Source organism: Genypterus blacodes, unplaced genomic scaffold, assembly GCF_046128005.1.
Source record: "Genypterus blacodes isolate CSIRO-AG114 ecotype Tasmania unplaced genomic scaffold, CSIRO-AGI_Gbla_v1 ptg000073l_1, whole genome shotgun sequence".
Taxonomy (NCBI): Eukaryota; Metazoa; Chordata; class Actinopteri; order Ophidiiformes; family Ophidiidae; genus Genypterus; species Genypterus blacodes.
Window position 1 is genome coordinate 2,336,822 of NW_027466883.1, and position 72,089 is coordinate 2,408,910.

General features: G+C 40.9%; 3 protein-coding genes and 1 pseudogene across 21 annotated transcripts in view; 1 reads left to right on the forward strand and 3 right to left on the reverse strand.

Annotated features, from left to right (window-relative positions):
• Positions 1 to 617: 617 nt before the first annotated feature.
• On the reverse strand, positions 618 to 60,084 carry LOC143006248 (uncharacterized). 19 transcript variants are annotated; one of them, XR_012964236.1, is made up of 22 exons: positions 59,388 to 60,084; positions 58,918 to 59,036; positions 56,903 to 57,099; positions 54,577 to 56,797; positions 54,205 to 54,378; positions 52,105 to 52,278; positions 40,405 to 40,578; positions 38,351 to 38,524; positions 36,464 to 36,637; positions 34,946 to 35,119; positions 33,185 to 33,358; positions 17,113 to 17,286; positions 14,628 to 14,801; positions 12,902 to 13,075; positions 11,018 to 11,191; positions 8,974 to 9,147; positions 6,915 to 7,088; positions 5,120 to 5,293; positions 4,289 to 4,462; positions 2,117 to 2,271; positions 1,798 to 1,835; positions 618 to 1,590 (listed from the first exon to the last, which is right to left on the reverse strand). XR_012964236.1 is itself a non-coding variant. In XM_076157619.1 (22 exons), the coding sequence occupies exons 1-21, from the start codon at positions 59,628 to 59,630 to the stop codon at positions 1,817 to 1,819; spliced, it is 5,532 nt and encodes a 1,843-aa protein (XP_076013734.1). In that variant the 5' UTR covers positions 59,631 to 60,084; the 3' UTR covers positions 618 to 1,590; positions 1,798 to 1,816. The 19 variants fall into 19 exon arrangements, 15 of the variants coding, with proteins under 15 accessions (XP_076013734.1, XP_076013733.1, XP_076013731.1 ...); XR_012964234.1 differs by having other exon boundaries at positions 618 to 1,593; XR_012964235.1 differs by having other exon boundaries at positions 1,786 to 1,835.
• Positions 17,205 to 27,218, reverse strand: LOC143006252 (NLR family CARD domain-containing protein 3-like). Its single transcript, XM_076157633.1, has 11 exons — positions 27,113 to 27,218; positions 26,298 to 26,431; positions 24,915 to 24,960; positions 24,096 to 24,229; positions 22,914 to 22,971; positions 22,072 to 22,205; positions 20,923 to 21,026; positions 19,030 to 20,812; positions 18,654 to 18,827; positions 18,205 to 18,222; positions 17,205 to 17,286 (listed from the first exon to the last, which is right to left on the reverse strand). Exons 1-10 carry the CDS (start codon positions 27,158 to 27,160, stop codon positions 18,210 to 18,212), a joined length of 2,628 nt encoding a protein of 875 aa, XP_076013748.1. The 5' UTR covers positions 27,161 to 27,218; the 3' UTR covers positions 17,205 to 17,286; positions 18,205 to 18,209.
• LOC143006253 (NLR family CARD domain-containing protein 3-like) lies at positions 41,923 to 47,451 on the reverse strand (annotated as a pseudogene).
• A 7,396-nt stretch (positions 60,085 to 67,480) lies between the features above and the next one.
• Positions 67,481 to 72,089, forward strand: part of LOC143006173 (otoferlin-like) — a 12,965-nt gene continuing 8,356 nt past the window's right edge. Inside the window, exons 1-18 of the mRNA XM_076157511.1 lie at positions 67,481 to 67,526; positions 67,860 to 67,986; positions 68,125 to 68,179; positions 68,303 to 68,434; positions 68,528 to 68,590; positions 68,712 to 68,796; positions 68,907 to 69,066; positions 69,169 to 69,355; positions 69,555 to 69,741; positions 69,876 to 70,099; positions 70,503 to 70,611; positions 70,777 to 70,954; positions 71,068 to 71,188; positions 71,264 to 71,364; positions 71,439 to 71,529; positions 71,621 to 71,737; positions 71,825 to 71,977; positions 72,072 to 72,089. The exon at positions 72,072 to 72,089 is cut by the window's right edge and continues 172 nt beyond it. Of these exons, the coding sequence (XP_076013626.1) occupies positions 67,481 to 67,526; positions 67,860 to 67,986; positions 68,125 to 68,179; positions 68,303 to 68,434; positions 68,528 to 68,590; positions 68,712 to 68,796; positions 68,907 to 69,066; positions 69,169 to 69,355; positions 69,555 to 69,741; positions 69,876 to 70,099; positions 70,503 to 70,611; positions 70,777 to 70,954; positions 71,068 to 71,188; positions 71,264 to 71,364; positions 71,439 to 71,529; positions 71,621 to 71,737; positions 71,825 to 71,977; positions 72,072 to 72,089 (2,154 nt within the window). The remainder of the gene's footprint in view (positions 67,527 to 67,859; positions 67,987 to 68,124; positions 68,180 to 68,302; positions 68,435 to 68,527; positions 68,591 to 68,711; positions 68,797 to 68,906; positions 69,067 to 69,168; positions 69,356 to 69,554; positions 69,742 to 69,875; positions 70,100 to 70,502; positions 70,612 to 70,776; positions 70,955 to 71,067; positions 71,189 to 71,263; positions 71,365 to 71,438; positions 71,530 to 71,620; positions 71,738 to 71,824; positions 71,978 to 72,071) is intronic.

The window sequence follows — 72,089 nt, forward strand, 5'->3', positions numbered from 1 at the left end:
CCCTGTAACCTCACTGTTCCACTTGTGTCCCTCTCATTCACACACACGTACTCTTACTGCAGCTTACCTTCATCCCTCTTCCTTCCAGTGCATACCTCCACCTCTCCAGACTTCCCTCCACCTGCTCCCTGCTCTCACTACAGATCACAATGTCATCTGCAAACATCATGGTCCATGGAGATTCCTGTCTGACTTCATCTGTCAATCTGTCCATCACCATACAACAAACAAGAAGGGGCTCATGGCTGATCCTCGATGCAGTCCCACCTCCATGTTGAACTCCTCTGTCACACCTACGGCACACCTCACCACCGTCTCGCAGCTCTCATACATGTCCTGCACCACTCTAACATACTTCTCTACCACTCCAGACTTCCTCATACAGTACCACAGTTCCTCTCTCAGTACTGCTGTTCACTACAAACTGAATTTAGATATTTTGTGTCCCATAAAATAATTACACCTTTGTTTTGTCAACAAGTCTGTCCTGTGCAGAACTGGGCTGTAAAAATGAGAAATAAAGACATAAAGGAATCACATTGTACGAGAAAGTGTGAATCTTAGGTTAACATTAGTAGATTCACGATTATACATAACACAGAAACGTGACACTTGACTTTGATTTCAAACAACAAATATCACTGTTGCTTTTTATATTTATCAGAAAAAGTCATTTTAGTTGAAGCTGCCAATATGATGTTCAACAAATTGTGTGTGTGTGTGTGTGTGTGTGTGTGTCTCATACATGTAGGACTTTGCATTGTTTTCTGCACTCAGTTGGAAACAATCTGTGGATGTGGAGCCTGAGACTGATTACGATTGTGGGGATTAAGAAGCAGACGTTGATGCCTCAGTAACTGAGTTATGATTATGAGCATAAGCGTGTACATAGATTATATGTAGATTTATACATATGCTGAAAAAAGAATTTGGTTGTCAGCAGCTCTTATTTTTCTACGATGCAGTGTGAATAATCATACACAGGAAGGAAGAGAAAGCAATATTCATAAAAGTTCAGTAACAATATTTCCTCTCAGCGTTCTGGGCTGACTTTATCACTCATTCAAAGGAACGTGCTGCTATCTAGTGGTTCAAATCTTCCACTGCGTACAGAAGCTGATGTGTACTTCACTGTTTGGACGGAATGTTTGTCAAACGTTTTGTTGCACTGAGCTCTTTCTGATTCCGCAGTGATTCAATATGATAACTGGAGCCCAAACCTGGATCCCTGCATGAAATTGCAAGATCATTTTGATTCCTATTCTGTTCTTTGTGCATACCAATTATATATTTTCTGTTTCTGTTTGAGCTTCACTGCTCCCAATTGGTCTTTGCACGACCGTGTGGCACGACAGCAGTGAGGGGAAATGCTGGTGTTACAGCAGCATAAAGGGGAAACCTGCACTATTCCTGTTGGGGCAGTTTACTCTCTTAACCTCTGACATAAAGTATTTTTCTATTATGACAACCATCCAAGCAAATGTTCTCAAAATCTGAAATGTCCAGAGTCAGGATTCATGTGTTCCTCTGTTGTCTTCTGTCTACTGATCCATGTTTCTCTACTGTCCCACACGTACAGTTGAGCGCCATCTGCTGGAAAAAGAAGACACAGCAAACATGATTCTAGGATTTTACCCATTTTATCGCCTAATGACATTTATACAAATCAAAACTTTATTTTGTGGATTTGTTGTGAACTGTTTGTTCTTTAATGACAGAAAATGTACAGATATATAAGTTTGAAAAAAAATGTTTGTATGAGTATTGAAAAATGATGATCACCACCTGAATCCTCACTTTCTGTCAGGTTGTCAGCTTAAGTCCGCGTATATGTTCTGTAGAGACAAACAACAACAAATACAGTCGTCTTCATTCATTCGTCAGCTCACACACATGCTCACAACAAGCTAGTGGCTGATCTGATTGGCTGACTGTTGTCTGTCTCTCTGTCTTTGTGTCCAATCCTGTCAGCATTCTGCTCTCACAGCTTCACAGTGGAAAGCTGCAGCTGCAAATGACTGAGCTTTACCAGGAAACACTGGACCTTTGCTCTGATACTAACTGTGTTTAACACTAAACTGCTGAAACACAATCAGCTGACTGAAACTCTACTGACCTCAGAGTCTCCAGTCTATATTTTGGACTCACTTCACTCTTGAATACTGCAGGTTGTTCCCAAACAGCTGCAGCTCTCTCAGATGGGAGGGGTTGGACTTCAGAGCTGAGGCCAGAGCAGCACAGCCTTCATCTGAGATCTGACAGCTATGCAGCCTGCAGAGAGAGGAGGATTTCAACAAAACACTGATGAGCAGTTTTGCCAACTTATGTTCTAGGGAAGTTGCTACAGGCAGGTCTATTTGTTGCTAAATGATGTTGTGATGTCCATGCCTGATGACGTCATTATGTAATGACGTAGAACTGTGTCAGTACATAGATTACACAATATACACATACAAATATTATTAAGACACATCTTTTATGATCTCATTGCCATAGTAGCTTCTGTGCTTTTGCAGTTATCCACTTTCTTAACCAACTGGTGATGTAGACTGTGTTTGTACGGTTTTGATTTATTGATATGTAGCACAATGTTTTTGTTATATATTTTTGCAAGCATATCTGATTTGCAGTACGCACAGTATGCCCGACAATCATCCCCAATTCCTGGCTTCAGCCACCCTTTAACTTCAGGTACAGACTGTCACTCCTTTCTGTACTTCTGGCTGAGACATGTTGGTTGATGTAAGCTCTGTTCAACATTCGTGATCAACTATATTCATTGGGTTTTAACTGTGGTTGTTGAACTATTTCAACATATCAAGTAAGTTTAGCAAACAAGCCACCAGAGAAATACATTTATGTCTTTAAATCAAGTGTTGAAAACCTTTTTCAGGGCTAGCTTGATTTCCATCTGCAGTGAGTGAGTGCACTAGCATGTAGTAACGTTACTGAAGGCTTAGCCCTTTACAGATTGTTAATGCTACTGTGCAGAGGCAATTCTAAATTCTATTTATTTTTTTTAATCGTGACTTCCTACAGAAACAATGATCGCTGCTCCTGCCTGTGACTGTCTGCCTCTCTATTGAGCTGAGCCCTCACTTCTGCTGACCCAACTCACAACGCACTTTTGCAGCCGGGCAGACAGACTGTGTGTTGTTGTGACTGGGTGTGTGACGGAGGAAATCGTTTTTGTCATTTAGAGGGAAACTGCGTGCACTTTAACGTTTGAATCACTTTTCAAAAGTTGCTAAAAGTTTCCAAATAAATTTGAAAAGTAGCTAAATTTGTTGCTAGGTGCTTTTTGAAAAAAGTTGCTAGAATAATCTTTTGTTGCAAAATCAAGCAACAAGTTTCAAATTTCAAGTTTATTTGTCATGTGCACAGTAAAATAAAGGTCATACTGAGCATTGAAATTCTTTATGACGCGACAACAGCAGCATATTGAAATTGAATGTGCAATAAAAACATTGGGCAAAGTACTAAGTATAAGAGCAAATGGAACAAAGTGCAGACCAGTCTATACACATCAGAATAAGAATATATATAAAAAAACAGAATATTACTTATAAATAAATCTATAAATAAATCTAAAGTGGCATGAGTGCCGATGGAACAGAGTGCAACTGCTTAGTTGGCATCAGTGCTGCTGAGGGTCATGTATACATTTTATACATTGACATCAACATACTTATATATTATACTAGATGGTCACTTTGATCATCTTTGAAGGAAAACATTTTAATTACACATTTTCACCTCTAAAGCAAAATATGAAATTTGAGATTCTCTTTAGCTGGAATCACATACAGCTCATTACAATCACATATTTGATATTAGTTAACTTTTGATTCTGATCCAGGGCAGCTCTCACACACACACACACACACACACACACACACACACACACACACACACACACACAATGTGTTGTTTTTATATTCATAAAACTACTCAAAGACTGCTGGGGGACTTCCCAGGTTGCTGTGGAAACCTGTTATGTAGAGATAAAGACTGTCCTGCTATTAGTATTAATATCATTAGCCATATTTACACTTGTACTATCATTAAGTGGCTTAAGATTATGTTTGTTGTGATTTGGCGCAATATAAATAAAGTTGAATTGAACAACTTTGTAAATAAAAGAGGTCATGAGTAGCTTGTGGCCACTTTGAGTTTGTAAAGAGGCTCCTGGTGTGAAAAAGGTTGGAGAGCCCTGAAAAAGACTCTTCATCTGAGGGACATAAAGACCACAGACAACATTTGAGGATTCATGGTGAGTTGAACTGACCTCAGAATCTCCAGTTTATAGTCTAGACTCTCCACAAACTCAGACAGCAGCTTCCCTCCTGAATCCTGCAGGTTGTTCGTACTCAGCTCCAGCTCTCTCAGATGGGAGGGGTTGGACTTCAGAGCTGAGGCCAGAGCAGCACAGCCTTCAACTGCGATCTGACAGCCAATCAGCCTGCAGAGAGAGGAGGATTTTAACAAAACACTGCCCAGGGTCAAGTATACATTTTATACATTGACATCAAAATACTGATATATTATACCAGCTTTAGATTTGACTGATGGTCACTTTTATCATCTTTTAAGGCAGGGCTGGAGAATTGTCTTCATATCGCAGGCCATTTTGATTTTGACATCATCCCATAGGGGCCATACTAAATTATTGAGGACAAAACTTCAACAAAATGAAGAGTTATCTCTGGCAGCAGGAAACAAGGGGGTTTGGTGCCTGGTGACATCAAATCTGTGTGGAAATCACTTTGAGCGAAATGGATCCTTTGATAAAGTTTGTGTATTTTTCAGTGGAAATCAATGAACCTGAACTGTTTGTTGAGAGCAGCTTCAGTCAGCTGTGACTGAAGCTGACATATTTGATAACTGGTGATTCTGATCCAGGGAAGAACACACAAACACACACACACACACACACACACACACACACACACACACACACACACACACACACAAACACACAAACACATGTGCGCGCCACTTTGAGTTTTGTAAAGAAGCTCCTGGTGTGAAAAAGGTTGGAGAGCCCCGAAAAAGACTTCATCTGAGGGACATAAAGACCACAGACAACATTTGAGGAGTCATGGTGAGTTGAACAGACCTCAGAATCTCCAGTTTACAGTTTGGACTCTCCAAAAACTCAGACAGCAGCTTCACTCCCGAATCCTGCAGCTTGTTACAACTCAACTCCAGCTCTCTCAGATGGGAGGGGTTGGACTTCAGAGCTGAGGCCAGAGCAGCACAGCCTTCATCTGAGAAATGACAGCCATACAGCCTGCAGAGAGAGGAGGATTTCAACAAAACACTGCCGAGGCTCAAGTAAGCATTTTATATATTAACCTCATCATTCTAATATATTATACCAGCTTTAGCTTTGACTGATGGGTCATTTTAATCACCTTTTAAGATATACGTTTTAATTACACATTATCACCTGTAAATCAAAATATCGATTAAAATGATTTTCCCCTGGTATCACATTTAGTAAACACAGTGTTCTTTATTCCAGGTTTCTGTAGATCTTCATGTCAGGCTGGATTTTTCAGTGGAAATCAATGAACCTTAAGTGTTTGTTGAGCAGCTTCAGTCAGTTGTGATGAAAGCTGATCACTGTGTTGTTTACTGATGAATCCATGTTGTGGAAATGGACATTATGATACATTTACCATCACACACATTACAGCACAGAGCAGAAACACATGTTGAGTTTCATTAACAGCAAATAAATCAGAAAACAAGGAAGCTTCTTCCTAAAATATCTCCTAGCAGCTTGCAGCTTGTTTTTAAAGGAGCTCACCAAGGCATCACATCATCAATACAGGTGAAACACTACACCTCCACCAAGGCAGATAAGAACCCCAACTGTGACTCAGTCTGTCAGTGATGAAGGTTCTTGGCTTGAGCTCACTGATGGAGGAGGAGCAGCTGATCACATCTCAAACATACAATGTTTAAATACATGTTACTACACCTGCAGTCAAATCCCCTCTTCCCTCTGACTGGGGCACGTACGCCCCCTATTGGCCGTCTGCTACACACCATAGAAAGATACAAACACTAGACCCCTCACATACAGCTCATTTAAACCCCATATTTGATAACACACACACACACACACACCAGATTAGCAGCAGTTTGCATAGTTCTAAAATTCTAAGAGTTGATTTTTTTGGGAGGTTATTTGAGGCGTCTCTCCTGATCAATGAGCTCATCTGTCTTCCTCTTTAGCTTCAACAGTGTTTTTGTGTTTTGGAGTCATTATTTCACAAGAACACTTCAGGTAAAGACTCAAAGCTTCCTCTCACAAAAAAGTCTTCAATCCGCTGGCACACACCAGGCCACACACACACCATCGTCCACACACACTCCAGCACAGCAGGCAGAAATGGCACACAGAGCATCCTACACTGCCTACAGTGAGGAAGTGATTCAGTGGCAGCACATAAACAACACAACTTACATGTAAATAAGCTGAAGAGGCAGAAACAATATGAGAGCTATAGTGGCGTCCAAAACACACGTTTGAGCAGAAGAGAGAGAGACTGAAGTTCAGAGAGAAGCAGACGCTTCCCAGCGTGAGCAAACAGAGTTTACATATCAGGGGTCGTGGCAAACACTGACATATATTCCACTGTTGGTGACAAATCATTCATCTATTTCTTTTTAATGAGCAGTTACATGAAAACACATCAGACCTGTTTATATGTTTCTGCTCTTAAATATTCACAAAACAGTTTATAAATTCAGGAAAAAGCACCTGGAGCTTGTGACCACTCTGAGTTTTGAAAAGAAGCTCCTGGTGTGAAAAAGGTTGGAGAGCCCTGAAAAAGACTCTTCATCTGAGGGACATAAAGACCACAGACAACATTTGAGGATTCATGGTGAGTTGAACTGACCTCAGAATCTCCAGTTTACAGTTTGGACTCTCCACAAACTCAGACAGCAGCTTCACTCCTGAATCCAGCAGATCATTATAACTCAGCTGCAGCTGTCTCAGATGGGAGGGGTTGGACTTCAGAGCTGAGGCCAGAGCAGCACAGCCTTCAACTGAGATCTGACAGCTATGCAGCCTGCAGAGAGAGGAGGATTTCAATAAAACACTGATGAGCAGTTTTGCCAACTAATATTCATGGGAAGTTGCTACAGGCAGTCTATTCGTTGCTAAATGATGTTGTGATGTCATTGCCTGATGACGTCATTATGTAATGACGTAGAACTGTGTCAGTTTATAGATTACACATACAAATATTATTAAGACACATTTTTATTTGTAAAGTAATACAAACACAACACATCTTTTATGATCTCATTGCCATAGTAGCTTCTGTGCTTTTGCAGTTATCCACTTTCTTAACCGACTGTGGTGATGTAGACTGTGTTTGTACGGTTTTGATTTATCGATATGCTTTGCTGTAGCACAATGTTTTTGTTATATATTTTTGCAAGCATATCTGATTTGCAGTACGCACAGTATGCCCGACAATCATCCCCAATTCCTGGCTTCAGGTACAGACTGTGACTCCTTTCTGTACTTCTGGCTGAGACATGTTGGTTGATGTAAGCTCTGTTCAAGCTCAAACATTCGTGATCAACTATATTCATTGGGTTTTAATTATTTCAACATATCAAGTAAGTTTAGCAAACAAGCCACCAGAGAAATACATTTATGTCTTTAAATCAAATGTTGAAAACCTTTTTCAGGACTAGCTTGATTTCCATCTGCAGTGAGTGAGTGCACTAGCATGTAGTAACGTTACTGAAGGCTTAGCCCTTTACAGATTGTTAATGCTACTGTGCAGAGGCAATTCTAAATTCTAAAGAAAAAAATGTAATTGTGACTTCCTTCCCAAACAATTGTACTCTGAACTCAATGTGTTTCAATGATTTGAGCAAATAAACCAACGTCCATCGTTTGTCTCATCAAAGGCATGCTACTGCTGCTGCAGTCAGCCAACAATGATCGCTGCTCCTGCCTGTGACTGTCTGCCTCTCTATTAAGCTGAGCCCTCACTACTGCTGACCCAACTCACAACACACTTTTGCAGCTGGGCAGACAGATTGTGTGTTGTTGTGACAGAGAAAATAGTTTTGTGTCATTTGGAGGGAAAATGCGTGCACTTTTACGTTTGAGTCACTTTTCAAAAGCTTAAGCTGAAAGTTTCCAAATAAATTTGAAAAGTGGCTAAATTTGTTGCTAGGTGCTTTTTCAAAAAACATTTTTCAATCAATGCTGCTGAGGGTCATGTATACATTTTATATTTTGACATCAACATACTGTATATACATATCATACCAGATGGTCACTTTGATCATCTTTGAAGAGACACATTTAATCACACATTTTCACCTCTAAAGCAAAATATGAAATATGAGATTCTCTTTAGCTGGAAACACATACAATTCATTAGAATCACATATTTGATATTAGTCAACTTTTGATTCTGATCCATGGCAGCGCTCTCTCTCTCTCTCTCTCTCTCTCACACACACACACACACACACACACACACACACACACACACACACACACACACACACACACACACACACACACACACACCAGATTAGCAGCAGTTTGCATCATTCTAAAATTTGTTTTCATATTTATAAAACTACTTAAAGACTGCTGGGGGACTTCCCAGGTTGCTGTGGAAACCTGTTCTGTAGAGATGAAGACTCTGTCCTGCTATTAGTATTAATATCATTAGCCATATTTACACTTGTACTTTCATTAAGTGGCTTAAGATTATGTTTGTTGTGATTTGGCGCAATATAAATGAAGTTGGATCGAAAAACTTTGTAAATAAAAGAGGTCATGAGTAGCTTGTGGCCACTTTGAGTTTGTAAAGACGCTCCTGGTGTGAAAAAGGTTGGAGAGCCCTGAAAAAGACTCTTCATCTGAGGGACATAAAGACCACAGACAACATTTGAGGATTCATGGTGAGTTGAACTGACCTCAGAATCTCCAGTTTACAGTTTGGACTCTCCACAAACTCAGACAGCAGCTTCACTCCTGAATCCTGCAGGTTGTTCTCACTCAGCTTCAGCTCTCTTAGATGGGAGGGGTTGGACTTCAGAGCTGAGGCCAGAGCAGCACAGCCTTCAACTGAGATCTGACAGTGTCTCAACCTGCAGAGAGAGGAGGATTTGAACAAAACACTGATGAGGGTAAAGTATACATTTTATACATTGAAATCAACACACTCATATATTATACCAGCTTTAGCTTTGACTGATGGTCACTTTATCATCTTTTATGGAAAACATTTTAATAACACAATGTCATCTGTAAAGCAAAATATAAGTTTAATTATTTTTTTATTATTAGGTTTCTGTAGATCTTCATGTCAGGCTGTATAAGAGCCTCCAACAAACTTCTCCCCTCAGATGTTCAGCAGGTTGTATGTAGGCCTCATTATTTACAGGTTTAGGTGTTTAACAAACTGAGGCAAAATCAAAAAAAATAAATAAAGACAAACTCCTGCTGTAAATGTGATAATACATATTTGATGAGCTGCACAAACACTCAGTAGTTTAACAGTTTATTGTGTTTCTACAGTGATGGCGTCTGAAACATAACCAGCATTTTCTCTCCACTTCTCTCTTCACTCTTCTTGTAGTCAGTGGGCTGCTCTCACTGTGAGATGACCTCTTTTACTCTACAACACAATGAAGAGTTATCTCTGGCAGCAGGAAACAAAAAGGTTTGGTGCCTGGTGACATCAAATCTGTGTGGAAATCACTTTGAGCCAAATGGATCCTTTGACAAAGTTTGTGTAATTTTCAGTGGAAATCAATGAACCTTATGTGTTTGTTGAGCAGCTTCTGTCAGTTGTGATGAAGCTTGTTTTTAAGGAGCGCACCAAGGCATCACATCATCAATACAGGTGAAACACTACACCTCCACCAAGGCAGATAAGAACTCCAACTGTGACTCAGTCTGTCAGTGATGAAGGTTCTTGGCTTGAGCTCACTGATGGAGGAGGAGCAGCTGATCTCATCTCAAACATACAATGTTTAGAACACATTGAATTACACCTGCAGTCAAATCCCCTCTTCCCTCTGACTGGGGCACGTACGCCCCCTATTGGCCGTCTGCCACAGGCCATAGAAAGATACAAACACTAGACCCCTCACATACAGCTCATTTAAACCCCATATTTGATAACTGGTGATTCTGATCCATCCGGGGGAGAGCGCGCACACACACACCCACCAACCCACCCACACACACACACACACAGATTTTGTTTTAGGTGTTATTTGAGGCATCTCTCCTCATACTTTCACTACTTACTGCTGATCAATGAGTTCATCTGTCTTCCTCTTTAGCTTCAACAGTGTTTTTGTGTTTTGGAGTCATTATTTCACAAGAACACTTCAGGTAGAGTCTCAAAGCCTGGTCTCACAAAAAGTCTTCAATCCGCTGGCACACACCAGGCCACACACACACCATCGTCCACACACACTCCAGCACAGCAGGCAGAAATGGCACACAGAGCATCCTACACTGCCTACAGTGAGGAAGTGATTCAATGGCAGCACATAAACATCACAACTTACATGTAAATAAGCTGAAGTGGATGAAACAATATGAGAGCTATAGTGGCGTCCAAAACACACGTTTGAGCAGAAGAGAGAGAGACTGAAGTTCAGAGAGAAGCAGACGCTTCCCAGTGTGAGCAAACAGAGTTTACATATCAGGGGTCGTGGCAAACACTGACATATATTCCACTGTTGGTGACAAATCATTCATCTATTTTTTTTAATGAGCAGTTACATGAAAACACATCAGAGCACTTTATATGTTTCTGCTCTTAAATATTCACAAAACAGTTTATGAATTCACGAAAAGTGCACTAGGTGCTAGTGACCACTTTGAGTTTAGTAAAGAAGCTCCTGGTGTGTAAAAGGTTGGAGAGCCCTGAAAAAGACTCTTCATCTGAGGGACATAAAGACCACAGACAACATTTGAGGATTCATGGTGAGTTGAACTGACCTCAGAATCTCCAGTTTACAGTCTGGACTCTCCACAAACTCAGACAGCAGCTTCACTCTTGAATCCTGCAGGTTGTTACAACTCAGCTCCAGCTCTCTCAGATGGGAGGGGTTGGACTTCAGAGCTGAGGCCAGAGCAGCACAGCCTTCATCTGAGAACTGACAGCTATGCAGCCTGCAGAGAGAGGAGGATGACGTCATTATGTAATGACGTAGAACTGTGTCAGTTCATAGATTACACAATATACACATACAAATATTATTAAAACACATTTTTATTTGTAAAGTAATACAAACACAACACATCTTTTATGATCTCATTGCAATGTGCTTTTGCAGTTATCCACTTTCTTAACCGACTGTGGTGATGTAGACTGTGTTTGTACGGTTTTGATTTATTGATATGTAGCACAATGTTTTTGTTATATATTTTTGCAAGCACATCTGATTTGCAGTACGCACAGTATGCCCGACAATCATCCCCAATTCCTGGCTTCAGCCACCCTTTAACTTCAGGTACAGACTGTCACTCCTTTCTGTACTTCTGGCTGAGACATGTTGGTTGATGTAAGCTCTGTTCAAGATCAAACATTCGTGATCAACTATATTCATTGGGTTTTCATTATTTCAACATATCAAGTAAGTTTAGCAAACAAGCCACCAGAGAAATACATTTATGTCTTTAAATCAAATGTTGAAAACCTTTTTCAGGACTAGCTTGATTTCCATCTGCAGTGAGTGAGTGCACTAGCATGTAGTAACGTTACTGAAGGCTTAGCCCTTTACAGATTGTTAATGCTACTGTGCAGAGGCAATTCTTAATTCTTAAGAAAAAAATGTAATTGTGACTTCCTACCCAAACAATTGTACTCTGAACTCAATGTGTTTCAATGATTTGAGCAAATAAACCAACGTCCATCGTTTGTCTCATCAAAGGCATGCTACTGCTGCTGCAGTCAGCCAACAATGATCGCTGCTCCTGCCTGTGACTGTCTGCCTCTCTATTGAGCTGAGCCCTCACTACTGCTGACCCAACTCACAACACACTTTTGCAGCCGGGCAGAAAGACTGTGTGTTGTTGTGACTGAGTGTGTGACAGAGAAGTCATTTGGAGGGAAAATGTGTGCACTTTAATGTTTCAGTCACTTTTCAAAAGCTGCTAAAAGTTTCCAAATAAATTTTAAAAGTGGCTTAATTTGTTGCTAGGTGCTTTTTCAAAAAAACATTTTTAGGATAATCTGAAAAGTTGCAAAATCTAGCAACAAAAGTGCTTAGTTGGCATCAATGCTGCTGAGGGTCATGTATACATTTTATACATTGACATCAACATACTTATATATTATACTAGATGGCCACTTTGATCATCTTTGAAGAGAAACATTTTAATCACACATTTTCACCTCTAAATCAAATATGAGATTCTCTTTAGCTGGAATCACATACAGCTCATTAGAATCACATATTTGATATTAGTAAACTTTTGATTCTGATCCATGGCAGCTCTCTCACACACACACACACGCATGCACGCACGCACCAGATTGGCAGCAGTTTGCATAGTTCTAAAATTTGTTTTCATATTTATAAAACTACTTAAAGACTGCTGGGGGACTTCCCAGGTTGCTGTGGAAACCTGTTCTGTAGAGATGAAGACTCTGTCCTGCTATTAGTATTAATATCATTCGCCATATTTACACTTGTACTATCATTAAGTGGCTTAAGATTATGTTTGTTGTGATTTGGCGCAATATGAATAAAGTGGAATTGAATAACTTTGTAAATAAAAGAGGTCATGAGTAGCTTGTGGCCACTTTGAGTTTGTAAAGAGGCTCCTGGTGTGAAAAAGGTTGGAGAGCCCTGAAAAAGACTCGAGAGTCGAACTGACCTCAGAATCTCCAGTTTACAGTCTGGGCTCTCTACAAACTCAGACAGCAGCTTCACTCCTGAGTCCTGCAGGTCGTTATCATTCAGCTCCAGCTGTCTCAGATGGGAGGGGTTGGACTTCAGAGCTGAGGCCAGAGCAGCACAGCCTTCATCTGAGATCTGACAGTGTCTCAGCCTGCAGAGAGAGGAGGATTTCAACAAAACACTGCTGAGGCTCAAGTATTCATTTTATACATTGACATCAAAATACTAATATATTACACCAGCTTTAGCTTTGACTGATGGTCACTTTATCATCATTTAAGGAATATGTTTTAACTACACATTATCACCTGTAAATCAAAATATAGATTAAAATGATTTTCCCCTGGTATCACATTTAGTAAACACATTGTGTTATTTTTTCCAGGTTTCTGTGGATCTTCATGTCAGGGAATAAGAGCCTCCAACAAACGTGTCCCCTCAGATGTTCAACAGGTTGTATGTAGGCCTCAATATTTACAGGTTTAGGTGTTTATTCACTTTTTGTTCCAGTTTCTTAAAGACAACCTCCAGGTGTAAATGTGATAATACATATTTGATGAGCTGCACAAACACTAGTTTAACAGTTTATTGTGTTTCTACAGTGATGGCGTCTGAAACATGACCAGCATTTTTCTCCACTTCTCCCTTCACTTTTCTTGTAGTCAGAAGAGCTGCTCTCACTGTGAGATGACCTCTTTGACTCTACAACACAATGAAGAGTTATCTCTGGCAGCAGGAAACAAAAAGGTTTGGTGCCTGGTGACATCAAATCTGTGTGGAAATCACTTTGAGCCAAATGGATCCTTTATCAAAGTTTGTGTATTTTTCAGTGGAAATCAATGAACCTGAACTGTTTGTTGAGCAGCTTCAGTCAGTTGTGATGAAAGCTGATCACTGTGTTGTGTACTGATGAATCCATGTTGTGGAAAAAGACATTATGATACATTTACCATCACACACATTACAGCACAGAGCAGAAACACATGTTGAGTTTCATTAACAGCAAATCAGAAAACAAGGAAGGTATTTCCTAAAATATCTCCTAGCAGCTTGCAGCTTGTTTTTTAAGGAGCTCACTTTAGCTTCAACAGTGTTTTTGTGTTTTGGAGTCATTATTTCACAAGAACACTTCAGGCAGAGACTCAAAGCCTGGTCTCACAAAAAAGTCTTCAATTCGCTGGCACACACCAGGCCACACACACACCATCGTCCACACACACTCCAGCACAGCAGGCAGAAATGGCACACAGAGTATCCTACACTGCCTACAGTGAGGAAGTGATTCAATGGCAGCACATAAACAACACAACTTACATGTAAATAAGCTGAAGTGGATGAAACAATATGAGAGCTATAGTGGCGTCCAAAACACAGGTTGAGCAGAAGAGAGAGAGACTGAAGTTCAGAGACAAGAAGACTCTTCCCAGCGTGAGCAAACAGAGTTTACATATCAGGGGTCGTGGCAAACACTGACATATATTCCACTGTTGGTGACAAATCATTCATCTATTCTTTTAATGAGCAGTTACATGAAAACACATCAGAGCACTTTATATGTTTCTGCTCTTAAATATTCACAAAACAATTTATAAATTCAAGAAAAGTGGTGTGAAAAAGGTTGGAGAGCCCTGAAAAAGACTCTTCATCTGAGGGACATAAAGACCACAGACAACATTTGAGGATTCATGGTGAGTTGAACTGACCTCAGAATCTCCAGTTTACAGTCTGGACTCTCCACAAACTCAGACAGCAGCTTCACTCCTGCATCCTGCAGCTCATTGTCACTCAGCTGCAGCTCTCTCAGATGGGAGGGGTTGGACTTCAGAGCTGAGGCCAGAGCAGGACAGCCTTCAACTGAGATCTGACAGCTATGCAGCCTGCAGAGAGAGGAGGATTTCAACAAAACACTGCTGAAGGTCAAGTGGAAGGAAGAAGTTGTGTGTGTGTGGGGGGGGGGGGGGGGGGGGGGGGGGCAAATTCATAAAAAATGTTAACCTGCTTCATCTTAAAATGATGGTCCATTTTATGTTTTCCGAAATATATTTTAAATGAATTTATTTATTTAAATCACAGTCATATTCAACATTAATCAGGTGTAAATTGATTTTCAATATTTGCTGCACAAACTCAGCAGTTGAATAGTTTGTTGTGTTTTTACTGTGATAAAGTCTGAAACACAATCAGCAACTGGAAATTACAATGTTGTCTGTGTGTTTACAAGGATGTCTGCCAAACGAGGTGATAAACATTAGAATCACACCAAATACCACAGTGTGATTGTGTTTTGTGTTGTTATGAACACAGAGTGATGAATAAACACAGCAACACATATTCATGTTTCACCCAAACTGGGAAGAGAAGAGAATGACACGTTCAGTGTCTGCTGGTGGTGTCACTGATATATTTGGACATTTAGAAAACATTGCACATTTAGAAACCCAGCAACAGAAGACAAACACTGTGACGCACCGCTTCACCTTTGTGCTTCAGCGCTGACGTGAGGTGACAGAAAGCACACAGGTGATGGAGAACAGAGAGGGAACAGGGATTTGTTATTGATCGTCAGCCCCTTAACGTGTCTACATCCAGTGGAGGACGGTAAATGGTTTCCTGCCTGACATCCATACAGTTGATCCTGTGTGATCACATCTTGCATGCAATCATCTGTATGGATGTCATCAGGCACATTTGAAGCAGACAAACAGTGAGCGTAACTAGAAATGACTCAAGTTCTGAGTCTGAATCCCAGAAAGTTGCACAAGCTCCTGTTATAGGGGGAACAATGCTTTGTTTGCATAACTCACCTCAATTAAGTATGAAGTCTAAATACATAAGAGCACAAATTTAGTATGAAATCCCACTTACGCCCGTGTATCTCCACTCTGAGATTAGCTACTAAGAGATTAGCTACCAAATCTGGAAGCACAAACAATCTATTCCAGCTCCTCAAACAGCATCTCTGCATGAAACTGAATGGAACATCATCAATTAATATGAAGATATATATCAAATATCGCCTCAGGGTTAAAAAAATATCTTTATAAACTTTGTGGCTAAAGCTCGAGCAATAAGACAAAAAATCGTCTAAAATGAAGATAATAAAAAAAATATGAGTGTAATAACTTTGTTCCGTGTTAGTGACAATTGTTGTTTCCCCAGTGCTCCAGCTGCACTGTACAGTATTACACACACTGAATCAATAAAATTAGTCAATGATATCACCATGACGACATTTCTGTCTAATATGTGTCTGACCACAGAATCTCCAGTTTACAGTTTGGACTCTCCAGTCCAGCAGACAGCAGCTTCACTCCTGAATCCTGCAGCTTGTTCTCACTCAGCTTCAGCTCTCTCAGATGGGAGGGGTCGGAAATCAACCCCTCCCATCTGAATATGCATATTTGATTTTAGTTTACTTTTGCTTCTGATCCAGGGAAGCAAACACACACACACACACACACACACACACACACACACAGATTTTTTAGGGCGTTATTTCAGGCATCTCTCCTCATTCTTTCACTACTTACTGCTGATCAATGAGTTCATCTGTCTTCCTCTTTAGCTTCAACAGTGTTTTTGTGTTTTGGAGTCATTATTTCACAAGAACACTTCAGGTAGAGACTCTAAGCCTGGTCTCACAAAAAAGTCTTCAATCCGCTGGCACACACCAGGCCACACACACACCATCGTCCACACACACTCCAGCACAGCAGGCAGAAATGGCACACAGAGTATCCTACACTGCCTACAGTGAGGAAGTGATTCAATGGCAGCACATAAACAACACAACTTACATGTAAATAAGCTGAAGTGGATGAAACAATATGAGAGCTATAGTGGCGTCCAAAACACACGTTTGAGCAGAAGAGAGAGAGACTGAAGTTCAGAGAGAAGAAGACTCTTCCCAGCGTGAGCAAACAGAGTTTACATATCAGGGGTCGTGGCAAACACTGACATATATTCCACTGTTGGTGACAAATCATTCATCTATTCTTTTTAATGAGTAGTTACATGAAAACACATCAGAGCACTTTATATGTTTCTGCTCTTAAATATTCACAAAACAATTTATAAATTCAAGAAAAGTGGTGTGAAAAAGGTTGGAGAGCCCTGAAAGAGACTCTTCATCTGAGGGACATAAAGACCACAGACAACATTTGAGGATTCATGGTGAGTTGAACTGACCTCAGAATCTCCAGTTTACAGTTTGGACTCTCCACAAACTCAGACAGCAGCTTCACTCCTGCATCCTGCAGCTCGTTATCACTCAGCTGCAGCTCTCTCAGATGGGAGGGGTTGGACTTCAGAGCTGAGGCCAGAGCAGGACAGCCTTCAACTGAGATCTGACAGCTATGCAGCCTGCAGAGAGAGGAGGATTTCAACAAAACACTGCTGAAGGTCAAGTGGAAGGAAGAAGTTGTGTGTGTGTGTGGGGGGGGGGGGGGGCAAATTCATAAAAAATGTTAACCTGCTTCATCTTAAAATGATGGTCCATTTTATGTTTTCCGAAATATATTTTAAATGAATTTATTTATTTAAATCACAGTCATATTCAACATTAATCAGGTGTAAATTGATTTTCAATATTTGCTGCACAAACTCAGTAGTTGAACAGTTTGTTGTGTTTTTACTGTGATAAAGTCTGAAACACAATCAGCAACTGGAAATTACAATGCTGTCTGTGTGTTTACAAGGACGTCTGCCAAACGAGGTGATAAACATTAGAATCACACCAAATACCACAGTGTGATTGTGTTTTGTGTTATTATGAACACAGAGTGATGAATAAACACAGCAACACATATTCATGTTTCACCCAAACTGGGAAGAGAAGAGAATGACACGTTCAGTGTCTGCTGGTGGTGTCACTGATATATTTGGACATTTAGAAAACATTGCACATTTAGAAACCCAGCAACAGAAGACAAACACTGTGACGCACCGCTTCACCTTTGTGCTTCAGCGCTGACGTGAGGTGACAGAAAGCACACAGGTGATGGAGAACAGAGAGGGAACAGGGATTTGTTATTGATCGTCAGCCCCTTAACGTGTCTACATCCAGTGGAGGACGGTAAATGGTTTCCTGCCTGACATCCATACAGTTGATCCTGTGTGATCACATCTTGCATGCAATCATCTGTATGGATGTCATCGGGCACATTTGAAGCAGACAAACAGTGAGCGTAACTAGAAATGACTCAAGTTCTGAGTCTGAATCCCAGAAAGTTGCACAAGCTCCTGTTATAGGGGGAAAAATGCTTTGTTTGCATAACTCACCTCAATTAAGTATGAAGTCTAAATACATAAGAGCACAAATTTAGTATGAAATCCCACTTACACCCGTGTATCTCCACTCTGAGATTAGCTACTAAGAGGTTAGCTACCAAATCTGGAAGCACAAACAATCTATTCCAGCTCCTCAAACAGCATCTCTGCATGAAACTGAATGGAACATCATCAATTAATATGAAGATATATATCAAATATCGCCTCAGGGTTAAAAAAATATCTTTATAAACTTTGTGGCTAAAGCTCGAGCAATAAGACAAAACATCGTCTAAAATGAAGATTACAAAAAATATGAGTGTAATAACTTTGTTCCATGTTAGTGACAATTGTTGTTTCCCCAGTGCTCAAGCTGCACTGTAAAGTATCACACACACTGAATCAATAAAATTAGTCAATGACATCACCATGATGACATTTCTGTCTAAAATGTGTCCAACCTCAGAATCTCCAGTTTACAGTTTGGACTCTCCAGGCCAGCAGACAGCAGCTTCCCTCCTGAGTCCTGCAGCTTGTTCTCACTCAGCTCCAGCTCTCTCAGATGGGAGGGGTTGGACTTCAGAGCTGAGGCCACAACATCACAGTGGGTCACTGAGAGTCCACAGCTATCAAACCTGTTATTATAGATTTAACATGAAATCCATTAGTAAAGACAAGCACTAAGTTACTTCATTTCACTCAGAGTTAAGATGTGAATAATCTGAGTAATGATGATGGACACTGAGCAAACACCTTCACTTCCAACTGAGGTGTACTCTTTAAATGATGGGACAGGATTACCTGTTAGTTGATATTATTATTAACATCTGGACTAACCGAGCCTTTCTGCAGTTCCTCACAGCTGGGATCAGTCTCAGTCGTCCTGCCATTGATGTATTGTACTTTCCCACATTCAGCTCGTCCAGAACCTCCTCAGACATCTGCAGCATGTAGGCCAGGGCTGAGCAGTGGATCTCTGAGAGTTCCTTCTCTGATCTCTTCTCTGACTTCAGAAACTCTTGGATCTCTTCATGTACAGAGTGGTCCTTCATCTCCATCAAACAGTGGAAGATGTTGATGCTTCTGTCAGGAGACATATCATCAGCCCTCATGTCTTTCAGGGTTGTGATAGCTCTCTGGATGTCCTCTGGTTTGCTTTTTGTTTGACCCAGCAGACCTCCTAAGAGACTCTGGTTGGACTCCAGTGAGAGACCATGAAGGAAGCGAACAAACAAGTCCAGGTGCCCATTTTTACTCTGCATGGCTTTGTTCATGGCTCTGCTCAGAAAGACATTGAGTTTGTAAGGGTCAGCAAACATGAAATGCTTCAGTACCTCAGTGTTCCTGGTTGTGTAACAGTGGTACACGTAGACTGCAGCCAGAAACTCCTGAATGCTCAGATGAACAAAGCAGTAGACTCTTTTCTGGAAGATCACACACTCCACCTGCAAGATCTCTGTACAAACTCCAGAGAACACTGATGCCTCTGACACATCAAGTCCACACTGCTCCAGGTGTTCTTGGTAGAAAATGATGTTTCCTGTCTCTAGATGTTCAAACGCCAGCCTCCCCAGCTTCAGTAGAAGCTCCCTGTCCGTCTTAGACAGCTCCTGTAGAGTGCGCTCATGGCCCTCATGATACTTGTGCTTTTTGTTCTGAGTCTGGACCATCAGGAAACGTGAGTACATGTCGGTCAGGGTCTTGGGCAGCTCTCCTCTCTGCTCTGTAGTCAGCATGTGCTCCAGAACTGTGGCAGTGATCCAGCAGAAGACTGGGACTTGACACATGATGTGGAGGCTCCTGGATGCTTTGATGTGTGAGATGATTCTGATGGACAGATCTTCATCACTGAACCTCTTCCTTAAGTACTCGTCCTTCTGGGCATCAGTGAAGCCTCGTACTTCAGTTAGCCTGTCAACACATGTAGGAGGGATCTGATTGGCTGCTGCAGGTCTGGAAGTTATCCAGAGGAGAGCTGAGGGCAGCAGATTCCCCTTTATGAGGTTTGTTACCAGCTCGCTGACTGATGCCTTCTTTGTGACATCACACAGAACCTCATTGCTTCGGAAATCCAGAGACAGTCTGCATTCGTCCAGACCATCAAAGATGAACAAAACTTTACAGACAGCCAGCTTCTCCTCTGTGAGCGTCTGTAATGTTGGATGAAAAACACGGAGCAGCATGAGAAGACTGTACTGCTCATCTCGGATCAGGTTCAGCTCCCTGAACGTCAGCAGAATCAGCAGACTGACATCTTGGTTTTCCAAACCCTGAGCCCAGTCCAGAGAGAACTTCTGCACTGAGACAGTTTTTCCAACACCAGCGACACCGTTTGTCAGGACGACTCTGATGTGTTTCTGTTGATCAGCTAAGGCTTTAAAGATGTCCTGGCATTTTATTGTAGTGTCATGGAGGGTGGTCTTCTTGGCTGCTGTGTCCAGCTGAACCACCTCATGTTGGGTATTGTCCCCTTCACTCTGTCCCTCTGTGATGTAGAGCTCAGTGTAGATCCTGTTGAGGGGGGTTCCACTTCCTGCTCCAGCACTTCCTTCAGTCACATGTTCACATCTCCTCCTCAGACTGAGCTTATGTTTGTCTAAAAGTTCATGCAGAGCGCCACCTAGTGGAAGAGAAACAACAACAACAAAACAAAACAAAATATGAGTGTAGAAAAATGAGAATAGCTGCTGATAGAAATGTTGACACCATCAGACAGATCAACAGTCTTACTGTGCACTGATCCAGACTGACTGGGTGTCTTCAGTCCAGGTTTGGGACATGAGGAGTCTCCAGATGAAGCAGACTGGTCCCAGGATGAGCCCCTCTCACTCTTTCTGTGAAGATAAAGGCAAGTCATATAACTGATTAAAACCATTGTGAATTTAAACTAAAATCTTGTGTTCAGATGGTCAGGTGGCCTCAAACTCTGAAGACACATTGTTTGGGGCAGAAGACAAACATTGATATGTTCAAAGTTTGACTGGACATGTTCCTCTCTGCCTTCTGTCGTCCTAAATCCTAAAAGCCAAATTGTGTGTGTGTGAGTCTTTCAAATCTGTTGATGGTTTGCTGATTGATGATAGCTGATGGCCCAGCAGATGCTTTTTCTGTTCTTTATTTACATTGTGGTGTAATGAATTGATATTGTGCAGCCTTTACTGTATATAAGCATCCAACATGAAACATTTACAACATGCAGATAATCAGTTCATTAGTTACATTAAAATTAGACACATGTGCACACTTCAATGGAAACAACACCAACAGATTACAATTACCATGTAGAGTTAAAGGCGCATCTGTCCTTCGCCAAATAATATTTTTCATTTATTTTGTCCCTATTCTGTTTGCTGATGATACAAAACTCAATGGGACTAATTAGGTTTGTTAATACAGAGTTGTCTTTATATAAGTTGTCTATCTATCTATCCTTAAATAAATGACTGTAACATTGTCTGGGATGCTTCTTACTCATCTGACCTCAATCCATTATTTCAAATGCAAAAGAGGTTTTTAAGAACGATTCCCAGCTCCATCAGAAAACAACCATCTGCTGCTCTATTTACTAAACACAAAGTATTGCTTATTATCAAAGTCAATATATTCTATGGAATAAGTGAGTATGAACTAATTGATTTTCATTGTTTGATGTGATACTGTGCCATGGTAGACTCTGTTGTTTGTTTTTTTCTTCCTCTTAAATTCTATTTATGACTTTTTCTATGTTTATATATCTTTATCACTTGACTATTGTGTGAACAACAATTAGAAAAAATATTTCTCATGTTTTCATTTGGACACAGACAGAACAGGTTTTGAAAGCAACCAAAGAATTCCAAATGCAGGAAAATTCCTGTAGCAGATAAACAGAGCTCTTACTTTGTGTCTGAGGGTCCAGGTCCATCACTGAATACTGGAGGCTGTCCCATGGACCAGTCACTCTTCATAGACACACAGACTGATGCAGCAGATTCGGTTCCATCCTCCTCTTCATCCATGCAAACACTCATCTTCTTGATATAAGTCAAACAGGAAAAACATTTCAGCTCTTACTTTGCGTCTGAGGGTCCACACACAGACATCATTAGCTTAACAGGACTGCTCCCCTAACTACCTGCATGAACTACTGCCCCAGGAGAGAGAGAGAGCCTCAATGATAAGTCTCTCTCTCTCTTTCTCTCTCTCTCTCTCTCTCTCTCTCTCTCGCTCTCTTTCTTTACTTTACAAATTAAGTTCACTTGACTTGACCAAGCACACACACACACAAACACAAACACACACACCAAAGCACAACACAGTTCAAAGTGACATTAATCTTCATCTCCTTCCATTCTTTCAGTCAAACTTTCACTTTCACCTTCATTGTTTTTGAATCAGCTTCTGTGGTAAGAGGAACACACAGCTTTCAGTGGTCATTCACACATTATACAGAGGGGGCAGGAGTGTTCATGATTAGCTAATAAGTATTGATTACCTGCTGGTTGATTATTGTACTGTAGCTGTGTTAGTCTGCCTCTGCAGCTTGTCTCTGTCTGCAGCTCTCACACTTTTTATAACTACGTCACATTACTCAAGAGGAAATGATCCATAACAGCAACAACACAAATGGATATAACAGCAGTAAATCAATCAATATCCACTCTTTCTGTACCAATCTGCCATTTTACCTCTATCCCATCACAGACTGATTGCATAAATAAGTATGTTGCAGTATCACTCACCCTGCTGTCACTCACCAACTTCTTTTCCTCCCTCTGATCGTCCACCTTGTAAAGGAGCCTAAAATAAAATGGCTGAATGTTATCTGCTAGTGCAAAACAGAAACCCTGTTAAGAGCTCCTCCCACTTTTAGAGAGAGAGAGAGAGAGAGAGAGAGAGAGAGAGAGAGAGAGAGAGAGAGAGAGCGCAAGGCGTGAGTACGTTTTGTGTAGGATGGTTTGATTACACTGATTCGTACTTTGAGCAGATTGCTCTAGTAGATTGCATGGATGTGTCGTTTCCTCCAACACTGAGCAGGATTAGACACAATAATTACAAACAGAAGTTCAGGCTCTGTAGGTTTGATGCTGGGAACGTTTAATCTTACAGGCTGTGATGTAGTTCATAGTGGGGGATTATAAATGTACACAGGTTTGTACTGCGAGGTTTATGACTCCATAATGTCCCGACAAAATGAAGCAAGATAACTGGAACCAAATGTTAAGCTAGATAAAAAATGAAAGCAAAAAAAAAAAAAGCCTTTGTTGATGTTCTTCCATGTTGGTTTAGGAGAGTTTCCAAACCACAAACATCAACTGAAGTGAACTGACGTGGACCCACAGTGCACCTGCCACCTGATCAATGAAAGCAGCCAGTTCCTGATACTCCCAAATTCATGGATGATGAGTGATCTGCACCCGGCCCAGGATCATGTTACACAAGCTGGCAATGAGTGCGGGCGGAACTCTTCCTCCTGAGCATGCTCTTTGAGCCGTCAGCCACCTCCTCTATTTCCATTTGTTTTGGATGCACAGGTCACTAAGGTATGTATTATGAAAAATTTGGTGTGTTGATACAGAGTTGTCTTAATATAAGTAGATCTATCTATCTATCTATCTATCTATCTATCTATCTATCTTTCTATCTATCTATCTATCTATCTATCTATCTATCTATCTATCTATCTATCTGTCTGTCTGTCTGTCTGTCTGTCTGTCTGTCTATCTATCTATCTATCTATCTATCTATCTATCTATCCTTACATAAAATACTGTAATACTGTCTAGGCTGCTTCTTACTCATCTAACTTCAATCCATTTTATGTACGTTTGTCTTAAGTTTCTGTTTTTCTTAGAAGGTTTTGAAAGCCACCAAAGAATTCCCAATGCAGGAAAATTCCTGTAACAGATAAACAGAGCTCTTACTTTGTGTCTGAGAGTCCACGTCTATCACTGAATACTGGAGGCTGTCCCATGGACCAGTCACTCTTCATGGACACACAGACTGATGCAGCAGATCCTGTTCTATCCTTCTCTTCATCCATGCAAACACTCATCTTCTTGATATAAGTCAAACAGGAAAAACATTTCAGCTCTTACTTTGTGTCTGAGGGCCCACACACAGAATATCATCAGCTTAACAGGACTGCTCCCCTAACTACCTGCATGAACTACTGCCCCAGGAGAGAGAGAGAGCCTCAATGATAAGTCTCTCTCTCTCTCTCTCTCTCTCTCTCTTTACTTTACAAATTAAGTTCACTTGACTTGACCAAGCACACACACACACACACACACAAACACACACACCAAAGCACAACACAGTTCAAAGTGACATTAATCTTTATCTCCTTCCATTCTTTCAGTCAAACTTTCACTTTCAATTTCATTATTTTTAAATCGGCTGCTGTGGTAAGAGGAACACACAGCTTTCAGTGGTCATTCACACATTATACATAGGGGGCAGGAGTGTTCATGATTAGCTAATAGGTATTGATCACCTGCTGGTTGATCATTGTACTGTAGCTGTGTTAGTCTGCCTCTGCAGCTTGTCTCTGTCTGCAGCTCTCACACTTTTTATAACTACGTCACATTACTCAAGAGGAAATGATCCATAACAGCAACAATATAAATGCATATAACAGCGGTAAATCAATCAATACCCACTCTTTCTGTACCAATCTGCCATTTTACCTCTATCTCATCACAGACTGATTGTATAAATAAGCATGTTGTAATATCACTCACCAACTTCTTCTTTTCCGCCTTCTGGTCGTCCACCTTGTGAAGGCCACTGAAATAAAAAGGCTAGTGTTATCTGTTACTGCAAAACAGAAACCCTGTTAGAAAGAGATTAAGGCGTGAGTAAGGTTTGTGTAGGATAGTTTGATTACACTTTGATTACTTTGAGCTGATTGCTCTGGTAGATTGCATGGATGTGTCGTTTCCTCCAACACTGAGCAGGATTAGACACAATAATTACAAACAGAAGTTCAGGCTCTGTAGGTTTGATGCTGGGATCGTTTAATCTTACAAGCTTTGATGTAGTTCATAGTAGGGAATTATAAATGTACACAGGTTTGTACTGCAAGGTTTATGACTCCATAATGTCCAAACAAAATGAAGCAAGAGAACTGGAACCAAATGTTAAGCTAGATAAAAAATGAAAGCAAAAAAAAAAAAAAGCTTTTGTTGATGTTCTTCCATGTTGGTTTAGGAGAGTTTCCAAACCACAAACATCAACTGAAGTGAACTGACGTGGACCCACAGTGCACCTGCCACCTGCTCAATGAAAGCAGCCAGTTCCTGATACTCCCAAATCAATGGATGATGAGTGATCTGCACCCGGCCCAGGATCATGTTACACAAGCTGGCCATGAGTGCGGGCGGAACTCTTCCTCCTGAACATGCTCTTTGAGCCGTCAGCCACCTCCTCTATTTCCATTTGTTTTGGATGCACAGGTCACTAAGGTATGTATTATAAAAAATTTGGTGCGTTGATACAGAGTTGTCTTTATATAAGTAGATCTATCTATCTATCTATCTATCTATCTATCTATCTATCTATCTATCTTTTTATCTATCTATCTATCTATCTATCTATCTATCTATCTATCTATCTATCTATCTATCTGTCTGTCTGTCTGTCTGTCTGTCTGTCTGTCTGTCTGTCTATCTATCTATCTATCTATCTATCTATCCTTACATAAAATACTGTAATACTGTCTAGGCTGTTTCTTACTCATCTAACTTCAATCCATTATTTCAAATGCATTGCAAATGATTTCCAGCTCCAGCAGAAAACAACCATCTGCTGCTCTATTTACTAAACACAAAGTATTGCTTGAATATGTATGTAATAAACAAATACTCATAGATGCATTCCATAATAATATTCATCATCATCATCATCATCATCTACTATCAGCTTGTGTGGAATGTGTATGAGGATGAACCTATTGACTTATCATTATTACTTGTGATTTTCATTGTTTTATGTGATACTGTCCCATGTTAGTCTGTATTTATGTACGTTTGTCTTAAGTTTCTGTTTTTCGTAGAAGGTTTTGAAAGCCACCAAAGAATTCCCAATGCAGAAAAATTCCTGTAGCAGATAAACAGAGCTCTTACTTTGTGTCTGAGGGTCCACGTCCATCACTGAATACTGGAGGCTGTCCCATGGACCAGTCACTCTTCATGGACACACAGACTGATGCAGCAGATCCTGTTCCATCCTCCTCTTCATCCATGCAAACACTCATCTTCTTGATATAAGTCAAACAGGAAAAACATTTCAGCTCTTACTTTGTGTCTGAGGGCCCACACACAGAATATCATCAGCTTAACAGGACTGCTCCCCTAACTACCTGCATGAACTACTGCCCCAGGAGAGAGAGAGAGCCTCAATGATAAGTCTCTCTCTCTCTCTCGCTCTCTCTCTCTTTACTTTACAAATTAAGTTCACTTGACTTGACCAAGCACACACACAAACACACACACACACACACACAAACACACACACCAAAGCACAACACAGTTCAAAGTGACATTAATCTTTATCTCCTTCCATTCTTTCAGTCAGACTTTCACTTTCAACTTCATTATTTTTAAATCGGCTTCTGTGGTACGAGACAGCACACACACAGCTTTCAGTGGTTATTCACACATTATACATAGGGGGCATGAGTGTTCATGATTAGCTAATAAGTATTGATTACCTGCTGGTTGATCATTGTACTGTAGCTGTGTTAGTCTGCCTCTGCAGCTTGTCTCTGTCTGCAGCTCTCACACTTTTTATAACTACGTCACACCATAACAGCAACAACACAAATGGATATAACAGCAGGAAATCGATCAATATCCACTCTTTATGTACCAATCTGCCATTTTACCTCTATCTCATCACAGACTGTCAGTATAAATAAGCATTTTGCAGTATCACTCACCCTGCTGACACTCACAAACTTCTTCTTTTCCGCCTTCTGTACGTCCATTTTAAAAGGAGCCTGAAAAAAAATGGGTATCTGTTACACTGCAAAACAGAAACCATGTAAAGAGCTCCTCCCACTTTTACATTTACTGGAAATCACGTGCTCTTCATGAGCCTGTGAATGTGTGTGACTGAGAGAGAGAGAGAGAGAGAGAGAGAGAGAGAGAGAGAGAGAGAGAGAGAGAGAGCAAGCAAGGCGTGACTAAAGTTTGTGAAGGATAGTTTGTTTACACAGCAGCGTAGGCCTAACCTATTCAGCTGCTATGCAAAATTAGATTAGATTCGTTTTTTTAACTTTATTGTCATTGAGCAAAGTACAGGAACAAGCCAATGAAATGCAGTAAGCATCCAACCAGAAGTGCAAAAATGTACTATAATATATACAAAATAAACTATAATGCAAGCAGGAAGCAAATTTATTCTTCATAAGAAAATTATTTATTCTGACCTTTGTCAGTCACAGCCACATTGTACAAATTGGTACTAGAACTCTCTCATATGAACAACTCTCCTATATGGGGCAGTCCCTCTTACACCCACAGCATGTTCAAACACACACGCACGCACGCACACACAGACACACAGACAGACACACACACACAAAGTTCCAAATTAAAGCAATTGTTGATGTTCTTCCATGTTGGATCAGGAGAGTTTCCTTATGTTGGAGTCTGACCTCTGTGTTTGTGGAGCAGCACATTTTACAGAGAACAGAATCCACATCCAGCTCTCATCTGTGGGAAGCGTAGCAGATTTCTCATATAAATATACAGTATATAGAAATCCCACTAGAAAGTCAGTTTATTATTATCATTAGTTCTATGTGGTCAAAGTGTCAACATAACACAGAAAGAAGAAAAAGATGTGCAACAGTAAAGTCATTGTGTGCCTTGACCTCCTCATGTAAGACCCCCTGCTGGTGAGTCAGTACCATCTCAGCCCTCTACACATGCCAGACCATGCCAGGTTTTATTAAACAACTCAAATCATGTAAACATCACGACACATTTCTTATATGCATTTCAATCATTTCAGTTTCCTTCAATTCTTCAATTAAGTCACTTAATCATCACTTAACCCAGTATTTCCACTATCTCAATAAAACACAATTTCACTCTTGTAGGATATTAGTATGATGAACACATTTCAACTGACCTATTATCTTTAGTATAGTGAGTAAGTACAAAACAACAAATGTGACTCCTGACACTTACTTTAAACCAAAAGGTTCCATTCAAAAGGATTTCAAAAACCTCTTATGAAGCCCAGACATATATACATGTTACAATATGTACAAACTCTAAACTTTTATCTAATGTATGGTTCTGGAGACTAACTATGTGTGGCTGCAGTGCTTCTGGAGGAAGTTGAGCATGGCGTTGACCATCAAATGCGTTACTTCTCAAATTTTTTTAGAAAGCATCAGCTCCACTACAGCACTATTGAAAAAGAGGCCTTAGCAACAGTTTGAAGTTTATCTTGGATCCAGTCCTGTGCAACTGTTGTTATCTCTGATCACCACACCATGTTGGGTTTGGCAAACTCCTAGAACAGGCCCCAACAAGCAGTGGCGCCTGCAGAAAATTTTCCCAGGGGGGGCCAGATGGGGCCACTGGAAATCTAGGGGGGGGGCAACCAAAATCAAACGCTGTACGACGCTGTTGTTGTATAAAGGCTAGATAGACTAATAACGGTGCAGTTAACTTATAGTTCCACAAGAATCCTGTTTTAATGTGGTTTGTATCTGTATATGTGTTAGTCTTCTGCCACTGTGACCACTGCTGTTGCCTTTTCTTTGTTGTCACTGTGCGCCGTTCTACCGATGCTGCTGGTGTTTGTGCGTCCGTGTGTGTGTACTTGTGCGTCGATTTTAGTATTTCAGTGACATACTGTTTGTTGATTACAGAATGAGAATTTACAGGACAATCTGTTACAGTGTATATTTTGGACTCTGCTGCAGATCAGACAGCAGCTTCACTCCTGAATCCTGCAGCTGGTTTCCTCTCAGCTCCAGCTCTCTCAGATGGGAGGGGTTGGACTTCAGAGTTGAGGCCAGAGCAGCACAGCCTTCATCCAAGATCTCACAGGAATATATACCTTCCAACAGTTTTACAAGCGTGCCACCTCAGGTAAAAGTTGAGATGCTGCTTCTTGCTGTGTCGGTGATATTCAACGGCAAAAACGCCCATTCCCCCTCACCTTCCCTGCTCACCGATGAAATGACCCCTCAGCAAAGCTACGTGTGTATCTTTGGCTGTGAAAGCAGCCAGGTGCATAAACAAACTATCTATGTTTTTGTTTTTTAGCACAGCAAAGGCAGGAGGCTCCTCTTCACAGATACATGTCCACACACACACACACACACACACACACACTTGACACACACACACGCAAAAAAAACTCTTGGGGCCCCCTAGTAGTCATAATAACTGTAAAAAAATACAAGAATTTCATGCATCGGCCTACAATGGGAAAATGGTTGAATTTTGTGGAAAACACTAAAAATGTCAAATATCACCACTTTTCTTCATAATGAAATGCTGACATTAGAGAATGCATGATTTTATAAAGGAATGGCAGAGAGATTAGAAAATGTGGTTTCAATGGAAGTCAATGGTGCCATTTCTGCCTTGAGGGTGTCCAGTGTGAATATTTGATACTACATAAAAGGGAGTATAATAGGGAGGCAGTGGCTCAGTGGGTAGAGCTTCCGCTTGGGAACCGGAGGGTCGCCGGTCCGAGCCCCTGCCGAGGTGCCCCTGAGCAAGGCACCGAATCCTCAATTGCTCCCCCCTCTGCGAAGGGTGGTAATGTAATGTAAGTCGCTTTGGATAAAAGCGTCTGTCAAATGATCGTAATGTAATAAAAAATACTAATGCAATCAAATCAATTTCACTACTAATCTTTGACACATCCAAGACTCTAATCACCACCAAAGCCCCATCCATTTAGTTTATGGAAAATATGCAGTGTGAACAATCATACACAGGAAGGAAGAGAAAGCAATATTCATAAAAGTTCAGTAATAATGTTTCCTCTCAGCGTTCTGGGCTGACTTTATCACTTAATTAAAGGAACGTGCTGCCATCTAGTGGTTCACATTTTCCACTGCGTAAAGAAGCTGATATGTACTTCACTGTATGGACGGAATGTTTGTCAAAGGTTTTGTTGCACTGAGCTCTTTCTGGTTTAGCAGTGATTCAATATGATAACTGGAGCCCAAACCTGGATCCCTGCATGAATTTGCAAGATCATTTTGATTCCTATTCTGTTCTTTGTGCATACCAATTATATATTTTATTGGCTCCGGTTACATTTTAAGAACTGTACATAAGCACAGTCTGAAAATGTTGTTATGTTAAGTTGTTTAGAAGCTTGGAACTTTGATTAAGTTTCTGTTTGAGCTTCACTGCTCCCAATTAGTCTTTGCACGACCGTGTGGCACGACAGCAGTAAGGGGAAATGCTGGTGTTACAGCAGCATAAAGGGGAAACCTGCACTATTCCTGTTGGGGCAGTTTACTCTCTTAACCTCTGACATAAAGTATTTTTCTATTATGACAACCATCCAAGCAAATGTCCTCAAAATCTGCTGTCAGCTGTCAGGATTCATGTGTTCCTCTGTTGTCTTGTCTTCTGTCTACTGATCCATGTTTCTCTACCGTCTCACAGGTACAGTTGAGCGCCATCTGCTGGAGAGAAGAAGACACAGCAAACATGATTCTAGGATTTTACCCATTTTACCGCCTAATGACATTTATACCAATCAGAACTTTATTTTGTGGATTTGTTATGTGAATTGTTTGTTCTTCAATGACAGAAAATGTACAGATATATAAGCTGGAAAAACATGTTTGTCAATAAAACAAAGAGTATTGAAAAATGAAGATCACCACCTGAATACTCACTTTCTGTCAGGTTGTCAGCTATGGTCCACGTTTATGTGCTGTAGAGACTAACAACAACAACAAAAGTCATCTTCATGTCAGCTCACACACATGATCGCAACAAGCTAGTGGCTGATCTGATTGGCTGACTGTTGTGTGTCTCTCTGTCTTTGTGTCCAATCCTGTCAGCATTCTGCTCTCACAGCTTCACAGTGGAAAGCTGCAGCTGCTAATGACTGAGCTTTACAAGGAAACACTGGACCTTTGCTCTGATACTAACTGTGTTTAACACTAAACTGCTGAAACACAATCAGCTGACTGAAATTCTACTGACCTCAGAGTCTCCAGTCTATATTTTGGACTCATCTGGAGATCAGACAGCAGCTTCACTCCTGAAACCTGCATCTTGTTTCCATACAGCTCCAGCTCTCTCAGATGGGAGGGGTTGGACTTCAGAGCTGAGGCCAGAGCAGCACAGCCTTCATCTGAGATCTGACAGCTATACAGCCTGCAGAGAGAGGAGGATTTCAACAAAATACTGATGAGCAGTTTTGCCTACTACTTTTCCGGTGCAGTTTCTACAGACAGGTCTATTTCTTGCTAAAAGTTGCTTAATGACGTTGTGATGTCATTGCACGATGATGTCATCACAATGACATTACTCTAATTGACCGGCCATCTCAGCAAAAATCACATTAATACATATTACTATTTTTGTTTGTAAAGTAATACAAACACAACACATCTTTTATGATCTCATTGCAATAGTAGCTTCTGTGCTTTTGCAGTTATCCACTTTCTTAACCGACTGTGGTGATGTAGACTGTGTTTGTACGGTTTTGAATTATTGATATGCTTTGCTGTTTTTGTCATATATTTTTGCAAGCATATCTGATTTGCAGTACGCAATTACTGGCTTCAATTACTGACTTCAGCCACTCTTTAACTTCAGGTACAGACTCCCACTCCTCTCTGTACTTCTGGCTGAACATGTTGGTTGATGTAAGTTCTGTTCTAGATCAAACATTTGCGATCAACTGTATTCATTGGGTTTTAACTGTGGTTGTTGAACTATTTCAACGTATCAAGTAAGTTTAGCAAACAAGCCACCAGAGAAATACATTTATGTCTTGAAATCAAGTGTTGAAAACCTTTTTCAGGACTAGCTTGATATCCACCTGCAGTGAGCCAGTGCACTAGCATGTAGTAATGTTACTGAAGGCTTAGCCCTTTACAGATTGTTAATGCTACTGTGCAGAGGCAATTCTAAAAAATGATTTGAGCAAAACAACAACGTCCATCGTTTGTCTCATCAAAGGCATGCTACTGCTGCTGCAGTCAGCCAACAATGATCGCTGCTCCTGCCTGTGCCTGTCTGCCTCTCTATTGAGCCGAGCCCTCACTACTGCTGACCCAACTCACGACACACTTTTGCAGCCGGGCAGACAGTGTGTTGTTGTGACTGAGTGTGTGAAAACCATCATCGATGGTATAATGTCTTTGAAGTAAAACATTTTAATACACATTGTCACCTATAAATCAAAAATCAAAATATGAAATATTAGATTCTCTTTAGCTTGAATCACATACAGCTCGTAAGAATCCCATATTTGATATGAATTAACTTTTGATTCTGATCCAGGGAAGCGTGTGCGCGCTCACACACACACACACACACACACACACACACACACACACACACACACACACACACACACACACACACACACACACACACACACACACACACAGACTTGATTAGCAGCAGTTTGCATAGTTCTAAAATTTGTTTTTATATGTATAAAACTACAGAGGGACTGCTGGGGGACCCCCAGGTTACTGTGGAAACCTGTTCTGTAGAGATGAAGACTCTGTCCTGCTATTAGTATTAATATCATTAGCCATATTTACACTTGTACTATCATGAAGTGGCTTGTGATAATGTTTGTTGTGATTTGGAGCCGTATAAATAAAGTTTGATCGAACAACTTTGTAAATTAAAGACGTCATGAGTAGCTTGTGGCCCCTTTGAGTTTTGTCTCCTGGTGTGAAAAAGGTTGGAGAGCCCTGAAAAAGACTCTTCATCTGAGGGTGATAAAGACCACAGACAACATTTGAGGATTCATGGTGAGTTGAACTGACCTCAGAATCTCCAGTTTACAGTCTGGACTCTCCACAAACTCAGACAGCAGCTTCACTCCTGAGTCCTGCAGCTTGTTATCACTCAGCTCCAGCTCTCTCAGATGGGAGGGGTTGGACTTCAGAGCTGAGGCCAGAGCAGCACAGCCTTCATCTGAGATCTGACAGCTATGCAGCCTGCAGAGAGAGGAGGATTTCAACAAAATACTGATGAGCAGTTTTGCCTACTACTTTTCCGGTGCAGTTTCTACAGACAGGTCTATTTCTTGCTAAAAGTTGCTTAATGACGTTGTGATGTCATTGCACGATGATGTCATCATAATGACATTACTCTAATTGGCCGGCCATCTCAGCAAAAATCACATTAATACATATTACTATTTTTGTTTGTAAAGTAATACAAACACAACACATCTTTTATGATCTCATTGCAATAGTAGCTTCTGTGCTTTTGCAGTTATCCACTTTCTTAACCGACTGTGGTGATGTAGACTGTGTTTGTACGGTTTTGAATTATTGATATGCTTTGCTGTTTTTGTCATATATTTTTGCAAGCATATCTGATTTGCAGTACGCAATTACTGGCTTCAATTACTGACTTCAGCCACTCTTTAACTTCAGGTACAGACTCCCACTCCTCTCTGTACTTCTGGCTGAACATGTTGGTTGATGTAAGTTCTGTTCTAGATCAAACATTTGCGATCAACTGTATTCATTGGGTTTTAACTGTGGTTGTTGAACTATTTCAACGTATCAAGTAAGTTTAGCAAACAAGCCACCAGAGAAATACATTTATGTCTTGAAATCAAGTGTTGAAAACCTTTTTCAGGACTAGCTTGATATCCACCTGCAGTGAGCCAGTGCACTAGCATGTAGTAACGTTACTGAAGGCTTAGCCCTTTACAGATTGTTAATGCTACTGTGCAGAGGCAATTCTAAAAAATGATTTGAGCAAAACAACAACGTCCATCGTTTGTCTCATCAAACGCATGCTACTGCTGCTGCAGTCAGCCAACAATGATCGCTGCTCCTGCCTGTGCCTGTCTGCCTCTCTATTGAGCCGAGCCCTCACTACTGCTGACCCAACTCACGACACACTTTTGCAGCCGGGCAGACAGTGTGTTGTTGTGACTGAGTGTGTGAAAACCATCATCGATGGTATAATGTCTTTGAAGTAAAACATTTTAATACACATTGTCACCTATAAATCAAAATATGAAATATTAGATTCTCTTTAGCTTGAATCACATACAGCTCGTAAGAATCCCATATTTGATATGAATTAACTTTTGATTCTGATCCAGGGAAGCGTGTGTGCGCTCAAACACACACACACACACACACACACACACACACACACACACACACACACAGACTTGATTAGCAGCAGTTTGCATAGTTCTAAAATTTGTTTTTATATGTATAAAACTACAGAGGGACTGCTGGGGGACCCCCAGGTTACTGTGGAAACCTGTTCTGTAGAGATGAAGACTCTGTCCTGCTATTAGTATTAATATCATTAGCCATATTTACACTTGTACTATCATGAAGTGGCTTGTGATAATGTTTGTTGTGATTTGGAGCCGTATAAATAAAGTTGGATCGAACAACTTTGTAAATTAAAGACGTCATGAGTAGCTTGTGGCCCCTTTGAGTTTTGTCTCCTGGTGTGAAAAAGGTTGGAGAGCCCTGAAAAAGACTCTTCATCTGAGGGACATAAAGACCACAGACAACATTTGAGGATTCATGGTGAGTTGAACTGACCTCAGAATCTCCAGTTTACAGTCTGGACTCTCCACAAACTCAGACAGCAGCTTCACTCCTGAGTCCTGCAGCTTGTTCTCACTCAGCTCCAGCTCTCTCAGATGGGAGGGGTTGGACTTCAGAGCTGAGGCCAGAGCAGCACAGCCTTCATCTGAGATCTGACAGCTATACAGCCTGCAGAGAGAGGAGGATTTCAACAAAACACTGCTGAGGGTCAGAGAAGACACCAGACTGGAAATTTCTCCCCTGGTCGCTGTGGATGACCTCGGCTGTCCCTAAACGTGCAAACATCCCCTCTACCAGCGCATCAGCAACTGTCTGAGCCTCCTGGTCAGGTATAGCGTAAGCCTCTGGCCACTTTGTAAAATAGTTCATTGCGACCAGGACATAACGGTTCCCCTTGTCTGTGTGGGGAAATGGGCCCAAAATGTCCGTTGCCACTCTTTCCATCGGCGCCCCCAGGGCTGGATTTTTCCAGCCTGACATCTTAAGTGTTTGTTGAGCAGCTTCGGTCAGTTGTGATGAAAGCTGATCACTGAGTTGTTTACTGATGAATCCATGTTGTGCAAATGGACATTATGATACATTTACCATCACACACATTACAGCACAGAGCAGAAACACATGTTGAGTTTCATTAACAGCAAATAAATCAGAAAACAAGGAAGCTTCTTCCTAGAATAAACCCCTAGCAGCTTGCAGCTTGTTTTTAAGGAGCTCACCAAGGCATCACATCATCAATACAGGTGAAACACTACACCTCCGCCAAGGCTGATTAGAACTCCAACTGTGACTGTCACATCTCAAACATACAATGTTTAGAACACATTGAATTACACCTGCAGTCAAATCCCCTCTTCCCTCTGACTGGGGCACGTACGCCCCCTATTGGCCGTCTGCCACAGGCCATAGAAAGATACAAACACTAGGTGCTGCAGTGGAGCCCTCACATATACTCACACACACACTTTACATCAGCAGCATGTTTGTAAAGTTCCAATATCTGTATTTATATTCATTTATTAACGCTACAAAAACAGGATGAAATCAGAATAGGACAATTAATCATCCAAAGGGTGCAGGAGAGACTAGAAGCTCTAGTGGGCTTATCTGAGGAGTCTCTCCTACTGCTATCACTACTTACTGCTGATCAATGAGTTCATCTGTCTTCCTCTTTAGCTTCCACAGTGTGTTTTTGTTTTGGGGTCATTATTAGACTTCAGGTAGAGACTCAAAGCCTTCATTCAGTCACTACAACCTGGTGTTTTCTTTGTTCTCTCAACTCAATGATTGCTGTGGAAACCTGTCCTATGAAGAGGAAGACCCTGTCCTGCTGTTAGTATTGATATCATTAGCCATATTCTCTTCCTACACTACAGGAGTAGCTTGTGGCCACTTTGAGTTTTGCAAAGAAGCTCCTGGTGTGTAAAAGGTTGGAGAGCCCTGAAAAAGACTCTTCATCTGAGGGACATAAAGACCACAGACAACATTTGAGGATTCATGGTGAGTTGAACTGACCCCAGAATCTCCAGTTTACAGTTTGGACTCTCCACAAACTCAGACAGCAGCTTCACTCCTGAGTCCTGCAGGTCGTTAAGACTCAGCTCCAGCTCTCTCAGATGGGAGGGGTTGGACTTCAGAGCTGAGACCAGAGCAGCACAGCCTTCATCTGAGAACTGACAGCGTCTCAGCCTGCAGAGAGAGGAGGATTTCAACAAAACACTGCTATGGGTCATATATACATTTTATACATTGACATCAACATACTAATATATTATACCAGCTTTAGCTTTGATTGATGGCCACTTTTATCATCTTTGAAGGAATACGTTTCAATATCACATTTTCACCTATAAATCAAAGTATGAAATATGAGATTATATTTTACTGGAATCACAGACAACTCATTTGAATCTCATATTTCATTCAAGTTAAGTTTTGGTTCTATACAGGGAAACACACATATGCGCGCGCACGCACGCACGCACGCACGCACACACACACGCACGCACGCACGCACACTCCAGCAGCATGTTTGTATAGGTCCAGTATTTGTCTTTATATTTATTCATTTATTAACGCTATAAAACAGGATGAAACCAGAATAGGACAATTAATCATCCAAAGAGTGCAGGAGAGACTAGAAGCTCTAGTGGGCTTATCTGAGGCGTCTCTCCTAATGCTATCACTACTTACTGCTGATCAATGAGTTCATCTGTCTTCCTCTTTAGCTTCCACGGTGTTTTTGTGTTTTGGAGTCATTATTTCACAAGAAGACTTCAGGTAGAGACTCAAAGCCTCTTCTCACACAAAAGTCTTCAATCGGCTGGCACACACCTGTTAGGATCTGTGCGTGATGGCGCTCTGTTTTTGTATTTGTTGTTTTCATGCTTGTGTTAGTTCCTGGCTGGGCATGGCTACCTCATCCCTGTTCCCGCCCTCTGATTCCACACAGCTGATCACCATTTCAGCGCTCATCAGTGGTGGTATTTAGGTTCCAGGTCAGCCAGCCATGCTTGGCCACAGAGTACTCTCTATACTCACTACTCACTATTCAGTACTAGTCAATTCTGTTTCAGTCTAGTTATCCGTTTGTTCATGGGACCTTTAGTAGGACTTTGCATGCTGCGCTGTTTTGTTTAAGTGAGAGGACCTTTTGTTTTTCCTGTTCAGAGACTCCAGCTGCAGCACCCAGCCTCTATGTTCCCAGCTTCATCAGGGGTTTGTGCCTTCATTAAATTCTGTTTGCTACCTGATTCCATGTTCTGGTTTCTGTGTTCCGCATAACTGGGTCTGACATTGAAACAACTTGATCGCCTGCCGATCATAACAACACCAGGCCATACACACACCATCATCCACACACACTACAGCACAGCATTCAGAAATGGCACACAGAGCATTCTACACTGCCTACAGTGAGGAAGTGATTCAGTGGCAGCACATAAACAACACAACTTACATGTAAATAAGCTGAAGTGGATGAAACAATATGAGAGCTGTAGTGGCGTCCAAAACACACGTTTGAGCAGAAGAGAGAGACTGAAGTTCAGAGAGAAGCAGACGCTTCCCAGCGTGAGCAAACAGAGTTTACATATCAGGGGTCGTGGCAAACACTGACATATATTCCACTGTTGGTGACAAATCATTCATCTATTCTTTTAATGAGCAGTTACATGAAAACACATCAGAGCACTTTATATGTTTCTGCTCTTAAATATTCACTAAACAGTTATAAATTTAGTATAAATTCAAGAAAAGTGCACCAGGTGCTAGTGACCACTTGGAGTTTTGTAAAGAAGCTCCTGGTGTGTAAAAGGTTGAAGAGCCCTGAAAAAGACTCTTCATCTGAGGGACATAAAGACCACAGACAACATTTGAGGATTCATGGTGAGTTGAACTGACCTCAGAATCTCCAGTTTACAGTTTGGACTCTCCACAAACTCAGACAGCAGCTTCACTCCTGAATCCTGCAGGTTATTTGAGCTCAGCACCAGCTCTCTCAGATGGGAGGGGTTGGACTTCAGAGCTGAGACCAGAGCAGCACAGCCTTCATCTGAGAGCTGACAGTATGACAGCCTGCAGAGAGGAGGATTTCAACAAAACACTGCTATGGGTCATATATACATTTTATACATTGACATCAACATACTAATATATTATAGGGAGGCAGTAGTCGAGTGGGTAGAGCTTCCGCTTAAGAACCGGAGGGTTGCTGGTTCGAGTCCATGCCGAGGTGCCCCTGAGCAAGGCACCGAACCCTCAATTGCTCCCCCCTCTGCAAGGGTGGTAATATAATGTAATGTAAGTCGCTTTGGATAAAAGCGTCTGCCAAATGATCGTAATGTAATCTAATATATTATACCAGCTTTAGCTTTGATTGATGGCCACTTTTATCATCTTTGAAGGAATACGTTTCAATATCACATTTTCACCTATAAATCAAAGTATGAAATATGAGATTATCTTTTACTGGAATCACAGACAACTCATTTGAATCTCATATTTCATTTAAGTTAAGTTTTGGTTCTTATACAGGGAAACACACATATGCGCGCGCACGCACGCACGCACGCACACACACACGCACGCACGCACGCACGCACACTCCAGCAGCATGTTTGTATAGGTCCAGTATTTGTCTTTATATTTATTCATTTATTAACGCTATAAAAACAGGATGAAATCAGAAAAGGACAATTTATCATCCAAAGAGTGCAGGAGAGACTAGAAGCTCTAGTGGGCTTATCTGAGGCGTCTCTCCTAATGCTATCACTACTTACTGCTGATCAATGAGTTCATCTGTCTTCCTCTTTAGCTTCAACAGTGTTTTTGTGTTTTGGAGTCATTATTTCACAAGAAGACTTCAGGTAGAGACTCAAAACCTCTTCTCACACAAAAGTCTTCAATCGGCTGGCACACACCTGTTAGGATCTGTGCGTGATGGCGCTCTGTTTTTGTATTTGTTGTTTTCATGCTTGTGTTAGTTCCTGGCTGGGCATGGCTACCTCATCCCTGTTCCCGCCCTCTGATTCCACACAGCTGATCACCATTTCAGCGCTCATCAGTGGTGGTATTTAGGTTCCAGGTCAGCCAGCCATGCTTGGCCACAGAGTACTCTCTATACTCACTACTCAATATTCAGTACTAGTCAATTCTGTTTCAGTCTAGTTATCCGTTTGTTCATGGGACCTTTAGTAGGACTTTGCATGCTGCGCTGTTTTGTTTAAGTGAGTGGACCTTTTGTTTTTCCTGTTCAGAGACTCCAGCTGCAGCACCCAGCCTCTATGTTCCCAGCTTCATCAGGGGTTTGTGCCTTCATTAAATTCTGTTTGCTACCTGATTCCATGTTCTGGTTTCTGTGTTCCGCATAACTGGGTCTGACATTGAAAAAACTTGATCGCCTGCCGATCATAACAACACCAGGCCATACACACACCATCATCCACACACACTACAGCACAGCATTCAGAAATGGCACACAGAGCATTCTACACTGCCTACAGTGAGGAAGTGATTCAGTGGCAGCACATAAACAACACAACTTACATGTAAATAAGCTGAAGTGGATGAAACAATATGAGAGCTGTAGTGGCGTCCAAAACACACGTTTGAGCAGAAGAGAGAGACTGAAGTTCAGAGAGAAGCAGACGCTTCCCAGGGTGAGCAAACAGAGTTTACATATCAGGGGTCGTGGCAAACACTGACATATATTCCACTGTTGGTGTCAAATCATTCATCTATTCTTTTTAATGAGTAGTTACATGAAAACACATCAGAGCACTTTATATGTTTCTGCTCTTAAATATTCACAAAAGTTTATAAATTCAAGAAAAGTGCACCAGGTGCTAGTGACCACTTGGTGTGTAAAAGGTTGAAGAGCCCTGAAAAAGACTCTTCATCTGAGGGACATGAAGACCACAGACAAAATTTGAGGATTCATGGTGAGTTGAACTGACCTCAGAATCTCCAGTTTACATTTTGGACTCTCCACAAACTCAGACAGCAGCTTCACTCCTGAGTCCTGCAGCTGGTTGATACTCAGCTTCAGCTCTCTCAGATGGGAGGGGTTGGACTTCAGAGCTGAGACCAGAGCAGCACAGCCTTCATCTGAGATCTGACAGTGTCCCAGCCTGCAGAGAGAGGAGGATTTCAACAAAACACTGCTGAGGGTCAAGTGGAAGAAGAGTGTGTGTGTGTGTGTGTGTGTGTGTGTGTGTGTGTGTGTGTGTGTGTGTGTGTGCGTGTGCGTGTGTGCATGGGGTCGTAAATTCATAAAAAGTGTTAACCTGCTTCATCTTTCACTGATGGTCACTTTTATGTTTTCAGAAATAAATTTTGAATGAATTAATTTATATAAATCAGTCATATTCAACATTAATAAGGAAAAAGGTGTTTATAAGGACTTTTGCCAAACCAGGTGATAAACATAATCACACCTAATACCAGTGTGATTTTGTTTTGTGTTATTATAAACACAGAGTGATGAATAAACACAGGAACACATTTTCATGTTTCACCCAAACTGGTGATCCTGTGTGATCTGCATGCAATCATCTGTATTGAAGTCACCAGGCACATTTGAAGCAGGCAATCAGTGAGCGTAACTAGAAATGACTCAAGTTCTGAGTCTGAATCCCAGAAAGCTGCAGATGCTCCTGTTTTAGGGGGAACAATGATTTGTTTGCACCTCAATTAAGTATGAAGTCTGAATACATAAGAGCACAAATTTAGTATTAAATCCCATTTACTCCCCTGTATCTCCACTCTGAGATTAGCTACTAAGAGGTTAGCTACCAAATCTGGAAGCACAAACAATCTATTCCACCTCCTCAAACAGCATCTCTGCATGAAACTGAATGGAACAACATCAATTAATACGGAGATATATATCAAATATCACCTCAGGGTTGAAAAATATGATGATGAATATTTCTTGCTTATATCAAGTACATCCTGCTGAGCTTCCTGTCAGGACAGACTGTTTCCTGTTCACTGCAGCAGCATCTTTATTCTCTCAGAGCTTTGGATGGAGGTTGGCAGCAAAGTTGACTGTAGTAATCAGTGGTGATATAGGATGGGAAGCATTATAAAGGAAATGAATTGGAGGTGTTTCTGTTATGGTAGAGACTGTAAACATGTCTGAGCACAGACTCAATGAGGAGATATTAAACTGAGACCTCTCACATTGTTTCACAGAGCTAAACAAATGAACTCTTCCATGACTTTGTGGCTAAAGCTTGAGCAATGAGACAAAACACTCACTCAAATGTAGAATTCTGATTAGAAAATATTGTAATACTTGTAATACTTGTTATGTTAGTGACAATTGTTGTTTCCTCAGTGCTCCATCTGCACTGTATAGTATAACACACACTGAATCAATTAAATGAGTCAATGGCATCAACATGACAACATTTATGTGTAAAAATGTGTCTGACCTCAGAATCTCCAGTTTACAATTTGGACTCTCCAGGCCAGCAGACAGCAGCTTCACTCCTGAGTCCTGCAGGTCGTTATGACTCAGCCTCAGCTCTCTCAGATGGGAGGGGTTGGACTTAAGAGCTGAGGCCACAACATCACAGTGGGTCACTGAGAGTCCACAGTTTTCAAACCTGTTATTATAGATTTAACATGAAATCCATTATTAAAGCAGAGCACTTACTAAGTTACTTCATTTTAAGATGTGAATAATCTGAGTAATGATGATGGACACTGAGCAAACACCTTCACTTCTAAGTGAGGTGTACTCTTTAAATGATGGGACAGGATTACCTGTTAGTTGATATTATTATTAACATCTGGACTAACCAAGCCTTTCTGCAGTTCCTCACAGCTGGGATCAGTCTCTGTCGTCCTGCCTCTGATGTATTGTACTTTTCCACATCCAGCTTGTCCAGAACCTCCTCAGACATCTGCAGCATGTAGGCCAGGGCTGAGCAGTGGATCTCTGAGAGTTCCTTCTCTGATCTCTTCTCTGACTTCAGAAACTCTTGGATCTCTTCATGTACAGAGTGGTCCTTCATCTCCATCAAACAGTGGAAGATGTTGATGCTTCTGTCAGGAGACATATCATCAGCCCTCATGTATTTCAGGGTTGTGATGGCTCTCTGGATGTCCTTTGGTCTGCTCTCTGATTGACCCAGCAGACCTCCTAAGAGACTCTGGTTGGACTCTAGTGAGAGACCATAAAGGAAGCGAACAAACAAGTCCAGGTGCCCATTTTTACTCTGCATGGCTTTGTTCATGGCTCTGCTCAGAAAGACATCCAGTGATGTGTAAAGGTCAGCAAAGATGAAATGCTTCAGTACCTCAGTGTTCCTGGTTGTGTAACAGTGGTACACGTAGACTGCAGCCAGAAACTCCTGAATGCTCAGATGAACAAAGCAGTAGACTCTTTTCTGGAAGATCACGCACTCCACCTGCAAGATCTCTGTACAAACTCCAGAGAACACTGATGCCTCTGACACATCAAGTCCACACTGCTCCAGGTCTTCTTGGTAGAATATGATGTTTCCTGTCTCTAGATGTTCAAACGCCAGCCTTCCCAGCTTCAGTAGAAGCTCCCTGTCCGTCTCAGACAGCTCCTCTAGACTGCGCTCATGGCCCTTGTGATACTTGTGCTTTTTGGTCTGAGTCTGGACCATCAGGAAACGTGAGTACATGTCGGTCAGGGTCTTGGGCAGCTCTCCTCTCTGCTCTGTAGTCAGCATGTGCTCCAGAACTGTGGCAGTGATCCAGCAGAAGACTGGGACTTGACACATGATGTGGAGGCTCCTGGATGCTTTGATGTGTGAGATGATTCTGATGGACAGATCTTCATCACTGAACCTCTTCCTGAAGTACTCCTCCTTCTGGGCATCAGTGAAGCCTCGTACTTCTGTTAGCCTGTCAACACATGTAGGAGGGATCTGATTGGCTGCTGCAGGTCTGGAAGTTATCCAGAGGAGAGCTGAGGGCAGCAGATTCCCCTTTATGAGGTTTGTTACCAGCTCGCTGACTGATGCCTTCTTTGTGACATCACACAGAACCTCATTGCTGTGGAAATCCAGAGACAGTCTGCATTCGTCCAGACCATCAAAGATGAACAAAACTTTACAGTCAGCCAGCTTCTCTGCTGTGAGCGTCTGTAATGTTGGATGGAAAACATGGAGCAGCATGAGAAGACTGTACTGCTTATCTCGGATCAGGTTCAGCTCCCTGAACGTCAGCAGAATCAGCAGACTGACATCTTGGTTTTCCAAACCCTGAGCCCAGTCCAGACAGAACTTCTGCACTGAGAAGGTTTTTCCAACACCAGCGACACCGTTTGTCAGAACGACTCTGATGTGTTTCTGTTGGTCAGCTAAGGCTTTAAAGATGTCCTGGCATTTTATTGGAGTGTCATGGAGGGCGGTCTTCTTGGCTGCTGTGTCCAGCTGAACCACCTCATGTTGGGTATTGACCCCTTCACTCTGTCCCTCTGTGATGTAGAGCTCAGTGTAGATCCTGTTGAGGGGGGTTCCACTTCCTGCTCCAGCACTTCCTTCAGTCACATGTTCACATCTCCTCCTCAGACTGAGCTTATGTTTGTCCAAAAGTTCATGCAAAGCGCCACCTAGTGGGAGAGAAAAAAAAACAAAACAAAAACAGTGTAGAAGAGTGTAGAAGAATTTGAATTGCTGCTGATAGAAATGTTGACACCATCAGACAGATCAACAGTCTTACTGTGCACTGATCCAGACTGACTGGGTGTCTTCAGTCCAGGTTTGGGACATGAGGAGTCTCCAGATGAAGCAGACTGGTCCCAGGATGAGCCCCTCTCACTCTTTCTGTGAAGATAAAGGCAAGTCATATAACTGATTAAAACCATTGTGAATTTAAACTCAAAAACTGAAATCTTCAGATGGTCAGGTGTCCAAACAACTGAACTGAAACATTTACAACATGCAGATAATCAGTTCATTAGTTACATTAAAATAAGACAAATATGTACACGTCAATGGTAACAACACCAAAAGATTACAATTACCATGTAGAGTTAAAGGAGCATCTGTCCTTGGCCAAATTCTATTTTTCATTTATTTTGTCCCTATTTTGTTTGCTGATGATTAAGTCTTTATATAAGTTATCTATCTATTATCCTGACATAATTTACTGTAACATTGTCTGGGCTGCTTCTTACTCATCTAACTTCAATCCATTATTTTAAATGCAAAATAAGTTTTTAAGAACGATTTCCAGCTCCAGCAGAAAACAACCATCTGCTGCTCTATTTACTAAACACAAAGTATAGCTTATTATCAGAGTCAATATATTCTATGGAATGCGTGAGTATGAACTTATTGATTTCATTGTTTTCTGTGATACTGTCTCTGTTTTGTTGTTTGTTTGTCTTAAGTTTGTTTTTATCTTCTTCTTAAATTCTATTTATTACTTTTTATATAGCTAATAATGGAATAGTGGAGGGACCTTTAGGCTGATTTCCTCTCCTGCACAATTACTTTATTCCTCTATGGTCATAATTCTTTATCACTTGACTTCTGTGTGAACAATAAAAAAACAACAGTTTCTCGTGTTTATGTTTTAACAGAGACAGAGATGATTCCTGTAGCAGATAAACAGAGCTCTTACTTTGTGTCCGAGGGTCCAGGTCCATCACTGAAATTTGGAAAATCTCCCATAGACCTGTCACTCTTCATGGACACACAGCCTGATGCAGCAGATCCTGTTCCATCCTCCTCTTCATCCATGCAAACACTCATCTTCTTGATTTTAGTCTAACAGGACACAAAAAGCTCTTAAAGACTAATAGAACACACACACACACACACACACACACACACACACACGCACGCACGCGCGCGCGCGCACACACACACACACACACACACAGAACATCATCAGCTTAACTGGACTGCTAACTAACTACCTGTATGAACCTCAATGATAAGACTGCACCTCTCTCTCTCTCTCTCTCTCTCTCTCTCTCTACATTATATATATATACATCATATCCAGCATTAGCTCTGAATGCTGCTCTGTCTAAATGCTGGAACTGAGAAACGAGCTAAAGCGGTGGATCCCAACCTTTTTCTTAAGGGACCGCTATTTTAGCATGTATACACACGACGACCCCCTCTGCCACCCAAATACTTACAAATACAAAAAAGGGGGGAAAGTAGTCTACTTCTTTTGAAAAATCTTTATGTATATTTCGTTATATTCATATAAAAGCAATAACAGTAAAGAACAATTAAATGTACAATGAAGCTGAACTTGATACATGTAGGAAGCAATTTGTATAAACTTCACAACACACACAAACCCACAGAGAGAGAGAGAGAGAGAGAGAGAGAGAGAGAGAGAGAGAGAGAGAGAGAGAGAGTACAAAGAGCAACACAGTTCAAAGTGACATTGATCTTTATCTCCTTTTATTTCAATCGGACTTTGTACAAGTCACTTCACTTTCAACTTCATTGCTTTTAAATCAGCTTCTGTGGTTTCCAGAATGAGACACACCAAAGCGCAACACAGTTCAAAGTGACATTAATCTTTATCTCATCCATTCTTTCAGTTAAACTTTCACTTTTAACTTCATTGTTTTTAAATCAGCTTTTGTGGTCAGAGGAACACACAGCTTCCACTCTTTCTGTACCAATCTGCCATTTTACCTCTATCTCATCACAGACTGTCAGTATAAACAAGTATTCAGCAGTTTCACTCACCCTGCTGTCACTCACCAACTTTTTTTTTCCGCCTTCAGGTCGTCCATCTTGTAATAGAACCTGAAATAAAATGGCTACGTGTTATCTGTTACTGCAAAACAGAAACCCTGTCAAGAGCTCCTCCCACTTTTATATTTACTGGAAATCACCTGTTCTTCTTTCACCTGTGAATGTATGTGACTGACTGACAGAGAGCGAGAGAGAGCGAGAGAGAGAGAGCAAATGTAAGTATTTATATAATTCCCATTGAAAGCTAAATAAAAAGTTAAATTAAATTAAAGCAACAACTAAAAGCCTTTGTTGATGTTCTTCCATGTTGGTTTAGGAGAGTTTCCTTATGTCTGAGTCTGAGCTCCGTGTTTGTGCAGCAGCACCACCTACTGTCCAAACCACAAACATCAACTGAAGTGAACTGACGTGGACCCACAGTGCACCTGCCACCTGATCAATGAAAGCAGCCAGTTCCTTATACTCCCAAATCAATGGATGTAGAGTGATCTGCACCCGGCCCAGGATCATGTTGCACAAGCTGGCAATGAGTGGGAGCGGAACTCTTCCTCTCCCATCTTCATCAATGTGGGAGGCAGTGCTGGACCTCCTGAACATGCTCTTTGAGCCGTCAGCCACCTCCTCTATTTCCATTTGATTTGGATGCACAGGTCACTAAGGTATGCATTATGAATAATTTGGTGGTTAATACAGAGTTGTCTTTATATAAGTTATCTATCTATCTATCTATCTATCTATCTATCTATCTATCCTTAAATAAATGACTGTAACATTGTCTGGGCTTCTTCTTACTCATCTAACTTCAATCCATTATTATAAATGCAAAAGAGGTTTTTAAGAACGATTTCCAGCTCCAGCAGAAAACAACCATCTGCTGCTCTATTTACTAAACACAAAGTATTGCTGTTTATCAAAGTCAATATATTCCAGGTCTGTGTATTTAGTTTGAATATATATGTAATAAACAAATACTCATAGATGCATTCCATAATAATATTCATCATCATCATCATCATCTACTATCAGCTTGTGTGGAATGTGTATGAGTATGAACCTACCTGATTTTCATTGTTTTATGTGATACTGTCCCATGTAAGTCTGTATTTATGTACATTTGTCTTAAGTTTCTGTTTTTCTTAGAAGGTTCTGGCAGCAACCAAAGAATTCCCAATGCAGGAAAACTCCTGTAGCAGATAAACAGAGCTCTTACTTTGTGTCTGAGGGTCCACGTCCATCACTGAATACTGGAGGCTCTTCCATGGACCTGTCACTCTTCATGGACACACAGACTGATGCAGCAGATTCTGTTCCATCCTCCTCTTCATCCATGCAAACACTCATCTTCTTGATTTAAGTCAAACAGGAAAAACATTTCAGACACAAAAAGCTCTTAAAGAATAGAACACACACACACACACACACACACACACACACACACACGCACAATCATCAGCTTAACTGGACTGCTCCCCTAACTACCTGCATGAACTACTGCTCCAGGAGAGAGAGAGAGCCTCAATGATAAGACTGCACTATTCTCTCTCTCTCTCTCTCTCATTGGACTTTACAAATAAAGTTCACTTGACTTGACACAAGAACGCACAAACACACACACCAAAGCGCAACACAGTTCAAAGTGACATTAATCCTTCTCTCCTTCTTTTCAGTTAACCTTCCACTTTCACCTTCATTGTTTTTAAATCAGCTTTTGTGGTAAGAGGAACACACAGCTTCCACTCTTTCTGTACCAATCTGCCATTTTACCTCTATCTCATCACAGACTGTCAGTATAAATTATTTAGCAGTATCACTCACCCTGCTGTCACTCACCAACTAATTCTTTTCCGCCTTCTGGTTGTTAACCTTGTAAAGGCGCCTGAAATAAAATGGCTACGTGTTACCTGTTACTGCAAAACAGAAACCCTGTCAAGAGCTCCTCCCACTTTTACATTTACCGGAAATCACCTGGTTCAGGCTCTGTAGGTTTGATGCTGGGATCTTTTAATCTTACAGGCTGTGATGTTGTTCATAGTAGGGAATTATAAATGTACGCAGGTTTGTACTGCAAGGTTTATGACTACATAATGTCCTGACAAAATGAAGCAAGATAACTGGAACCAAATGTTAGTATTTATATAATTCCCATTGAAAGTTAATTAAAAATCAAAGCAATTGTTGATGTTCTTCCATGTTGGATCAGGAGAGTTTCCTTATGTTGGAGTCTGACCTCTGTGTTTGTGGAGCAGCACATTTTACAGAGAACAGAATCCACATCCAGCTCTCATCTGTGGGAAGCGTAGCAGATTTCTCATATAAATATACAGTATATAGAAATCCCACTAGAAAGTCAGTTTATTATTATCATTAGTTCTATGTGGTCAAAGTGTCAACATAACACAGAAAGAAGAAAAAGATGTGCAACAGTAAAGTCATTGTGTGCCTTGACCTCCTCATGTAAGACCCCCTGCTGGTGAGTCAGTACCATCTCAGCCCTCTACACATGCCAGACATGGAATCAATGAAGGAGTCAAACCACTCAATCAAATCCCTGACCTCTAAATGATCAGCACTGTGCACAAAACAGACAAATAGCCACAAGTTCATGCCCGTCATGGTATTTGTTACAGGTCCCAGGGAAATGTCCCTGTATCAAGCAGGTGAACAGGAACAATCAGGATACAGTCAGTCTTACTTTCTCCCAGATTGCTTCTCTGGTTGTTTTATTAAACAACTCAAATCATGTCAACATCACATGACACATTTCTTAATGCATTTCAATCATTTCAGTTTGTTTTACCTCTTATGAAGCCCAGACATACAGTATATACATGTTACAATATAAACTCTAAACTTTTATCTAATGTATGGTTCTGGAGACTAACTATGTGTGGCTGCAGTGCAAAAAAAATCAGAAAGCATCAGCTCCACTACAGCACTATTGAAAAAGAGGCCTTAGCAACAGTTTGAAGTTTATCTTGGATCCAGTCCTATGCCAACTGTTGTTTTCTCTGATCTCCTACAACAGGCCCCAACAAGACTTGAATTTATTACACTGATACTGCTCTGACTTCTACACCTGATGAGCTAAATCAGGTGTGAATCAAGATCTGGGAGGAAGGAACGGTGGACCCTGAACCAGGATTGAGAATCCAGGTTTTAACCTGACGTACATTTTTTTTTTTAACTATCACAACCAACTGACTCAATGTCCTCAAAATGTAAAATGTCCTTGCAGAGTCAGTGTGCTGTCAAGAGTGTGTTGTGTTCCTCTGTGGTCTTCTGTCCACTGATCCATGTTTGTCTACAGCCACACAGGTGCAGTTGAGCATCATCTGCTGGAGAGAAGAAGACACAACAAGTACAATTCTAGGATTTAACCCACTTTACTGCTTAATGAGATAGTTTATTCTGTGTTTTTTTATACATGTTTTACCATTTGTTCATTGTATTTTTCTGTCAATGTAAATGTCTTTGATTGCCCATGATCAAATTTGGAACCTTTGTTTTAAAATCTATGTAATGTATTCTCAGGCACATATCCTCTTCACAGAAGGAAATCCAATGAATGGGCGGAACACAGGGTACGTGTACACTTTGCTTTTGTCATGTAAACACCATTACTAGATTGTAATGAAGAAGCCCAACTCTTACTAACAAACCTGGATTATGAGGTTAAATCACTCAAGAATGTCTGTTGATCAAATATCACACAGCACAGATAAGCGTATTAGAGTATTGATAAATGATGATCATCACCTGAATACTCACTTTCTGTCAGGTTGTCAGCTATAGTTCATGTTTATGTGCTGTAGAGACAAAAACAACAACAACAGTCATCTTCATGTCAGCTCACACACATGATCACAACATGCTAGTGGCTGATCTGATTGGCTGACTGTTGTGTCTCTCTGTCTTTGTGTCCAATCCTGTCAGCATTCTGCTCTCACAGCTTCACAGTGGAAAGCTGCAGCTGCTAATGACTGAGCTTTACCAGGAAACACTGGACCTTTGCTCTGATACTATCTGTGTTTAACACTAAACTGCTGAAACACAATCAGCTGACTGAAACTCTACTGACCTCAGAGTCTCCAGTCTATATGTTGGACTCTTCTGAAGGTCAGACAGCAGCTTCTTTCCTGAATCCCTCAGCTTGTTTCCAAACAGCTGCAGCTCTCTCAGATGGGAGGGGTTGGACTCCAGAGCTGAGGCCAGGGCAGCACAGCCTTCATCTGAGATCTGACAGCGTGTCAGCCTGCAGAGAGAGGAGGATTTCAACAAAACACTGCTGAGGGTCAAGTTAACATTTTAAACATTGACATCAACATACTAATATATTATACAAGCTTTAGCTTTGACTGATGATCACTTTGATCATCTTTTAAGAACTGCATTTTAATTGCATTGTCACCTGTAAATCAAAATTATTTTTTTTCTAGAATCACATTTAGTAAACACATTGTGTTCTTTTTTTCCAGGTTTCTGTAGATCTTCATGTCAGGCTGTATAAGAGCCTCCAACAAACTTGTCCCCTCAGATGTTCAGCAGGTTGTATGTTGGCCTCATTATTTGCAGGTTTAGGTCAAACTTAAGCAAAATCAATACAAATCAATTAAGACAAACTCCTGCTGTAAATGTGATGATATATATTTGATGAGCTCCACAAACACTCAGTAGTTTATTGTGTTTCTACAGCGATGGCGTCTGAAACATAACCAGCATTTTCTCTCCACTTCTCTTGTAGTCAGTGAGCTGCTCTCACTGTGAGATGACCTCTTTTACTCTACAACACAATGAAGAGTTATCTCTGGCAGCAGGAAACAAAAAGGTTTGGTGCCTGGTGACATCAAATCTGTGTGGAAATCACTTTGAGCCAAATGGATCCTTTGACAAAGTTTGTGTATTTCTCAGTGGAAATCAATGAACCTTAAGTGTTTGTTGAGCAGCTTCAGTCAGTTGTGATGAAAGCTGATCACTGTGTTGTGTACTGATGAATCCATGTTGTGGAAATGGACATTATGATACATTTACCATCACACATTACAGCACAGAGCAGAAACACATGTTGAGTTTCATTAACAGCAAATAAATCAGGTAACAGGGAAGCTTCCTCCTAAAATATCTCCTAGCAGCCTGCAGCTTGTTTTTAAAGGAGCTCACCAAGGCATCACATCATCAATACAGGTGAAACACTACACCTCCACCAAGGCAGATAAGAACTCCAACTGTGACTCTCCGTTAGGGATGAAGACCATAGATTCAAACACTTGATGCTGCAGTGGAACCCTCACATACTGTATGTAAATGATGGCACCATTGTGAAAAGGTCCTAAAATCGTTAACGGTACAAACAAACCTGGTTTTTGAGCGTATTTGAATCCCATATTTGACATTTGTTTACGGCTGATTTGGATCTAGGGAAGCTGAAAATCACACACACGCAAACTAGATCACCAGAATATTTGTATAGTTCCAATATTTCCATTTTTACACTACAAAATAAAGGGTAAAACCAGAAGGGGCAATTAATCATCCATCCATCAATCACAAGAGTGCAGGAGAGAAAAAAAAAAAGCTCTAGTGGGCAAAACACACGTTTGAGCAGTAGAGACAGACTGCAGCAGACGCTTCCCAACATGAGCAAACAGCGTTTACATATCAGGGGTCGTGGCAAACACTGACATATATTCCACTGTTGGTGACAAATCATTCATCTATTGTTTCTGTTTTTAATGAACAGTTACAAGAAAACACATCAGAGCAGTGTATGTGTTTCTGCTGTTAAATATTCACATAACAGTTTGAAAACAATTAGTTTGTGGCCCCTTTGAGTTTTGAAAAGTAGCTCTTGGGGTGAAAAAGGTACGAGAGCCCTGAAAAAGACTTCATCTGAGGGACATAAAGACCACAGACAACATTTGAGGATTCATGGTGAGTTGAACTGACCTCAGAATCTTCAGTTTACAGTCTGGACTCTCCACAAACTCAGACAGCAGCTTCACTCCTGAATCCTGCAGCTTGTTTCCACATAGCTCCAGCTCTCTCAGATGGGAGGGGTTGGACTTCAGAGCTGAGGCCAGAGCAGCACAGCCTTCAACTGAGATCTGACAGTGTATCAGCCTGCAGAGAGAGGAGGATTTCAACAAAACACTGATGAGGGTCAGGTGGAAGGAAGATTTGTATTCTACAATGTATATTTGACAAATAGTATTCTGACAATTTATATTTGTATGTTTCAAACACTTCGATCATATTGTAAGGAACATATTTTCATAACAAATTGTGACACTGTGAGGGGCTGTTCCTCCTAGGTGTCCGTCTCAGGCAGCGCTCTGGTGTCCAAACATACACTTCACAGAGGGTTTTGGCATTAACAAGGTTTTAATTGGCTTAACGAAAGGTGTCCTTATAAACAAGGTAAGATCTGTCCATAAACATCAACATAAAATAAGTAGCAGGCATTCATATCACCACTGAGGACCGTCCCCAGCTCTGTGCAGCCTTCCTGTGGCTCTCTTGAGCCACCAACAGAGGGGAAAATCTCCATCCTCTGAGGATCAGCCCCTCATGACGTCACAAAATATTCACTTCCAAATCAAAATTTAAATTCAAAATACGAATTTACTTATTTGTAGCCCCGATGAAAATACAAGTGAAAGTGGGAGTAATTTGTGGTGTAACTTTCAATAAAAGAAAAGGATAATTGAGATGTTTATACTGTAAAAATTGATTTTCAGTAATAATGATGTAGTAGTAGGTGATGCTTTGTTTCAGAGAACGCATCAGTAACTAATTTCTGTTGTTTATTGGTGTGCCTGCGTATATAAGCAGTTGGGTTCGAGCTGTCATAGTTTTAACTGTTAACTGTTTTGTTTCTGTTGTATATATCTTTAGTTATTTTGCAGGCCAGGCTACACCACATATGGTGGCACTGGTGCGTCCCAGGCCAGTAGGAGGCAATGAAGAAAATGTCAATCAGACAGAAAAAATCTCAAACAATGGGGAGGGTCTACCAGAAGCTGCCCAAGACTCTGGCAATCGGCAGGGGGCAGTAGGTGTAGTAGTGGTGGTAGTAGTAGTAGTAGTAGTAGTAGTAGTAGTAGTAGTAGTAGTAGTTTGACTGAACTGTCAAGTCTTATGTGATGCCTGATGCAACAGCAGCCAACTAGAGGTACAACAGGAGCGCCAGTATCGATCGAGGGGAGATTCAGCAACCAAATCTAGCCTCACTGTTAACTTGTGAGGCTCATTTGGCATATGTAGCTATAGAAGTGTGCTGTCTTGCAGAAGTTTGAAATCAGTCCACAGACGTATTGAATGAGGTTCTGCTCCAGTGTGCCCAGAGAGGAGACGCCTTAAGAGTTACAGCTCCACCTCAAGGACTTTTATGCCAAGTTGATGACTAAGACAAAGGAGCAAATTGGAAACACCATCATCATGGAGCAATTTCTTAAGGCCAAGATTCACACCTGGATTAAAAAGACTAACCCAAAGATGCAGTACAATTGGCTGAAGCTTTTCTGAGTGCTCACCTTCCATCAAAAGAGAACTTCCCACCCATGTCCTACCCACCCACATCTCGCCCACGCACTCCACTGAGTCAGCCTACGAGTGGGAATGAGTTCACTCCAGGAGCAAAAGGCAGTGCTTTTTCCCCTCCTTCAGCTAAAGCTCTCTTGGCGTGTCATTCATGTTCTTACTTAACGCACTGCCACTTATTCTATGTCATTCTCTTTATCGTATTGCTTTATAATTATCATCATTATTATTCATTCATTTATTATAAAAAATAATAATTGTGATGGTAATAGTATAATGATAATACAATAATTATTTGTTATTATTAGAGGTAGTATTATATAGAAGAAGTATTGTTGTCATACTGTTGTTTTGTTTTTTTGCACCTCTACCGACTCGGTCCCTCACAAAACACTTTCTCAAATGTAGAAATGCAGAGAATTCTGCACTGTATAGTATTACACACACTGAATGAAATTAGTCAATGACATCAACATGATGACGTATTTGTCAAGAAATGTGTCTGACCTCAGAATCTTGAGTTTACAGTTTGGATCTTCCAGTCCAGCAGACAGCAGCTTCACTCCTGAGTCCTGCAGGTTGTTATCACTCAGCTCCAGCTCTCTCAGATGGGAGGGGTTGGACTTCAGAGCTGAGGCCACAACATCACAGTGCGTCACTGAGAGTCCACAGTTATCAAACCTGTTATTAAAGACATGACATAAAATCCATTATTAAAGCAGAGCACTTACTAAGTTACTTCATTTTCTCAGCTCAGTTAACATGAATAATCTGAGTAATAATAATGGACACTGAGCAAACACCTTCATGTCTAACTGAGGTGTACTAGATGATGGGACAGGATTATCCGTTAGTTGATATTTTAACATCTGGACTAACCGAGCCTTTCTGCAGTTCCTCACAGCTGGGATCAGTCTTCGTCGTCCTGCTTTTGATGTATTGTACTGTTCCACATTCAGCTCGTCCAGAACCTCCTCAGACATCTGCAGCATGTAGGCCAGGGCTGAGCAGTGGATCTCTGAGAGTTCCTTCTCTGATCTCTTCTCTGACTTCAGAAACTCTTGGATCTCTTCATGTACAGAGTGGACCTTCATCTCCATCAAACAGTGGAAGATGTTGATGCTTCTGTCAGGAGAGATATCATCATCCCTCATGTCTTTCAGGGTTGTGATGGCTTTCCGGATGTCCTCTGGTTTGCTTTTTGTTTGACCAAGCAGACCTCCTAAGAGACTCTGGTTGGACTCCAGTGAGAGACCATGAAGGAAGCGAGCAAAGAGGTCCAGATGCCCATTTTTACTCTGCAGGGCTTCGATCATGGCTCTGCTCAGAAAGACATCCAGTGATTGGTAATGGTCATAATCTCTATACTCATCATAGTCCTCATACTCATCCTTATACTCATCATAGTCCACATTCTCATCCTCATACTCATCATAGTCCTCATACTCATCCTTATATTCATCATAGTCCACATTCTCATCCTCATACTCATCATAGTCCTCATACTCATCCTTATACTCATCATAGTCCACATTCTCATCCTCATACTCATCATGGTCCTCATACTCATCCTTATACTCATCATAGTCCACATTCTCATCCTCATACTCATCATGGTCCTCATACTCATCCTTATACTCATCATAGTCCACATTCTCATCCTCATACTCATCATGGTCCTCATACTCATCCTTATACTCATCATAGTCCACATTCTCATCCTCATACTCATCATGGTCCTCATACTCATCCTTATACTCATCATAGTCCACATCCTCATTATCGTCAACGTTATTATCCTTATGCTTCAGTGCCTCAGTGTTCCTGGTTGTGTAACAGTGGTACCTGTAGACTGCAGCCAGAAACTCCTGAATGCTCAGATGAACAAAGCAGTAGACTCTTTTCTGGAAGATCACACACTCCTCTTGCAAGATTTCTTTACAAACTCCTGAGAACACTGATGCCTCTGACACATCAAGTCCACACTGCCTCAAGTCCTCTTGGTAGAAAATTATGTTTCCTGTCCCTAGATGTTCAAACGCCAGCCTCCCCAGCTTCAGTAGAAGCTCCCTGTCCGTCTCAGACAGCTCCTCTAGACTGCGCTCATGGCCCTCATGATACTTGTGCTTTTTGGTCTGGATCTGGACCATCAGGAAACGTGAGTACATGTCGGTCAGGGTCTTGGGCAGCTCTCTTCTCTGCTCTGTAGTCAGCATGTGCTCCAGAACTGTGGCAGTGATCCAGCAGAAGACTGGGACTTGACACATGATGTGGAGGCTCCTGGATGCTTTGATGTGTGAGATGATTCTGATGGACAGATCTTCATCACTGAACCTCTTCCTGAAGTACTCCTCCTTCTGGGCATCAGTGAAGCCTCGTACTTCTGTTAGCCTGTCAACACATGTAGGAGGGATCTGATTGGCTGCTGCAGGTCTGGAAGTTATCCAGAGGAGAGCTGAGGGCAGCAGATTCCCCTTGATGAGGTTTGTTACCAGATCGCTGACTGATGCCTTCTTTGTGACATCACACAGAACCTCATTGTTGTGGAAATCCAGAGACAGTCTGCATTCGTCCAGACCATCAAAGATGAACAAAACTTTACAGTCAGCCAGCTTCTCCGCTGTGAGCGTCTGTAATGTTGGATGGAAAACATGGAGCAGCATGAGAAGACTGTACTGCTCATCTCGGATCAGGTTCAGCTCCCTGAATGTCAGCAGAATCAGCAGACTGACATTTAGGTTTTCCAAACCCTGAGCCCAGTCCAGAGAGAACTTCTGCACGGAGAAGGTTTTTCCAACACCAGCGACGCCGTTTGTCAGAACGACTCTGATGTGTTCCTGTTGGTCAGCTAAGGCTTCAAAGATGTCCTGGCATTTTATTGGAGTGTCATGGAGGGTGGTTTTCTTGGCTGCTGTGTCCAGCTGAACCACCTCATGTTGGGTATTGACCCCTTGACTCTGTCCCTCTGTGATGTAGAGCTCAGTGTAGATCTCGTTGAGGGGGGTTCCACATCCTGCTCCAGCACTTCCTTCAGTCACATGTTCACATCTCCTCCTCAGACTGAGCTTATGTTTGTCCAAAAGTTCATGCAAAGCGCCACCTAGTGGAAGAGAAAAAAAAAACAAAAACAAAAACATGAGTGTAGAAGAATTTGAATTGCTGCTGATAGAAATGTTGACACCATCAGACAGATCAACAGTCTTACTCTGCACTGTTCTGGACTGACTGGGTGTCTTTAGTCCAGGTTTTGTTCTGGGTCTTTGACCACACTGGGAGGAGTCACCAGATGAAGCAGACTGGTCCCAGTATGAGCAGATATAAACTGGATCCTTCAGGACATCTTGACTTGAACCACAGAAGGACAGCTGATCCTCCACAATTTCAGTTCTCCTCTTCCTCTTCCTTTGAAGATGAAGGCAACTCATGTTACTTAATTAAAACCATTGTAATTTAAACTCAAAAACTAAAACCTTGTGTTGACCCAAATTTAGCACCGTAATTTTGACAAAGTGGCAGATAAAAAAACAAACAATTACTGGGTCATCTGCTTCCAAGATTGCTGCATAATATGGGACATCATTTGTATGCACATAACTCAGGTGAAATAAACAAGTCGAGTAGGCTTAGATTGGTGCTGAACGCACATTGATGCACTAACAACCTCTCGCAATTAAAACTTTCACTCAAATGCATTGTATTGTGTAAAGTGTCCAAGAAATGTCTCATCTTTCGCGTTGATGGAGTGATCTGCGACAAAGGCAAGTCCGATGCCTTTTTTCAGCCGTATTATAGGCCATAGTCAGCTTGCTGAGGAACTAACCAAGCTCTAAATTCATTGAATCCTAATGAGGCCTCATTGGATACATTAACAGAAAACATGAATTCCTTATGATCCGATACTTTGGAGTCCATTGCTCCTCTAAAACAAAGGTCTTGCAAGCGGGACAAATTGGCTCCCTGGTTCTCAAGGCACATCAATTCACTTGAGCAGGCATGCAGATGGCTAGAATGAAAGTGGTGTCTGACCAAGCTCGAAGTTTTTCAACTTGCCTGGTCTGATAGTTATAAACAAGCACTAGACTCTGCTCGGATTGCCTATGCTCTTAGCTGTTGGTTTTGGAAGGAAATGCACTTACGATTTCTTGTGACCTGAAGATCTTTTATCTACCTATGTTGAACGTACTTATTGGAAGTTGCTTTGGATAAAAGCGTCTGCAAAATGACTGTAATGTAATGTCAAAATTGATTAAGGATAATAAAAGCAACCCCAAAATCGTATTCGACAGTGGCATAGCTTTCAAACAAACCTGTAGCCACAGTCAGTTCTGAGTTCATACTGTAAGATGAGATTTATTTACATGTATTGATTTATTTATTTTAGTTTGTAATACATTAATAAGGGACTAGTTATCTGTCCATAGGAACGTTAATTGTAAAGTGCTAAGGATGGGGGAGGGATTTAGGCAAAGGACAAGAGAGGAGAGTGGTGCGAAGGTGAGAGTGGATGTATGTGATGGAGCACTGTTGATGCCAAGTTAATAAAGACAAAAGAAGGAGAAGTAGTCCCGTGCCTTGATCAAGCAAGGCACGGAACTACTTCTCCTTATTTTGATCTTTTGATCAAGTTGATCATTTTGTTTAAAAAAAATCAGCACAAATTGTTTTATTAATTTTTGTTTTGTAAGTGAAAGTGTTTATGTTGTGCTCCTGAGGTTATGGTGCTGATCAATTGAATTTATTATTATTTATTCATTTTATTTTTATATTTTTCAGTATCAAATGGCTCAATTAGTTGGTTGAAAAATGTTTGGTATAGTATAGTATAGTATAGTATAGTATAGTAAAATAGTTTACACAAGGACTTGTTGAAATTAAGGCAAATTGATGCACTCTCAATGTTTTCTGGTTCACACTAAAAAACAAGGTTAATAAAGTTATTATTTGTTGTAAGTGGATCCATCTTTTTATTTTTTTAGTTTTCCTTAATGTTAATAAGGATACAATGTTATGCAGAGGTGTACTTGTAACAATTTTATAGACAAATTATACTATTTATCGTCGAGGATGGGGGGGCGCAAAATGTTCTCTTCTTCCTAGGGGGGGGCTCGACAGAAAACAATTGAGAAGGACTGATTTAAGCACAGACAGAGATTCTTTTGGCAAACACCAAATAATTCCCTATGCATGAAAACTTCTGTTACAGCGTAAACAAGAACTTACTTTGTGTCTGAGGGTCCACGTCTATCACTGAACTCTGGAGGATGTTCCTTAGACCAGTCACTCTTCATGGACACACAGACTGATGCATCCTCCTCTTCATCCGTGAAAAAACTCATCTTCTGTATTTTTGTCGACCAGGGGAAACACGCACGCACGCGCGCGCACACACACACACACACACACACACACACACACCCCTAACCCTGAGCAACAAGTGACATTAATATTTTCTTCTTTTTTTTTCACTCAGACTTTGTACAACTTTATTGGTTTTTAAACAGTGGTTACCAGAATGGCTAAAATTCACATTACTCACGAAATGATCCATAAAAGCAAAAACACAAATGGACATAATGGCAGTAAATGAATCAATATCCGCTGTTTCTGTGCCAATCTGCCATTTTACCTGTGTTTTTTTTTATCTCATCACAGTCTGTCAGTATTAATAATAATGTTGTAGTATCGCTCACCCTGCTGTCACTAACCAACTTTTTTCTTTTCCTCCTCTCCTTCTGACGTCCTGTAAAGGAGCCTGATATAAAATGGCTGCACGTTTCCTCATTATAAAACCCCTGCCAGCTACACTTCCCACTTTCACATTCAGTGGAAATAACGACCTCCCCTGTTAACGCTTGTGTGCGAGTGAGAAGGTTGCGTGCCGAGATGAAACGGTTGTTTTGAATATTTTTACACGTTACAATCTTTACTTGCATCTCTATTTTCCATTGATTATGCGTTCATTTGTGAAAATATCAAATGAAATCAAAAAAAGTACTGGTTAACTTCTTTAAACAGCTCGGATGACAAACCTTCCGGTGTGGCAATCAGCAATCATTCCAGGAGGTTGTCGACTGTATTATTTGAAATTCTTTAAAAGAAAATCTATATAAAAGACCGAAATAACATTGATCGCTGTAAGGGACAGGCAGGATAAAGCATATTTAACTTATTTTCTCACTTTACTGTATAACAACAACGGGAGTGGCAAGTCTTTAGTCTCAACTACAAAAGGAAAACACGCCCTGCAATGCAAATATAAACTCTCAAACAAATTCACCACATTAAATGCACACATGAACGAAGGTAAATTGTTTGATACCAAACCAAACTGGAATGTTATTCTCATTTCCTTACAGGAATACACATTATAGGGTCTAATTCAGAAATAAACATAAAACAAAACTCACTTCAATAACTAATGGAATGCTCCACACACCACACTGTCTCAAAGCCGTCTCATCTCCCCTGTAATCACACACAGGAATATTCACATTGTAGGGAGAGAATTAGTCACAACACAAGGATAAGTTGCCTCCATTTCTACATGTCTGTAACCAAACGTACTTTTCTGAAGTGCAGCAACGCCGTCAACTGTCTGTCGTAGGTTCTGTATTTACCATTTACCATTTTAACTCTAAACTGTCTGCGCACTGACACTTAATTTCCCACGCGCGTTCTATCTCCCGCGTGCACGAGCACCCTTCCTCGCGACAAGTAAACCATGGACCCTGTTTCTTAAAGGGACAGTACTGTTTTGCAGCGAGTGCTCGGTACATAGAATAACAACTGACTGCCTTAAGCACATTAGATTTCACCTGGTTACATATCAAACATAACGAAAATATATCAAAATAAAGTAGGTTTAATGCTTTCATTTCACAGTCTTTCATGTAGTTTATAGTGGGGAATTATTAATGTGCACAGGTTTGTATTGCAAAATTTATGATTCCATAATGTCCCGACAAAATGAGGCAAGATAACTGGAACTAACTGTTAGTATTTAAAAAAAAATCCCATTCGAAGCGAAATCAAAGCAATTAAATCTTCTTAAATGTTCTTCCATGTTGGATCAGGAGAGTTTCCTGGGGTTGGAGTCTAAGCTCAATGTTTGTGCAGCAGCACCACCTACTGTCCAAAACATAAACATCACTAAAAAACGTTAAAATCATAAACAAACCAACTGCTTGCATCACAAGAATGTGAGGGTAAAGACACATGACTGTGTCGGTAAAATGTCCCTAGCTATTTCATATCAGTTTGACTTTTTCTTTCTTTTATCTTTTTTATCTATTTTTTATTTTCCTAATCAAGCAGCTTTGACAAAGTTCCTGGAATAAAAAGTGGAAATTCTGGGGGGAAGATAAGATTTATCGTATCTACTGCATTCACAGAGTCAGTGTGTTAAACCTGTGTGTCAGCATTGTCAACATAAGAACCCTGACCATCATTACATTTTCTCAAAGTTGTATACAATATTACGATAGTGAGGAGAGCCAAATAAAAGTATTTTCAACTATTCAGCTCTGATGACACAATAAAAACCTGTCCTTCTGACCCAAAGCAATCTTGCAGCCAGACAGATACACAACAAACTACACCAGACCCTCACAAATGTCCATTTATAAACCTATTGATAATCAACCTCATCATCTGACCATATGCTGATTCGATTGACAGGTGAGAAATGCAGAGTGAAAGCACAAATGCCAATTACTGGCTTCAGCCACCCTTTAACTTCAGGTACAGACTCCCACTCCTTTCTGTTCTTCTGGCTGAGACATGTTGGTTGATGTAAGTTTTGTTCAAGATCAAATATTTGTGACTATATTCATTGGGCTTTAATTGTGGTTGTTGAACTATTTAAACATATCAAGTAAGTTTAGCAAACAAGCCACCAGAGACATACATTTATGTCTTTAGATCGAACGTTTGAAACTATTTTCAAGACTAGCTTGATTTCAATCTGCAGCGAGTGAGTGCAATAGCATGCAGTGACATAATTAGAACTAGAAGCTCACATTTTTTCAAATCTAATTGTACTCTGTACTGAGTGCGTTCAATGTTTAGAGCTAACAAACTAGCACATTTTCCTTCTTATTGAATTCATGCTACTGCTGGTTATGTTAAATATCATGTTGACTGTCTGTCTCTATTGAACTGAGCCCTCACTACTGCTGATGGAACTCACAATGTCTCTTGCAGCCGGCCAGACAGACTGTGTGTTGTTGTAACTGAGTGTGTGACAGGGAAAATCGTTTATTGTCATTTAGAGGGAAAATGCGTGCACTTTTCAAAAGTTGCTCATAGTTTCCAGATATTTTTTAAAAGTGGCTAAATTTGTTGCGAGGTGCTTTTTGGAGCAAAAAAGGTTGCTAGGATAATCTGAAAAGTTGCTTAATCTAACAACAAAAGTGATGAATTGACATCAATGCTGCTGAGGGTCAAGTATACATGGACATCAACATACGTATATACTGTATATTGTAGCGTGTTTGGGGATTATGGGGATGATTAGGGACTTCCCATAATTTCTTGGGGCAGTGTTTGGTGTGGTGTGTTTACTATTTTACCGTTACTGCGATTGGATTCTTCAATTATTTAATAGTAGTAGTAGTTACTGTTATTCACATGAACATTCTCTTTAATAGTTAGTAGTAATATTTAATGTTATTTACAGTAAGATTTAGTTACGTTGTAATAGCTCTTGGCACCATCAGTGAGAGTGTTTGTTCTGCGAAAGACATTATGCTTATCGTTTAGACATACTGTGAAGTGACACCTGGGTTAGCTAAAAAAATGAGATACGTGCGTTACTTACTATGGAGTGAGTTGCTCTCAGATGGGAGATTGGACTTCATTGTTGAGGTCACCCTACACGGTTGGTAATCATGCAGTCACTCAGCCTGAAGAAGACAGTGGATGCCAACAATGACACCTGTAAATGACATATTCGATATATTGTTAGACTGTTGTCGCAATAGCTGTAGAGGGCGATTTTAAAATTCACATTACCTCCTATAAATAACATATCAAAATAATTTTATTCTGGTGTAACATTTGGTTAACATAGTGTTCTTTATTCCAGGTTTCTGTAGATCTTCATGTCAGGATGGATTTTTCAGTTGAAATCAATGAGCTGTTTGTTGAGCAGCTTCAGTCAGTTGTGATGAAAGCTGATCACTGTGTTGTTTACTGATGAATCCATGTTGTGGAAATGGACATTATGATACATTTACCATCAGACACATTACAGCACAGAGCAGAAACACATGTTGAGTTTCATTAACAGCAAATAAATCAGAAAACAAGGAAGCTTCTTCCTAAAATATCGGCTTGCGGCTTGTTTTTAAAGGAGCTCACCAAGGCATCACATCATCAATACAGGTGAAACACTACACCTCCACCAAGACTGATTAGAACTCCAACTGTGACTCAGTATGTCAGTGATGAAGGTTCTTGGCTTGAGCTCACTGATGGAGGAGGAGCAGCTGATCTCATCTCAAACATACAATGTTTAGAACACATTGAATCATACCTGCAGTCAAATCCCCTCTTCCCTCTGACTGGGGCACCTACGCCCCCTATTGGCCGTCTGCCACAAGCCATAGAAAGATACAAACACTAGATGCTGCAGTGGAGTCCTCACATAAACTCGCATACAGCTCACTTTACATCAGCAGCATGTTTGTAAAGTTCCAATATTTGTCTTTATATTCATTTATTAACACTATAAAAACAGGATGAAACCAAAATAGGACAATTAATCATCCAAAGGGTGCAGGAGAGACTAGAAGCTCTAGTGGGCTTATCTGAGGCGTCTCTCCCAATACTTTCACTACTTACTGCTGATCAATGAGTTCATCTGTCTTCCTCTTTAGCTTCAACAGTGTGTTTGTGTTTTGGAGTCATTATTTCACAAGAAGTCTTGAGGTAGAGACTCAAAGTCTTCAATCAGTCGTCACACACCTGGCCACAACCTGGTGTTTTCTGTGTTCTCTCGTCTCATTTCAGACACATAAATTACTACACGTGTGAAAACTTGTTTACAGTTTACATTGTGCTCTGATATGTTCACTGAATCATACATCACCTTCGTGGGTCTTGTCAGTAATGAATGTCAAGTGCCACCTGGTGGCAAAACATAACCAATACCATACCAATATTTTTATGCACCAAAATTACAATAATGATACCTCAATTTTTGTTTCTATTAATCTAATAACACCTATACTGTATGTGTGTGTGTGTGTGTGTGTGTGTGTGTGTGTGTGTGTGTGTGTGTGTGTGTGTGTATGTGTATGTAAAAATAAGTGTTGCATTCTGATTTAAGCTCTGAATTTACTTTACATTTTCTCTGCATGTCTTTATGTCCCTCAGATGAAGAGTCTTTTGCAGGGCTCTCCAACCTTTTTCATACCATAATCAGTTAAACTATCCATTCCGATTCAAATGTGGCATACAATGTTTTATTGATATGTCACCCAGACCATCACACATAATAAAATTTCCTCACAATTCCAATAATAGATATAATTTGGAAGAAGTTCAAGAGGTCATCTGAGGTCACATCAACATGAGCCGTACGTGCTTGCTGTCCAGTACAAACCCCTCCCCGACACGAACAATAACAATGCCTTACAGCTCTGTTTCACTGATGCAGTTTGCCAAACTCCACTATCCAAGAGTCTGAAATGTGTCATAAGGACACACTACACCATGGTCAGGTGGTGTGGAGTCACTGGAGCACAAAGACAGAGATAAGCGGCCTTACAACCAACACAGCCAAAGAGGGCTATGGACACTGAAGCGACATGGGATAAGATTGCACGATCGGGATCAGGTCATTCAGATGTTCACCCTAGACGACACTGTGAAAGGTGTCATTTCAAGGGCTTGGTTGCCTGTTCATGCATATTCATTGTTGCATCGTAAATATTAATCCAAAAAATATAAAACTGACAGACATTGTTGTTCTTATTTTAAAACACTGTAAATTTAATGTGATTTTAAACTGATGTCTTGCACTAGAGTACAATCACCTCTAATGGGAGTCAGCCAAAACACAAACAATACAGTCAGTTTTACTTGATGTCAACATCAGACTATCTGATGTTGTTTCTAATGACAGCATCCATTAGAGAGTGAGGTTTGTATATTTGACTACAGTGTCGAGTGCATGACTGGTGACACAGTAACAGGCCAGGCTGGAGGGTATATCTCCTTTGCTCGTCTTAGCCTGTACTGAATCATGTAATTAAGGGCAGAATCCCTCAACAGAGTGGCCAGGCTGGTGTCACAGTATCCCACGTTTCCATTTGACTCCTACAGCCTATGAGCTGTAGCTAAGGGAAGACGTATATAAACACATAAAGAACACAGTCGCATCAAGTTCATGGCATTTGATAGGACTACATTAAGTATTAGTTTGAAGAGTGTATCCCTTAACAATAATTTCCTTAAATTGGCAAAACCTCTGATAGCATGTTATTAATTTAAGTTGATTTCTTTTGTTGTGAGCAGGCGATACCTCCACATAATGAGGATGACACACGCAACACTGACTAGGCCACTTTAATAATTGAAAACCTTGTTTCATCGGACACCAGCAACTTCAGACTTGGACGTATGGCTTACAGGCTGGCTGTATGTGTAATTGATGAGATGATGAGTTGTACTTTAGCATTTAGGAGTAGTAGTATTGAATAGAAGTTGGTAAAGCATGCCTCGAGCAATAACACGAATAAGCAAAGTAATGCACACGTATCGAAGCGCAATCGCCAGCCACGTTTCTGTATGTGAGACAAAACAGCCTTCCACCTTCCTTCTACTTATCTAGATAGGCGTAAGCACCATTTGATAACAGCATATTCAGCATGATGGTCTTTTCTTTTTCTTATGTTGGGCTCAGACCTGAATAACTGTGAAATGAAACAAATAGGACTTGGACACCATTTAGTGATCCCATTACAGAAGACAGTGTGTCTGTAGCAAGACCTAATTCGGAGCAGGACCCTATTAATGATTAAAAAGGAGCATTCTTCCAACTAGGCTGGCTTGACATGTTGTTTACTTCCATGAAATTCTATCGCTTGTAACGTGACAATTTATTGATTATCCAGTGGGTTTTTTTTTCTTATGGTCATGCATTTTGAAGCTTTTCCAGCGCAGAAATGTTTTGATATTGGTATTGCAAATAGCTATACACCAAATTAATGTTGACAATATGGACTTTAATTGGTGTTTTTCATTCTTTCTTTCTTTGGAGCAGGACATGGACATGCATCCAAAACTCAACAACTGAGCATCTTTTACTTTCTGGATATTCTTTCTTTAGGTTGCCAATTTTGAGCACTTTTAAGCAGAAAAACCATAGAATTGCAAATTTACAAACTGGATTCATTTAATGACTTCTATGTGAAATGTAGTGGCTGGCCCTTTAATCCACCTAAATTATAACTTGTGCAAAACATATTTAGAATATTTCTTTTGTTGTATTCACAGGCCATGTGGATTGGCAGAGTGTGCTCACTGTGACGTCTCTCAGCAGTCCCTAGTTATAGTTACCAGTCTCGGGTTCAACACTCATACACTATTCATTGGCGTATCGCATCACTCCTGCGCCAACTTCAGACTTGGACAAACCAAATTCTTTTCTGAACAACTTTACTTTGTGTGGTGATTCTTCCTGCTATGTAAAATTGTCAACCAGTCATTATTCATTTTTGACAAGCAAAGAAGTTGGGGGCTTTTTTCCCTGCAAGACATCTACTGGAGCTCAGCAGAAGGAAACAAGGACCTGTTTTCTTGTATGGTATGTTTAATATTCTACTCATTAAGTAACATCATGTTAAGCAAGGCTATGATGTGAAAAGCAAATATATGGCATCTAAGCAATAATGAGCAGCATACTACGGTAGTCTGTCTACTTAGAGGAAACTTCTTAACTGTTAATGGTTTATTAGATTATCTGAAATACGATGTACATTATAAGATTGTATCTCTCATGTGTGCATTATTTTTGTTCTGCACATCATAAGCATTGCCTGTGTGTCACGTTCGGCCCCATAATTTTTCTACATTTACATTTGACTAAGAGTAAAAGCAGTGTATTGCTTTCATGAATGTTTTAATGTGCTAGATTACTTCAATGTGTTCTCTATTTTTTCTGTGTCGGATTGTTAAACAGAAGAGGAAAGACAAAGAAAATGTAAAGAAAACAGGGAAGAAAAAGTGATGTGTGCCTTTATATGGGAATTTACATTAGATGCAGTAAATACAGAAATGTGGATCATGTTTAAGCATTAAAAGTTACTAAATGCACATGTGATCGAATACAATTTGTAATCTAATTATATTAAGTGCATTATTTTCCACAATGCATGTGAAATGTATCCCCTTTAATTGATGTATTAAGGTCAGCTGATTTGAATAATTGAAAGCCCCTTTTAGAGACTAAACAAAGGTGTAGTAGTGCACAGATGCCAGAAGACATACGTGCAGTACATGAAGTGCAAAGTCTAAAATGATGCTTTGAACTATTTGTGTTTATTGGGTGTGAATGATGCATATGTTTGAAAATCACAGAACATTTCAGAGAATTTTACGTTAGCTTATAAGCATTTCCTGAAGGCAAGAAAAACTGGCATCGTATGGTTTTGCCTTAGAGTTGAAACGCAGAGACAGAAAAACATCTTTCCTCAGAAAATGCAGATCCTTTTTCTACAAAAATTGCTGAACGATCACCATGAACTTCCTTTGCAGAGCACACAAACTGCCTTGAGCCATGAAGCGCAGTAAGCACCGAGGACATAAGGAGGACAAGCACGGAGGTAACAGTAGTAAAGGCGGGTGACACCAAATGCGGTCAAAGAAGTTAGGAAATGCTGGCTGACATTACAAACTCATGTTGGTTTACATTACTGTCATGTAGTTCCATTTCAGGCCGCTAGAGCACATTTTGTTAAATCAAAAGTTTTTTCCCCTTCTTTAAAAACACAAATGCAGCCGTTACTTGACCTCTTACACAGTAGTTTAATGAACGGATCCTAGTATAGTTGAAAGTGGAAAATGTGTTTTCACGTGAGATTATTAATCACACAGGAGACAGAAATGCAGTTGCAGGCTTTCTACAGTGCATTGTGTGTCTTTCATATGATGTCCAGATGAGCCTGCTATTTTGGAGACAGAGAATCTGGATCGTGATGGCATGTTCATGGGTAGAGCTCCAGACCCTGATACCATCTCACTGGCCTCAGTTACAGCCGTCACCACCAATGTATCAAATAAGAGGCAAGCTTGGTTGTGTTACTCCACATCTCTAACAATCATAAAGCATCCGCATGCATGTCTGCATTAGCTGTAAGTCCTACCAAACATAAGCCTCACTGCTATAACCACAATGATCTCTGGTGTGCCGTTATTGTGCAGATCAAAGCCAGACATTAAGATGGAGCCCAGTTCTGGAAGACCAATGGATTACCAAGTAAGGGAGAGATTAAGTTAATATCTTTGGCTGTTTAGCTTTCTGCTGTTTAATTCTCTTATGAGTCAGTCATTCAGTAAGCCAGTCAGCAAATGAGTCAATCACTTCATCTTGTCCTTACAGATCAGCGTGACAGTGATTGAGGCCAGACAGTTGGTGGGATTGAACATGGATCCAATGGTGTGTGTGGAGATCGGAGATGATAAAAAATACACCTCAATGAAAGAATCCACCAACTGTCCATACTACAATGAGGTGAGTAGAACAAAAACAGTATGAACCATGGCACAATAGAACTACATTTGAACAGCATGTTTTGAAATATTAACTGTCTTCTTTGTTTTCCAGTACTTTGTGTTCGACTTCCATGTCCCTCCAGACGTTATGTTTGACAAAATCCTGAAACTCTCTGTAAGTTGATTGACAGGTAGCATTTAGATATACATGCTTATTCCCACAGCATGTTTGATGTTGTATAGCGTTTTTAATGGTGCACAGGTTCTTAATCTTCATTTTCTCGACCAACCTTTAGGTGATCCACTCTAAAAACCTGCTGCGTAGTGGAACACTGGTGGGATCTTTTAAATTGGACGTTGGCACAATATACACCCAGCCAGGTAAAGAATCAATAAGAAGAATTGACCTTATGATTAAACATGCATGCATGGTGACAGGACTGACGCGTTCATATCTGGATGCTGGATTTGTTTTCTCCGCTGTCTTGCAGAGCATCAGTTTTACCACAAGTGGGCTCTGCTGTCGGACCCCGATGATATCACAGCAGGGTGCAAAGGCTATATTAAATGTGATGTGGCAGTTGTGGCCAAAGGAGACAATCTAAAAACTCCACACAAGGCCACCGAAGCAGATGACGATGACATAGAGGGGTAAATAAAACTTCATTTAATCTTGAAAATTTAAAAATTAGGAAAAGATGTACACTTATGTTATTGATTTTCAATTTTGTCAATTTTCCATGTATGTTTCAGCAATCTGTTGATCCCAGAGGGGGTTCCCGCAGAGCGACAGTGGGCTCGCTACTACCTGAAGATCTACAGAGCAGAGGGACTGCCAAGAATGAACACTAGCATCATGGCCAATGTCAAGAAGGCTTTCATTGGGGAAAATAAGGACCTGGTTGATCCTTATGTCCAAGTGCTGTTTGCTGGGCAGAAGGTAAGCGATATAAGATGTTAACGCGTCTCGTTTTCATGGAATGAGGTCACCAAATATCAGTTCAAATATGTCAGCTTATGTATGAGGGATGCTTTTTCTTTCAACACCTTGAAATAATTTGGATTTCTGGCAAACTCCTTTCAAGTTTCAACGCTAAATGCCGAATCGATGTAAATGCAATTGTGACCCACATTTACAGGGGAAAACATCTGTTCAGAAGAGCTGCTACGAGCCAATCTGGAATGAGCAAATTGTTTTCACTGAGATGTTTCCACCGCTGTGCAAGCGCATGAAGCTCCAGCTCCGTGACTCAGATAAAGTAAATGATGTGGCCATTGGAACACACTTCCTGGACCTAAGGAAGATTTCCAACGACGGGGACAAAGGTGATTTATAATAATGATGGTTGTTTTTGCTGTTTTTGGAAGCATCCCAACATGATATTGAAGTCATTTTCACTTGTAATCACATCTACTCAGTGCAGCTGTAAATAACATCTTTCAAACGATGGCCCTCTCAGGATTCCTTCCCACACTGGGTCCTGCCTGGGTCAACATGTACGGCTCCACCCGCACCTACAGCCTGATGGACGAGTACCAGGAGCTAAACGACGGGCTGGGAGAAGGGGTGTCTTTCAGGGCTCGCCTGCTCATCAGCCTTGGCGTAGAGATCCTGGACCCCTCCTCTCCCGACGCTCCCAACTCCACAGATGTGCAGGTGGAGGGAGTGCCCAACATATCCGAGGTGGGTCCATGCCTGGATGGGCAGCCATGCAGAGCAGGCCCATTGTTCACCCCCTGCTGGTTTTTGTGGTGTGGTTTTTGTGAATTATTAATTGTCTTTATTTGGGCCTCCTGCTGCATTATTAATACACTGTTGCAATAATGTGGCTTCCTTTTTGTTGACTGACAATGTAAGTCACACAACAAATTCAATTGAGGATAGAGGGGCCGTAAACCAGGGGGCTTGCATTTTCAACTCCCATTGAGCCATGACTGTGACACAACGTGTATTATAAGATTGTCAGGAAAACTACATACATACAATATGAAAATGTAGTTCAACAGTTGTCAAACGTTTGTGTACCCGAGTGTGTTCTAGCCGCATATCTAGTCTCAATACTAATGCGTCTTTGCCCGTTTCACAGACTGCAGCGGGGAAGGTGGACGAATTCTTCCTTTTCGGGTCATTCCTGGAGGCCACAATGGTTGACAGAAAGATTGGTGACAAACCCATCAACTTTGAGGTCACCATAGGTATTTTCCATTAATTATCAAATGTTCTTGTTTTTTCACACAATGCGGTGGAAAATCAGTCAGGACTACATAGAGTCCAGTTGTTCCTGTTCTTAATCACAAATGCTTAAGTGTAGGAACAACACATTTTATGGCGTGGCTATTAACATAGCTGCTGATTGCCAGGTTACTATGGAAATGAGAACGACGGTGTTATCATGTCAAAAACGAGGGGAAAGAAGGGTGACGGCGATGAAGAGGAATCTGACTTAATACAGCACTCCAGTGAAGAAGAGATGGACGATGACGGAGACCTGACTTCAGTGGCTACTACTCCTCCCATGAAACCTGTGATCACTGACCGGTCAGAGGAATAATCACAACATCCTCACCAATGATGATACAAAATACTTTCCCACTTTTAACAACCGAGGTTATTACAGCCAACGTGATCCTTTCTTTCATTTGTACCTACAGAAACTATTTCCACCTGCCGTATTTTGATAGAAAGCCTTGCATCTACATCAAGAGCTGGTGGCAAGACCAGAGGAGGAGGCTGTACAACGCCAACATTATTGACAACACTGCAGATAAACTGGCAAGTCAAACGCTTTACTAGTTGTTGTGGATGGTTTAATATGATTCTTGCTGAAATAATCATGACTCACATTAGGAGGATGGCCTCAATGACGTGCAAGAGATCATCAAGACAGAGAAGACCTACCCTGAGCGCAGGCTGAGGGGGGTCCTTGAGGAACTCAGCCAGGGATGCAGGTTGGTAGATTGCCTTCACATTCAGCGGAAGAATCCCCTCGGATTTTCTCACTGACTGGTTCTGGCTCTTTCAGTCAGTTTCTTTCGCTGGCAAACAAGGATCAGAATCAGTCTGGCAGGACCAAACTCGACAGGGAGAGACTGAAGCTGTGCATGGCTGAAGTGGTATGTTAGTAAAGAAAAAAAGGATCTGTGATTTTCTTCTGCGTGTTATTAAATATTTGTACTTTAAACGCTGGACTGTTTCTGCTATTAGGAGGCCATAGGCCAGCAGGCAAAGGCCATGAGGACACAGGTGAAAAAGAGCACAGTGAGAGATAAAATCAAACTGGCTCACAACTTCCTCCAGAAGCTGCGCTTCCTGGCTGATGAGGTAAGATAGATACCTGTTTTGTCTACTGTATACTGTACATGCTTGCTCTATACAAATGTTAAATATGACGATTGTTTTGTACTGCAGCCTCAGCACAGTGTTCCTGATGTGTTCATATGGATGATCAGTAATGGGAAACGTATTGCTTATGCACGCGTCCCCTCCAAAGACATCCTCTTCTCTAATGTGGAGGAGGAGAAGGGGAAGGACTGTGGCAAAGTCAAAACGCTCTTCTTGAGGGTGAGTTTACTCCGCTAACCTCCAGGTTGTGTATCCGTGACCAAATAATTGTTGTTTTTTTTGTAATTGTACTTGTTTCCCTGTACACTACCAGATCCCCGGTAAGAAAGGA

Bases quoted from the DNA above. Each gene is read 5' to 3' on its own strand.
- LOC143006252 (XM_076157633.1), bottom strand. From the start codon at position 27,160: ATGGACGTACAGAAGGCGGAAAAGAAGAAGTTTGTGAGTGTCAGCAGG. The intron at 26,432-27,112 runs GTGAGTGATACT...ACTTATATCAAG, and splicing joins AGTTTGTGAGTGTCAGCAGG to AAGATGAGTGTTTGCATGGA. The intron at 24,230-24,914 runs GTGAGTGATATT...ACTTATATCAAG, and splicing joins AGGCGGAAAAGAAGAAGTTG to AAGATGAGTGTTTGCATGGA.
- LOC143006248 (XM_076157619.1), bottom strand. From the start codon at position 59,630: ATGCAAGTAAAGATTGTAACGTGTAAAAATATTCAAAACAACCGTTTC. The intron at 38,525-40,404 runs GTCAGTTCAACT...TCCTCTCTGCAG, and splicing joins TGTAAACTGGAGATTCTGAG to GCTGTCATACTGTCAGCTCT. The intron at 14,802-17,112 runs GTCAGTTCAACT...CTCTCTCTGCAG, and splicing joins TGTAAACTGGAGATTCTGAG to GCTGCATAGCTGTCAGATCT.